Source organism: Protopterus annectens, chromosome 14.part0 (genome assembly GCF_019279795.1).
Source record: "Protopterus annectens isolate FY-2018-M chromosome 14.part0, PAN1.0, whole genome shotgun sequence".
Classification (NCBI taxonomy): domain Eukaryota; kingdom Metazoa; phylum Chordata; order Ceratodontiformes; family Protopteridae; genus Protopterus; species Protopterus annectens.
This window is the reverse complement of record NC_056748.1, coordinates 200,941,753-201,013,841: the sequence shown is the minus strand read 5'-3', so window position 1 is coordinate 201,013,841 and position 72,089 is coordinate 200,941,753.

The following is a 72,089-nucleotide window of genomic DNA, read 5'->3' as shown; positions in this document are numbered from 1 at the left end:
ATTGACATTACTGTAAATTTGACTGCTATGCTTAAACAATGTCCACTAGGAGATGCTGTTCTACTGTGTTTAAATCTAGGACTTATTTAATACACTTTTATTATTTCATCTTAATGTGTTTCATTTTTTTTTTCTTTTTTACATAGCACTGAACCTACTGAAGGTAGAAAGTAAGATGTACAGCTTTTTGTAAGAGAACTACCCTCCCATAGAGAGGAAGAAGAACTGAGTAATCAGGATGAGACTAGTCTCTAGGTCAGCTATCAGCCAGGTGGGGGATGGAGAGAGGGACGTAAGAATGAAGGCGAGATGGAACAACTCACATGGAACGTTATGGTGAGTACATAACTTCTTAATGTGAAGTTGTTCAATCTCGCCATTCATTCTTTACTGATGGGTAGCGTCCCTAGCACCCTCAATCTTGGGTGGCTCACGGCAGTACATTCTTCAGGACCATAGACCCAAAGGAAGCCCTGTCCCTGGAGGCCTTATCAACTCTGTAATGAGTGATAAAAGTATGAGTTTAGACCAAGTGGCTGCAGCACAAATGTTATCAAGGGGCAATTTGGCTTGGAATGCAGAAGATGTAGAAACTGCTCTGGTAGAATGAGCTGTAATCTTGTGTAGTAAGGTCATATTAGCAGCTGAATAAACAAAGGTGAGACAATCAGAAAGCCATTTTGAAAGCATTGTTTTAGCCACTGGTCTACCTTTTCTGGCTTCAGAGAAAGACACAAAGAGCTGGTCTGATTTTCTAACATCTTTTGCTCTGTCCAAATAATATCCGAGCTGTCTGTGAACGTCAAGTTTGTGCAGCATATACTCAAGTTTATTGCAATGGTTAGGGAAGAAGACTGGCAACTCAATGACTTGGTTGATATTAGATTCCGAACAAACTTTAGGCAAAACGGAGGGGTTTGTCCTAAGAGATACTCTATCAGCATGAAAAACCAAATAAGGAGGGCTGATAGATAAAGCTTGAAGTTCTGACACTCTGCGGGCGGAAGTAATAGCCGCCAGAAATATGGTTTTCCATGATAAAAATTTTAGATCACAAGATGATGCTGGTTCATACAGGGGAAGAATTATACGAGACAGTATAAAGTTTAGATTCCAGGGAGAATAAGGAGTTTTCACTGGAGGTCTCATGTGAAAGGTTCTTTTGAGAAAGGCCTTGGACAACTTGTGGGACATAATGTTTAGCCCATCAACTTCATAGGTTCATAGGTTCATAGATTAGTACTAAGCTAACTGCCCTTGTGAGCCATTTTAAGCCTAGTCAATTATCCCTTGTGAGACTCAAACCCTGCACCTTGTGTTTGTAAGGCAAACACCTTAACCATTAGGCCACCCTCCCAACCACTCTGAGATGAAAGTTAGATATAGCAGCCAACTGGACCTGAACTGTAGTGGCTGCAGCTCCTTTATTAAAGATCAGTCAAGAATTCTAATATGGACGTCAAGGGGGCTTGATAAGGATCAATGCTCTGCTTAGAGGCCCATATGGAAAATCTCTTCCACTTACTAAAATATAATCTTTTGGTGGACGGCTTATGAGAAGACAAGAGGATCTGCCTTGTCTCATCAGAAAGGTTATGAAGCCTGGCTAAGAGGGGAACTGGAGCAGCCAATCTGTTAGCTTCAGTGACTGCAAGGAAGGATGGATTTCCCCCGATGGATGTGTCAGAAGGTCTGGAACTGGGTCCAGAATCCATGGATCCTCCAAGAGATGATGATGAAGAAATGGGAACCAAATCTGCCAAGGCCAATGAGGGGTTATAAGAATAATAGTCCTTCCCAGCCACTTTGCTTTCTGTAGAGGTCTGGGTATTAGCGGGATTGGAGGAAATGCATAGAGGAGACCCGGGGGCCAATCGTGTATGAGTGCATCTCTCGGGGGTTCTCCTGGAGGGGGAATCAGGGCAAAGTAGCTTCTGCATTTCATGTTGATGTGACTGGCAAAAAGATTGCAGCAACGCTGGCCCCATTTGCGGAAAATCCTGTCCGCAATCTCTTGTTTGAGTGAACACTCGTGCTGCAACAAAATTGCCCTGCTCAGTTTGTCTGCTATCACACTGTATCTCCCTGGAATGTGCATTGTCAACAGAAAGTGCTGGGAAGAGACAGCCCACTGCCAAACTCTGAGGGCTTCTCAGCAAAGGGGGTAAGGCTTGGTCCTGCCCTGCTTGTTCAAGTACCAGACCACTGACATATTGTCTGTCTGAATTGCAATTGTCCCTAGAGGAAGAGAGTCCTGGAAGTACTGCAATGCTAGAAGTATTGCTCTCATCTCCAGAACATTGATATGCAGATGTGACTCTTGATCCATCCATGTGCCTTGGGCAGTCTTTCCCTGAAAATGCCCCCCCACCCTATCAGGGAAGCGTCTGTGGTCACAGTGGCTACTGGAGGAGGTAGTACAAAGGGGCGTCCTATGGTTACATGAAGAGATGTCAACCACTACTGGAGATCTCTCTTGCAAGAGTTTGTAATTAAAATCATGTGATTCACTGGTAATGGTATGGCCAAGATCGCTGCCACCATCAAACCCAATACTTTTAAAACTTCTGCGGCTGGTGCTCCATCATTCGACACCAATGAGCTGACATGCTGGTGAAGAAGAAAGACTCTCTTGATTGGTAGTTGTAGAGTGGTGGATGAAGTGTCTAACTCTGCCCCTATAAAGACGATATGTTGCGATGGTGACAAGCTAGACTTTTCTGAACTGACTATAATGCCTAAGTGATTGCAGTGTCAGAGTGTATTCCCTTGCCTGAATGAGTTGATGCCTGGTGGTGAAGGTAAGGAGCCAATCATCTAGGTACGAAAACACCTGGAATCCTAGATGCCTCTGGTGAGCCATGAGCACTGTCATGCATTTAGTGAACACTCTGGGGGCTGTAGTGAGACCTAAGGTCAGGGCCCGAAATTGATAATGATTGGCTCGCAGCCAGAAATGCAGATGATCTCTTTTTGACCTGGCCATTTTTATGTAGTAGTATGCATCCTTGAGATCTATTGAGCACATACAATTGTCTCTCCCTAAAAAGGGAAGTATAGACTGTAGCGTGACCATCTGGAACTTCTCTTTCTTCACAAATTGGTTGAGTCTGCTGAGGTGCAAAATTGATCTTCAGTCCCCTGTTTACTTTGGAACCAAAAATAATGTTGAGTAAGTTCCGGATCCTGCTTGGTCTGCTGGGACTGGCTGGATGACTCTCTTTTTCTAGCAACTTGTGGACCTCTATAGTTGCTTGTTCCCTGTAATTGGGTGGAATTTCCGGGATTCTCCTTGCGGGGGTGGGTGGATTGGAGAACAGTATAAAATACCCTCTGGAAATAATACTTTGTACCCAGCTGTCATTTGTTATATCTTGCCAGGCATCTGGGTACAAAGATAAGTGACCCCCGACTGCCTCCAGAGCAGGACAGTCGGGCCTCCTTTCAGGAGCGCTGATAGGGTTGACCAGAGAAGTGATCACTGTCACCCTGGTGTTGTGGACCACTTATGGTGTGAGGGCGGAGTCTTCCATGATTACCCCCTCCTCTGCCCCTAGAGGGAGGTTCATCACATGTATCCTGAAAGGCTCATTAGGCTTTTCGAAACCACATCTTTCCTCCCCTTTGGCCTTTGGGGTAAGGCTGAGTAGGGGTGGAAAAATGGACTCTGACGGCAGAGTCTTTCCCTCCTGTTCACACCTGGTCAGAGTTTCCTTCACTTTAGGACCAAAGAAAGATGAAACATCAAAAGGGGTTTTGACAAATGAGGACTTAAAGGGCTCTGCGAAGGAACACAAATGCATCCAGGAATGTCTTCTTATAGCACTTCCTGTACCCGCTGCCCTACTCATCCCATCGGTTGCATATGATATGAGGCACATGGACGAGTTCACAATGGAATTTAGGGTAGCAAGATGGGCGACAACTTTGTCGGAAGCCCCTGCAGCTACAGTACCCTGAAGAGTATCCCCCAACTCCTTAAGGACATCTCTTTGCAGTCTGGTGAAATGGGTCAAATAATTCAGGGATCAGAGTGTAAAAGTCACTGAACTAAACATGTGTTTCCCATATCGATCCATGATCCTGGACTTTCTGTTAGGAGGATGGATCAAGAAGGAAGTCTCAGGCACTTCCTTTTTGGTGGCCACCACCACCACCATGGCATCATCAGGGACTCCTTTGGACAAAAAGGATTTATCTACGGTGGCAGAAATGAACTTATTAGGCCTCCGAGGGACAGGTTCCTCGGACTTCGGTGACTCCCACGCCTTCAGAGAGAACAGCTGCATGAGCTCATCAAAGGGCGGAGACATCCAAGAGGTGGAAGACTGAGACCCGAAAGCCTTCAGGAGAACTGACTCGTCCTCAGTAGGGCTTTTGGACTGCCAATCACCCCTCTGCCTAAGGATCTCAAGTATCTCTGCAAAGGAGATATCCTCAGAGGGGGATTGTGGGGACCCTTCTGACTCTTCCAAGTCAGTGTCAGATGTCAAAGACTTCTGTGGGGAGTCCAAGTATCTCCTCCTGCACAATCTCTTCCTGGGGACATCCTCATGGGAGAGGTCTCGGAAGAGCAAGGGGCACCCTGTGGGGCTACCTGAGGATCACGATCTCTGCGATTGGCCTGGCCAATGGAGGCAGAAGCGGACACAGGCTCTTTGGGGGAAGAAGAGGCCAGACCTGGTGTCGAGGATGTCTTTGGGGACAAGGCTCTCCTCATGGCTTCGAAGGCATCATGGCTCCAATGAGAGGGAGTCAATTGACCCGAAGGAACTGTCAGCCCCTCCTGCACCGAGGCCATGGGCTCAAAGCCCGAGGTAGGAGCTGAGCTCATCCGAGCCAAGGCCCCGAGAGGAAGAGTCAGCACCAGCAAGTCGGTGCGACTATCCTCCCCGGACCAGACAGGAGAGTGTCGGCTTCTAGAGTCCCTGGTTGGTGCCAAGGATGTCAGAGTAGATGGAACCAATAACACCGGAGCAGGTCTCAGCTCCAAAGGCTCCACGATCAACAGGTCAGCCCCCTCCGGCTCTAAAGGTCCGGTACGGCTCGGAGGGGGAGCAGTCAAATCCGGAGTGATGCTCTTCGGTTCCGACGCTAAGGTCAGAGCCGACAACAATTTAGCAAGGCCTGGTGCCCATAAGAGCTTCTGCACCAATCGGTCCATATCCAAATCCGAGAGGCTGACAGAAGACCTAGAGGAGTGCAATGATGGTGACGACTGAAGGAGTGGAGAAGCAGGTCTCTCAGATACCGGCTCCAGGGCTGTAAGCTGGCTCTGAAACAAAAGGACACTCAGCTCCAAGAGCTGTGGAGCCGATGTCCTAGAATCCTCCAATTTTATTGGTTTTTTGATTCTCTAGAAACCTTGGAGTCTCCTGAAGATTTGGAAGACTTGGAGAACTTGCTAGCCCCATCCTGGTCACTCAAAGCTTCAGCAAAAGGATGCTTCAGCAAGCTTCTATCAACAAGCTTTCTTTTCCTCTCCAACAAAATCCTCGAGGAAAAGGAGTGGCAAATACTGCAGGACTCCTGCAAATGCACAGCACCTAAACAATATATGCACTGAATGTGCCCATCAGTCACGGACATCTTTTGCCTGCAGTCTGGACATTTCTTGAACCCAGACTTTGGGTGTTTGTCCTTATCCTCAGACATATTCAAGAAAATTCCTTTAGGCTTAACACTACAAATAAAGCCACACAAGCCTAAATGAAACCTAAAAGTCACAGTCAGTTCTATGTATCACAAACCACGCCGCAGCTATTCAAAACAGGTGATAACTAGAACAACAACAGAAATCACACACACACACACACACACACACACACACACACACACACACACACACACACACACACACACACACACACACACACACACACACACACACACTCTAAACAATGGGCCCAGTGGAAAAAGGGGCCAACACAGCTAAATATGTATATCTAAATATCTAAATATCTATATAGTTAAGGAAACAACAGTTCAAACATGAGGCCACTACAATTAAGCTATTTAAAAAGCTTACAGAGGGTTAGGGATCTTATATAAATCTACCAGAACTACTCTAAGACTAATCTAATGAATAATAAGAAAAAATATTAAATAACTTGCAGCATTGTTGATCTGTCCCCTCCGACCTATTTGCTAATGTAATCTATCGCCAGTATGAACAGCAGTGGGCTCAGAACTGAACAGTGGTGAACACCCACTCCCACTGGAAATCTTTTTGTGAGTCAGAACCCTGTTTGTTCTTGTGTCACTGGGTCATTGTACATAGCCTGCAGTAATTCTATTAATGTTTCTGGAACTTCAAACAATTACAGGGTTACCAAATAAGCTTTCTTGGGATCTTGTCAGATGCTATTCCCAAGTCTACAAATGGCTATTTGTACTTGTTCCTCATCTCTAGCTTATTCTTAACTGTCTCACTGCAAACATCTGGTCTCTTGTGCTACATCTTGATCTGAATCCGAACTGCTCATCTCCCATTTCACTTTCTACTAGTCTGCATATTCATTTATCCATCGCCCTCTCCAGAATTTTCATGTAATGTGACAGAAGCTTGATACCTCTATAGTTGTGAATGCCCCTTTGTTATGTACACTCATGCTAGTTTATTCTCCAGTCATCTAGGATATGCCTTTCTCTACATAATGCTATGAGTACACTCAGGAGCCATTTCTACCCTAACTCACCCAACATCTTTATCATATCGACTGGGCCTCATCTGAGCCTGCTGCCTTTTCTGAATTCATTTTCCTTAGTGCTGTTCATACTTTTTCTAAGGGTAGCCCCTCCTCCTCTTATATCATAGGCTGTGCCTGAGGCAGTACAGCTTCTGTGTGGTTTTCTTCATTCAGAAACTGCTGGAAATACTTCTCCCATGCACCTTTGATGTGTTCTCGACCAAATGAATGACATATACATATCTCTCTCTCTATAGATATAGATATAGATATAGATATATATATATATATATATATATATATATATATATATATACATACACACACACACACACACACTATATATATATATATATATATATATATATATATATGTATATATATATATATATATACATATATATATATACACACACACACACACACACACACACACACACACACACACCACACACACACACACGGGTGACATTTCAGAATGTCGAAGACCATATGGCCGACGTTCAAAATGTTGACCATGCAGAACCGGCATCTCCGTACAGTGCAGAATGGAGAGATTTCCATCTTACACACTGTAGTGTGATCTCGGAGTTGGTATTTTTACGTTCCAGGGGGGCAGGGGGTGGAGCCCCCCATTGGGGTGCAGAGGGGTGGAGCCCCCCTGCTAGAAGCATGATCGTAAGTTTTTGTTGTGTTTCTTTTTTTTATTCAATGGTCGACATTTCTAATGTCGATCATATGGTCTTCGACATTCTGAAATGTCGACCATATGAAGTAGACCATATATATATATATATATATATATATATATATATATATATATATATATATATATATATATATATATATATATACACACACACACACACACACACACATATATATATATATATATATATATATATAAATATATAGATAAACGAACACACTCAGTCCAGCACACAGCTTAGTAGAGCTTCAACGATCATAAACCAACCCAATACGGGCTGAAAAATGAGTCTTCACACTGAAGACGTCAGGGGGCAAAACTGGTCTGTTTGTTGTCTGCTGCTAACTAATGTTTCATTAGTTTTCCACTGTTGCAGTAATTGAAAAGTAAAGAAGCAATTTTGCATACTGAAGTGTATCCAGACTTGTTTTTCAGCCCGTATTGCATTGGTTTATGGTCTTCGAAGCTCTACTAAGCTATGTGCTGGACTGAGTGTGTTCATGGGTATTTGGCTGATCCGAGCACTGCAAGGAATATGTGCACCGAGATTTGGCTTGAGTATATATATATATATATATATATATATATATATATATATATGTGTGTGTGTGTGTGTGTGTGTGTGTGTGTATTGAAACAGCTTACTTTGTCAAATGTTTGTTTTCTTGACATAGTGTACTGTTTTTTTAACAATTGTCAGTTTTATTGAATCCTTGTTTTCTCAAGTGAAATAAGTTTGACAGTCTTTTTGTTGTGGTAGTGTGTGTTTAAGTGATGCGGGTTAGGATTAGAGTAAGGCTTAGGCAAGTGTATGACTGCTTCCATGTAGGTTGTGTGTCTGAGTGTCTTGTGTGTTAGTACTCATAGGGAAAGGATTTTTCAGAAGATAAGGTGCAGGGTTAGGGTTGGGGCAAATTTAGGGTTAGGGTTAGGACACGAGTGAGACTGAGTTGGAGGCTGTTTATTAGCTATTTACTGCCTGACTAGATCCATCTATATACAAGTATATGTCTATATATCTATGTCTAATCTATATGTATATGTGTTTATGTGTGTGTGTGTGTGTGTGTATATATATATATATATATATATATATATATATATATATATATATATATATATATATATATATATATACTGTATATACGTGTGTGTGTGTGTGTGTGTGTGTGTGTGTGTGTGTGTGTGTGTGTGTGTGTGTGTGTGTATAATATATACATATATAGTGATATTTTGGCCTGTAAGCCGATTCTTCCAATTTGTTTTTCCAAAAGAGGTGTTTTTTTTTATTGGCATACATAAAACAGGTTTAGATTTTGCCAGGAGATCAGTTAGTAAAAAATTGCTAAACAAAATAAACTTGAAATGGAACAAAATGTTTTGTCTATTTGCCACATTTTCAGTAACTATTTACAGTACGTGCACAAGATTATCCATCCAGCTTAGCAGTATCTCTGATCTGCCTCTTTGTTAATAAGGCTATCAAACAAAATCCCAAACAGTAGAAATGTTTAAAACACATTTTATAGAAAGCATTACAAACTTAGTTAATGATTCAAACAACCCCAACAGTCCTAACTCTACATTTATTCTCAATCCAACTCTTTATGAAATGTCTTCCAAACACAATGCCTTTTCTTCCCTTTCTCCTCAAAATACTTATACTACAGTCCCTCAACCTCCAAGTCCCTCTTTCCAACCAATACCAACTAACTTCATATGCAGACTTCTACACAATCTAAAACCCTGCTCTCCTTCTGCCGACAACCTCCCTTCCAAATATTTGAGAATCACTGCTGATGCTATTTCCTACCCTGTCAGTATTCTAATTAATAGATCCATCATATAATCCCGTGTCCCCTCCATCTGGAAAAGATTTATCATAATCCCATTACAAAAAGGGAAAAAAATCTAATGAACTATCCAACTTCCCACCCATCGTCATCCTTTCTCCTCTTTTCAAACTGTTAGAAAAATACATATACAATCAACTCATTGATTGCCTTTTACAAAATAATTTATTTACACCCCCCAACATGGCTTAAGAGCAGCACATAGTACAACAACTGCATTAATATCCTTTATGGACACAATTAACAAAGCAAGAGATTCTGGGCAAGTAACTTCAGCAATATTTTTTGACCTTTCTAAGGCTTTCAGCACTGTCTCACACCCTAAACTCTGACATCTAACGTTTTCCCTAGATCTTTCCCTTCCCTCTCAACAGTGGATTGGCAGTTATCTTTTTGACAGACAATAATGTGTAAAATGGTAAAGCTGTCTATCACAATATCCTCTTAACAAAACAGGAGAGCTGCAAGGGTCCAATTCCAGGTCCCCTCCTCTTTAAGACCTTTATAAACAACCTTTATACTGCTTCCTATCAAAGCTCCCTTATCCAATACACCAGTGACTCAACCCTCATTTCATCTTCCAGCAATATAGCACACCTTAGACAAATAACCCAAACTGCCTACTCTTTCATCAAGTCCTGGCTCAGTAGTGCACAACTACTACTCAAACTCAACAAAACAAAACAACTTCTTTTTATACCCAGGCCACTTTCATCCAACTTTAAGATATATTCCCTATAACACAGAAATCAAAGTAGTTTCCACACCTACTAAAGGAGCAGTGGGTTCACACGGCAAATAAAAAATGGATCAAATCCATTATAGCAGCTGGTAATAACACCAATAAAGCAGGAGTTGCCATCATTATTAAAAATTTGTTCCAATACAATATTTTAAGACAAGATTCAGACCCAGAAGGCAGATGGTGTTATTTTATAACCAAAATTGACAAAGTAGACGAACCAATCTTGATAGTAAATGTATATGCCCCTTGCTCCTCTCAACACAAATTTATTATGGGCATCTATAACTTAATAAACTCCTTCCCAGAACACTACTACATCCTGGGGGGGACTGGAACTCTATTCAAGACCCAAATATAGATAGAACAAACAAAAAAGCTAAATTCAACTCACAGGCCACTACTGCCCTTTTCGAAATCAAAATGATTTTAGACTTAGCGACCCACACCTCATTACCGTCCCTCACACAAATAGTAAAGGTTTTACCTTCTTTTCACAGTGTCATAAAACTTGGTCCAGACTGGATTTCTTCTTAGTCTCGGACACCCTATTACAATTTAAACTTTCACTAGACACAGAACCTAGATCTCTATCGGATCACTCGAAAATCACCCTTACAATAGATTGGGCACATTGCAGCTCACGACATAACAATAATAGACTCTGGCACTTGAACCCTAACTTATTAGAAAACAAGATATTAGAAAAGAAATTGACTTATTACTGGACCAATGCATTTTAGCTATTGTAGATAACACCTCCGCTCGATATAACTTGGGCTACCACCAAGGTATTAATTAGAGGGATGTTAATTAATAAATACGCTTTCTATAAGAAAATATTTTCACCAAAGAAAAAGTATTAAGGATGAAATATCTAAACTTGAGCTTAGGCTGCAGCAGTCTTATTCCGTGGAGGTAGAGAACTCCATTAATCAACTTCAAGCTAAGTTACTAGCACTACAAGCAGAAAACCTATCATTTCAAGAAATAAAAAACCTAGCCAATTACTCACAGTGGGCCCAACTCCCCTCTAGATTCTTGGCAAGACTGTTGAATCAACATAAACCTAATCCACATATCTCGGAACTTATTTTTCAGCAAAACAGTTACTCTAACTCACAAGATATAGTTAAGGTCTTCGAGAGCATATATGAAGAGGTGTACAACCCTACCCCCAAAACATTCAATGAACAGGAACTACTTTTATTTATTAATGAACTAAACTTCCCCAGGCTAGAGGTACAACAACAAACTTCTCTATCAGCTGAACTTACACAAGTGGACATCAAAACTATAATTAATAACCTCAAAATAATAAGGCACCGGGTCCTGATGGTTTCTCAGCCGAGTTCTACAAATGCTTTAGTTCTAAGATGTTGATCATACTACATCACCTATATAATCACATAATACAAGAGGGTATCTCTGACCCGCACCTAAATGCATCCAGAACCATATTAATACCTAAACCAAACAAGGACATGACCAACCCTAATAATTACAGGCCCATTTCTATTATTAATTTGGATATGAGAATTATGGCAGCAATTTTGGCTAATAGAACTAAGACTATAATTACAAAAATTATTTCCCAGAACAATCCGGGTTTATCAATCAGAGACAAACAGTTGATCAAACTCTAACTCTTGAAGCAATGATATCTTTATCCCTAAAGAAACAAACACCTATCTACACCTTAGCTATAGACGCTTCTAAAGCATTTGATAGAATCAATAAGTCATTTCTGACCTTGATTCTGCAAAATGTAACTTTCCTACACAGTTTATTCACTATATAAACACTTTACACAACAGAGCATATACCACTCTACAAATTAATAAACTTAGCTCCAAAAATAAATATTAACAATGGGATTAGACAAGGATGCCCCCATCACCTTTTCTATTCAACCTATATATTGAGCCCTTATTCTTACTAATAAAACAAAGAACATTTCATAATATACCCTCCTTTTAACACTGAAATTTCTCTATCAGCCGCATGAGACTGACTTAAATATATATTATTCTCTTCCCAACACGGATCTTTACAAAATCAATAATTCAATAGAATTATTTTCAAAGTTCATGAACTATAAGGTAAACTTGGATAAGACAACAATATTCCGATTAATAACTACACTCAATTCCCAACTGCAGGTACTATACCTAATATTAAAGTCAGTGACCACATACAATACCTAGGAATAGCATTCTATACCGATGCACATAATTACTATCAGGACAATGTGATTAAAACATGGAACACCATACAAAAAGACTTGGTAAGATGGACACAATTGAAACTCCCCTTCTCTCTAGAGTAGCCATCATTAAAATGAATATCCTCCCAGAATACTTTTTATATTTAACGCAACCAATACACTGATCCACAATAAAGTCTTCAATAACATCCAATCAACCCTCTCAAAATTCATCTGGCATCCAAGACCCAGCAGGATAAGTTATCAAAAACTTATATATCCAAAGGACAAAGGTGGGGTGGGCTTGCCTGACTTTAAACTGTATTACGAAATTACCAAAGGTAGTAGACTAATTAATATTGCAAATTACAGGGAACAAATCAATATGTGGTGCCCAACCTGGTTGAAATTATATCATAACTATGTTAAAACATTACAATTTAATCCCAAGGCCCTCCCATTTCTAAAGGGAATATCCAGAAGAAGATACAAAATACTAAACGACATATGGGAACAAATTAAAATAACACAAAATCTCTTCCAATCGCTAAATCTATTAACTGCTTTTTATACTTTCCAACCATTACACCTTAACCCCAATATTCAACTAAATGAAAAGATGATTGACCTGAATTCATACCCGCTACTGAAAGAAAAGACAGTTTTAGACATTTATCTACTTAGGCAGGAATCTATAACTAATATTAGAAACAAACTTAATCTCCCGTTTAAATATACAATTATGATAAGACAACTGAAAGAAGTATGTTACAGATTTTGAAGGATACTGACATCCCAGATCAACATATAGATACATGTAGAACACTTTGGGATATGATGACACAGAAAAAAATGATCTCAAATACCTATAAATTCATTATCTCACTTAGACACACGAAAGAAGCTATACACTCCAATTACTGGACAAAACAAGACCCTTCAATTACCTCCAATATAATTGCACAGGCAATTCAGAAATTTTCCAAAGACATTCTCCTTCAGAAGCTCAGATATACTCAACTTATGATCCTAAACAACGCATATTTTACGCCCACAATATTAAATAAAATGTACAAAGAACTCCCACCTTTTGCCAATTCTGCCCCTCCAAAGAAGCTGATATTATTCATATATTTTGGAGTTGTAAATGTACATACAAACTTTGGTGTGCCTTAAGAGTCAAATTAGAGAAAATGGGCTATGAAAAATCAACATTATCCTGGAAATTTGCCCTCTTACACGTACCTCCTATAGGAATGAAGAATAATCACATGCACATTCTAGTTACAACATTTATGCTAATAAAATACTACATCACATTAAATTGGAAAGACAGGTCCAAAATAACTTGGGATGGATTCAAGCAAACAGCTAGTAAACAACTCCTGGCTCATAAATATTTATGGTATTCCATGAGGAAAAATAGGACCCAGAAGGACACTTGGAAAATGATATCTGAACTCATTCTGACATGATTGTAACGCATATTTCTGTATGCTGCATAGCTTGATATAGATGAGAACTGTATATAGGTTATCTAATGTATATAGGTTTTATGTTTGTAGGTCTGTATATTGTTTGTTATTGTTTTATTCTCTGTTATATCGTTTTCTTGTCTTCATTTGGTTTTGATATAACCCTAATAAAAAGGAATTAAAAAAAAAAAGAAATCAAAGTAGTTTCACATGCCAAACTGCTAGGGTTAACAATAGACAATAAACGTACCTGTGATCTTCCTATACACAATTCTATCAAGAAAACACACCACAAACTCGACATGCTCTACCGTCACAAAAACTTTATGGATACAGCCAACAAAACAACACTGGCCATGAACTACTTACTTTCCTCTTTAGTATATGGTGCCCCCATTCTAATTAATGTTCAGGTTACACTACAAAATAAGCTAAAATCCTATTATAATAAAATTGCTAAATTTGCAATAGGTGCATCTTATTTCAAACATCATTGCACTGCTCTGGCTGCACTTAATTGACTCGAACTCCCCCAACAACTAGACCACCTCCAATTGACAATTTCTCATAAAATTATCTATAAACCCAACGACTGTCCTGCCTTAAAGGAGAACCACACCCACAGACTCAAAAAACATGTTTATTTCATCATGTTTTGATGTTTCCTATATTTTAATACTACTCTTGGAATATTTACAGGTTTTTAAAGATTTTTATATGTAACTTCAGACTCAGACCTCATGGATTGTAGCATCTTGAAGACATTTCATTTTTTTCCTAATCCTCCAGGTATCCTACAATGCAGTTTTCTCTGTAACACATTATATCAAGCAGGCTTCTTTGTTTAGAAGCTACTGTGACTGCATTGATTTTACATGCATACACTGGTGTCTTTCTGTCAGTAAGTTTGAACTAACATTTCAAGCTGTTCATTGACTACTTAAAAGACAAACACAGATAAAGCCACAGAACAGAATTCTTAATAGCTTTTTACGGCTTCTTGTTTTAAGACATGTTAATTTGAACTCTTTTGTGCTGCCTGAGTTGTAGTTCTTCAATTTATCTCCCCTCCCCTTCACACTTCACCTACCTAGCTGTCAAAGTGCTAAAGGTAATTTGAGCTGTTGTTGCTTTGATTGACTGTTCACTGCAGGAGACTTGACTCAGCCACTGTTTCCTAGTTCTAGCTTTTTCTTAGATAACGGGATACATATTTTTGCTGCACCATAGCCTCTTTTTGTCATCAAATACAGATCTTGTTTCCATATTATTTGGAAACACACTGTTTGTCAAATCGTTGTTGTTCCATTCTCTGGGCTTTCCTGTTTGACTTAAATACTCAAGGCATTTTAACCTGGCTGTAAACAAAACATTAATGCACCTAAATTATTAATTTCTAATGCATGTGAAAGCAAAAGTGTCAAGCTGTTATCTGACAACGTATGGAAGGAGTAGGGAATAACTGACTTGACTGGAAGAAATGCATTACTAAATCCCTTTTTTGCATGTAGTATGATTTGCAGTCTACCTGCATTATATAGCTGTTTTGAAGCAGTCTTCAAAAATTCCCAGCTTTCCAACTTACATTGGCAGTGTAATAATAGCTCTGATATGCCCATATACCTTAATCCACAAACATGAAGCTATTCCTTCATGCATTTTGTCTTTTACCTTGATTCAAATACCTGTATTTAATTTTCTTCTATTAACTAAAATGTCAGACATACACAACTGCTGCAAATGATAGCTGATGCAAATGCAGTCCCCCAGTTCCATCCTCCATCCATAACACATTAACTTTGAATTATTTGCCATTGCACTTGAGGGCCTGCAACTGCCAAGAATGGCACTATGCTGATGGACAGTGGTGCACTTCTGATGAAAGCCATTAAGGGGCTACACAATATCATTATTGTATTACCAAAGGTTGTCGTCATTTGATCTATTCTTTGCTTTTCAGACTATGACCACTCTGCTATGTTGATACTTAAAAACTTGGAAATTCTAGTGGAGTGATATGTATCTATTTTTCTAGAGGTCACATAGATTGCTTCATGTTGCAATGTCTGAGTCGATAGCAAGGTTATTAAACGTTCTATTCCCACAATGCCGACTAGCAATGTGAAAGGCAGCCAGAAAGAGATGCCAACTGTTGACACGCATGAGCCACACAGGCTATTGGAAAAGCTGGAACTCTCTCTCTGAGTGTGTCTATCAATTCGATGCACTAACTGGCATTGCCACAAACTTCTGAAGTACGGCCATTTTAGACAGCATTCTGTAATGTTACATTTACTGTTTTTACACCAATTATCTCAAGGGAAATAAAGATTAAATGTTAAATTGTTGCTTCAATTTTATTTGTATTTCTTTACTAGTAATCAGCCTATGATCAAAGCACAATCTTTTTACATGGTTCGGTGAGCAATCTGTCCATAAATCTTATGCACTACAAAGAGTACATAATACAACACTCCATATGCAAGTTATGTGGAATTAGACAAATGCAGTTCATCCCTGCACTTGCCACAAGCCTTCATCAACTGTTCTTAAATGCTTTGTCTTCTCTTTCTGTCAATCAGGTCTGATCATACTTACTTGCTAATTACACATGTATTAACTCTTGCATGAGGCTGGGCAGAAATGACACTTGTTTAGAGTTTCACAACTATATATCAAGCTGCATGGGACATTCTTAATGCACAGATATTTCAAGTCACATACATTGGCTAACAAGTGTCTTCCCTTCTGCAAACTCACTGCCATCCACTTTTGCAGCCTATCAAGGTAACTTCATACCAGTAGATGTTTGTCAAATGTATGCTCCAATTTGTTCACGTCTTGCACAATACCTGACCCGAGTCAGTTATTTCCTGTTTTCATCAGTTATGAAGCCAGGATTGTCCACATATCACATTTGCACAGAAACTCAAATTTGATGTTTCTCGCTCAAGACCTGTCAATACATGATAGCAGTTTAGTCTTCCTTGCAATACTTCTTCACTAATCTAGAAGTAATAGTTTAACTACAAAACACCTACCCAAGGATATTACATCCATGTGTTCCACACAAGCTGGCTTTTGGTTACAATGTGCAGATGTGAGAATTAACATTGCACCATTGTGACAAGCCTCTGTATCACTTCAAGGTACCCAGCATCACAGAAGTCCACTCACACCACAACACTACTTGCAGCTGCAGTCAACAGCACTCATCTCACCACTATCATTTCACTCACGTTCTCAAGCTTCCACACAAGGGTGCCGTTTAACTATTAAAATATTGTACACACCTCAGTCATGCTTGCTGTGATGACCCCACCACTGAACCAGTAATCAAGGAGCCTGAATCTTCACCACTGGCACCAGTGGGGGATGTACACTGAGAGGATGACAGGTACACACACAGTATCTCCAGATGCAGCTCTCTAAATCAAGTGCAATTTCCCTTAAGAGCACACAGAGACCACAGTCAAGGTGAATACTAGCCAAAGGTATTTGGAATGGGGTCTTCCCTAATGCTCTGTTTGGAGTAGACTGCCCAAGCAAGTAGTCCTCTTTAACCATTGCAGGCTTTACAATGGTTAGGTCAGAGGTTGTGTCTCTCCTAGCAGTGGCCTGTTTCCCATCAACTAAAACAGGATGTAACCTCTTGGGGTAGTTTGATACCCTTGTTGTCTCCAGACAACTTACTGCTGGCATTCTGTCATTCCCACTTACTGGCTACCCACCTTTTGTTCTCCACCTTGCCTCCGTGGACATCTATATGCTACATGGCCCCATTGGTTACATTTAAAACATTTAGCTATTGGTTCTGGCCATGTACCTGAACTAGTGGCTTCCACTGCTACTGGCGGATACTGGTTGGGTCATTTAGGCTGCCTACCATGGGTTCCCTTACACCCATTGTGCAGCACCAGTTATCTCTTTTCTGTGCAGTGATGCCTTGATTGCTAGGTATAGGTCTCCCTTCTTCCTCAACTCATCTGTGATATAACATTCTCTATCTGCCAACCAGATTCTCATATCCTTAGCCAAAGTGCTAAAGGCTTGTTCCCTCAACAAAAGGCCTGCCACCCCTTCAAAAGTGGTGACCTGACACCCACTCACCCATCTATGAAAATAAGTGCTTAACTCAGCAATATATTCATACACACTTCCATGTGCCTTGTGTCTATGCTCACAAAACTTTTTTATAGGCTTCAGGTGTTAACTTAAACCACTCTAATAAACTGTTTTTAACTGTATTATAATTTAAGCAATCAGTATGAGACAATTTAGAAACAGCAGTTACAGCTTTACCATGGAGTTAGGGGGTCAGGAGCCATTCCCAGAGCCCTTGGTCAAACTTATACTGTCTGTTTATTTATTTATTTATTTATTTATTTATTACATTTGATTACTGGGTAGTGTCCTACTGGACACATAGCCCGTTTTCAGCGGAGACCCGGGAAGAAAAGCTCCAGTATTAAGTTACATAGATACATAGTATTACGTTTTGTAAGATTTAACAAAGTCACCAGGTCATACAGTAGTTGTCAGCATACAATAATTGATATAACCTATTACAAATAATACACAAGACCATACTGATAACTTATTACAATTAAACAAGAGACAATACTGATACAGAAAAGCAGTTCAGACATAGAAAACGTTAAACTCATGGGTTCTAGGAACCTGAATATAGAGTGGTGCAGTTTGAACATGAAGCGTGTGGCTTGATTTGCAGAGTAAAATAGCCATTGAGAGGAGAAGAAAAAAAAAGTTGACAGTGTAGTAGTTTTTCTAGAAGACAGTCGAGCAGCAAAACCTGTCAACCAATGCACTGGGAGAGGGGGGATAGAATTAGAGTTTGGTTTATCCTGGTGAGGAGCAGAGGCAAAGCAGTTGCCTGTGAGGTGATCTCTTAGCTTAGTTTTGAAGGAAGAATGGCAGAGAGTGATTTGAATGTTTAGAGGGAGAGCATTCCAGAGCTTACCTATTTTATTAGAGTATAGAGAGTCACCATGGTAGTTGTGAGATTGTGTGATTCTGAGCAATGGTTTATCTGAAGACCTACATGACCCACTGTTAACTTGTAGTTGGACTAGTGTTGATATGGCTGGGCAATTTTTGGGGTTGTGGATGATATTGTGGGTGAAGGTAATTTGATTGAGGGTTAGTAGGTTGGGGAGTTCTAGCCATTTTAGTGGTTGAAGAGCAGTAGAATGATGGGTTTTATGGGGAAGACTGGTGGCAAACTTTGCGATTTTGTTATAACAGGATTCAAGATTATGGAGGTCTGAGTGGTGTAGCTTGGTGAATGTGTGTGAGCCGTAGAGAAGAGTAGACAGTAGCTGTGACCGAGCAGTGGCTACTCTGGCTGGGAGTGTTAGGTAGGGTTTTGCATGGACATTTTTAATAGTTTGGGTGATGTGAATATCAAATTTTAGCCTATTATCAATTGTCATACCTAGGAGCTTAGCCTGATTACTAGGCTCAGTTGTGGTACCATTAGCTGATTTAATGCATAGGGGTGGGTAGTTGTGTTTGGTGGGCTTGTAGGAGAAGATTATTAGCTTGGTCTTATTTGGGTTAAGGATGAGCTGGTGCTCTAAAAGGTAAGTTTCAATTTCTTGGAATGATTTTTGTATCTTAGTTTGCAGTTCAGGTGGGGAAGGGGCCAAGCAGATAAGGGATGTGCTGTCTGCATACTGTATCACAAAGGCATGTAGGGTTGCTGAGTTTAGATTGTTGGTAAAAATGTTGAAAAGTAGGGGGCCGAGTATGGATATTTGGGGTACACTGGTGGAAACTGGCAGCAGTAGGGAGAGACTGTTTTTCCATTTAGTGGCCTGTTGACTATTTAGACAGATAACTGTAAAACCATGTTAGGGATGCTGTATTAAGACTGTGTGAAGCCAGTTTATTAAGTAGTAGTTGATGGGAAATGGTGTCAACAGCATTTGACATGCCCAGGAAAATGGCTGATACTATTAGTTTGTTGTTTATAAGGTTGGTGTTGGTGAAGCATACTAAGGCTGTGCTTGTGCTGTGCTTGGGTATGAAGCCATGATGAGTATCAGACAGAAGGTTATTTGTGGCACGACGGTTTAAATGCCCTTTTAAAAATATTAATAAAACTATCATAATTATCAAATTCAGCCAACTGGTTCCTTGTCAGCTTGCCATAATCCTCTACTGAAATCCTTGTCTGCTCTCCTTGACTAACTAAGCTAACAGAACATAAATAAGACTATTGTAATATGAAACTCTGAATATTCACTGTGTGGCTGTTTGAGAGTACAAATACCTTCTTTAGTGACCACTGTTTGCAGGCTACAGGAGTTCAGTATCTAGACAACTGAATACCAATTATGTGATGTAGTGATCCCAACACTGGGGACTATATTATCATATGGCACACTCAGAAGAGCGAATGACAGATAATCAACCCTATGTAAGCGAAAGCTTACAATGTTGAACCTTCAGAACAGCGATTATTTTCCAATGGAAAACAATCGCTGTTCCGAAACAAACAAAAAAAAAACAGTAAAACATGACCTAACGTGGCAGGCTTCACCCCCCCCCACATTCCCCGACGTAGAGGGCTGTGCCCCACCCCACACTTAAATATACCAACTCCGAGATCGCACTACAGTGCCAAAAAGGCAAAGTAGCGAAAGCGGCCAAACAAATTTTTTCCCAGGGAATGAATTTGCTGAAACATCGCTTCGCTATTTTGCCTTTTCGCACTTTAGTGTTCAGCAAAGACACATTCGACAACCTGCATCTGCGACAGCATAATAGGGCACCCCACCACTGCCAACCAATAAATGTGATGACCCACCACTGGATCAGTAATCAAGGAGCCTTAATCCTCACCACTGGCACCAGTGGGGGATGTCCACTGAGAGGATGACAGTACACACACAGTATTTCCAGATGCAGCTCTCTGTATCAAGTACAATTTCCCTTAAGAGCACACAGAGACCACAGTCAGTCCGGGATTGGTTTCTCACTCTTTCTCCAGATCTCCCAATAAGACTCCCCACTGGCACAGCTATTGAGTTGAAATCTCAGCTGAGTGGCCGATCCAAGACCTTCAGCACCCTCTCTGTCCAGCCAGTGCTTCTTGTCCCTGCCCAAGTAACTGACACACACACACACTCTTTGAAGTTTTATTTACACATGCACACACACCCATGGGAAAGGCTGGCACAGCTTTAATTGCTATGCCCCCTTTTTTTCAGACTATAAGATAGTTATCACTGCCACCAGCCATTTATTTATCAGCTACTTTGAGGCCATTAACAAAGGGTGTCCAATCTTACTGTGTAATAGTAATATTAATACAAATGGTAGTTTGACCAAGAGCAAGGCTATTATGAGTGGCCCACAGTGTCACCAAATAAATATGCAAGGACTCTCAAAACTTAAATATGTCATGCCATAGTGAAACATTTAAATATATTTAATAATAAATAATAAAAAAACAAGAAAAACCACAGGAAATATTTTAAAAAAACATTGCAGGGCAGTCTCAAATAAATAAAGAAAAATATCTATGCCAATCTCCACTATATTCCTGACTATATCTAAGGGAATTACTATACCCTAGTTAACTTACTTAACAGCAAGGTAGGTGTAGTGAATGGATCTTCTAGTTGTTGTCATCAAGTCCAAGACAGAATACAGAATGCTCTGTGTCTCTAAGAGACTTTTTAAATTAATATCTGAAATATTACTGCTGGGATAGTTTGCAAAATGACATCATTGCTTGTCATCTGACTGTATCACAGGTGAAACCCTCACTGCTGGAAGCTAGCAGTACTACACATCTACCTGTAAAATACACAGACCTCAGGTCATTGGCAGATGCTTGAAGTCATAAAACAAGCGCATTCCTTCACATTTCAAAACTAGTAATTATTTTACTTTAAAGACAATACAGGAAACTCCCTAGTACAGACATTCTGTCTTTTGCTGCCATAAAGTAATTTAATTTCAGCTATTTTTCTGAAGTTAACCTCCTGTATTCCAGTTTCCACTGTTAAAATATATACATTTAAACAGTTACAATAGTGCATGTACATTTCTGTTCTATTCCAGTAGGGCACGCAGCTCTCTGCATCAAGTGCAATTTCCCTTAAGAGCACAAACAGACCACAGTCAGTCCGGATATGGTTTTCACTCTTTCTCCATATCCCAAGTAAGACTCCCCAGTGGCACAGCTATAGAGTTGAGATCTCAGCTGAGTGGCCAAGCTGAGACCTCCAGCACCCTCTCTGTCCAACCAGTACTTTGTGTCCCTGCCCAAGTAGCTGGCACATACATGCTTTGAGGTTTTATTTACACACACACACACCTGGGAAAGGCTGGTACAGGTTTACTAACTATGCCCCCTTTTGCCCAGACTACAGTAAGGTAGTTATTACTGCCACCAACCAACTCCTTATCAGCTACATTAAGGCCCTTAAGAAAGGGTGTACAATTGTACAGTGTAATAGTAATATTAATGCAATTGGTAGTTTGATCAAGAGCAAGTCTATTAGGAATGCCCCACAGTGTCACCAAATAAATATGCAGGTACTCTCAAAACTTAAATATCTCTACAAAGATCAGCCACAGTAAAAGGTGTGAATATATTTAATTATAAATAATAAAAGAACAAGAAAAATACTTGGCATGTATTCACAGTGACATCAGAGTTCAAAACCACAGAAAATATTTAAAACAACTTTGCAGGACAGTGTCAAATAAATAAAGAAAAATATCTAAACTAAGCTTCACTATATTCCTGACTATATCTAAGATAATTACTATACCCTAGTCAATTTACTTAAGAGTGCGGCAGATGTGGTGAATGGACATTTTAATTGTCAGCAGGTCCAAGGCAGAATATAGAATGCTCTGTCTCTCTAAGAGACTTTTTAAGTTAATATATCAAATATTACTGCTGGGATACTTTGCAGAATGACATTATTTCTTGTCATCTGACTCTATGCCAGGTGAAACCCCCACTGCACTGTAATTTTTTCACATTAAAGACAATGCAGAAAACTCCCTAGTACAGACATTATGTCCTTTGCTGCCATAAAGTAATTTAATTTCAGCTATTTTTCTGAAGTTATCCTCCTGTATTCCAGTTTCCACTGTTAAAATATATACATTTGAACAGTTACAATAGTGCATGTACATTTCTGTTCTGTTCCAGTAGGGCATGCTGTGGTTACATTTTAAGCACAAACACTATAAAATATTTTTTCAACACATATGTCTGTACAAACCTAATTTGATATACACATGACATACAGTTCTAATACGGTTGTGATACAAGCATCTTATATGAATCATGTTGATATTCTCAAATGACATATATTTACAAAATTCCAGATAGCTATACTGGCAGTATCTCCCTTCATCACACTTGCAAACATTATTTTTTACTATTGAAGGCTATCGCTTAACTGCAGCTGACAAAAAAACATCATCTTACAGAAAACTCTATAGAACTCCACCACTCACAACAAGATCTAATTGAAATGCTCCAGTACAACAGTCAACATTTAAAGTGTACATTTCTATGTTCTTTTGACCAACACATGCCAATTTTCTGTTTTATCTTAATGACATACATTCATACAAAAATATCATAGGCCTTTCCTAATATCGTAGTAATTACCACACAGTACATAAATGTCAGTTATAATACTCTTATATCTGTCTCCATTAACCTATGTCATTGGAAAGAGATACATACTATTGCAATCAATACTGGTCACTGTCACTCTAAACACATTAACAGAGAGCTCTCTATGAACAGGTTTGTTACATAATCCAAAATGAGTGCTGCTTTTAGTCATTTTTTTGACATGCGGTCAGGAGGTTGGGTCCTGTCCAGCACCAACTTGTCTCCACAACCATTGTTCAATGCCACCATTATCAAACCCATGTAAATCTACCATTATTGTTTGCAAGAAGTTAAGATTCACCGTCCAGTCTAGTTATCCATTCTAAGCCATTCCTTGACTGATGCAGCAACACCTTTCCCAGTCTTCAACTCTACCATTCTTTTACAACCCTTTTGTTGAGCACCTTCCTCAACTGTTGTCCCAACCATTACCTCACCTATTTATAAACACCAATACAACTTAATGTGCCATTCTGACTACCCACTACATAGGCATATTAAAGCTTACTTGTCATTAAACACCTTGAACACAACCACAACAGGGGCTAACATAGAAGTTGCAATGTGCATACTAAGCTCCTGTCACCCAAATTAAATATTAACTGAACAAATATCTTTCACATTTTAACACTGTGTACAACACAAACCACTAGGTATTCCATCACCTGAACAATCTGTACATAATGTTTACAACCAGGGTAGACACAGTTATAACTAGAAAGTGAAACTGACATCTTTAACATGAAGGAACCTGTATTTTTATCCATATACACTCAATCCTATACATGTGGACTACATTGCTACAATTATTTCATCTGTCAACGCAATGACAGTCTAATCTCATTTCATCCATAGGGATGTTTTCACCACTTATCAGTGTCAAGCTTTGTGCTCCTAAACCAACTACTAATGCACAAATTGCTGAAAAGGCAGCTTGTGTAGTGGCATGACATAATATGTCTTACTACTTTGAGTATGTTCTTTCAGCACAGGAAATGTCTGTACAGTCAAGTGCCACCATTCAGAATGATAGACCAAATACAGTCCATTCCAATAATGCAGAACCTGGTACCCAATAAAAATAGCTAGCCAACCTACTTTTTTGGCAACGGCAATGTATTTCAATTGGACAATGAAGTGACAAATGGCCCACTGTAAATCAATGGTATCAAACCTTTAATAATGTTCAAAAAAAGAACTTGACTTCGATATACTTGCTTTACACTGTGTAAGTGAATTTAACATTGGCAAAACACATTATACTTTCATCACATTTAGTAAACACTTCACAATTATGAACTCTGCAATTATGAAACTACTGAGACTATCCCCCAGATTTAATAAACTCCGTGTAGGAATAGTGTAAGTCCTACATGCAGTGTACTGTGGCTGTGTCTGCAGCTCTCCCTCAGCAGCGCACCTTGTATATTAATGAAGGCATGCTATTGAGAGAGACATGTGTAAAATGGTACATAATCAGTGTAAGGGGTGTGTTACAGTGTCTGTAGGTGAGTAACACACCCCCTGCACTGTTAAAGTGCCAAATGGCACTTAAATAATAAAGTGAAACACCTTTAACTTATTTTTTGTGTGTTCAATGCAGCATAGCACTTAGCAATAGACATGTGCCAGACATCTAAAAATAGAAAGTGGATGCATTTAATTAGTTAGGAAAGGTCACATTTAAGCATAGCTAAGTGGGTTTGCCAGGCGCAGGTGCGGCATGGTGCACAGCAGTGCTTAAACATAACTGAGAGCTATATCAAAATGTATAGCACTAATTACCATGTCCTTGGTAGCTGAATGATTAGAGTAATGCCTCGTGTGCAGTAGGTGCATAGTTTGAATACAGGCGGTAGGTAAATGTTATACATTTTTTTTATCATGTATACATTGACATTTGTTAACTAGGTTAGCCCAGCTGGAGCAGAAGCCCATTTTCATTAGAGACTCGAGGATAAAAGCCCCAGTTACACACGTGTCCAATATATTAAAGTTACACTCCAAGATAAATAGTGAAATGCATATGTTTAGGAGATATAAAGTAAAATAGATACACAATAATAAAGTATCATTAATGAACAATTAGTTTCTATAATCTTTATTTTTGAAAAACTCTGGTTTGCCTGTAGCTAAGCTCTGCTAAGAATTGCTAAGCCAAGCAATGTTTAAACAGGACCTGTTTTAGCAGTACTTGGCAATGCGCAGGTCCACTTAGCTGGTTTGGGCACTGCTAAACAATCCCAGTTTAAGCAGTCCTCACCTCAGCTAAGCAGGTTTGTGCACCACTAAGAATTGCTATGCATTCCCTGTCTAAGCAATGCTCAGTTTAGCTCAGAGGGTTTGCGTGGTGGTAAGCGGAGCTGAGCATTTTAAAAAATAGCCAATGGTGGCAAAGGGTAGCAAAACAGCCTTATTTTAGTGCAGTAGGCAAGAATATAGCCAGAACCTGTTGGAGTTTGATCACTGCAGAAGCTACAGCTGGAGTGGGAGAGGATGCGTGCTTCTGGGCTCAGCGCTGGGGCATTTTGGAGTCCATGGTCATGGTTGGGCTCCTTGTGAAAGACCACGAAGACTGGCTGCTGCACGGCCAGTACCAGGGGTCCAAATACAACTCAGAGTTCTGGGACCGGCTGGCATGTGACCTCACCACTGCAACTGGCATCCCCCATACTGGCAAGCAGGTGCATCATCATTAGGATGACCTGAAGCATAGGAAGGGGGGGGGGTTCTTTGCCCAATGGATCCAAGATGCTCGGTTTAGCAATGTCCTAAAAGTTTGTAAGTATAGGAACCATAGATTTACCAAATTCTAGTATATATATCTGATAGACAGTTATGCATAATGGTGTGTTTTTCCCCTACAGCTACAGAAAAGAGGGCTCGTAACCTGGAGGCCCATGCAGGGCACCTGGCCAGGATGTGCCGAGAGTGTGGTGAGTACAGATATATCTTGCAATATATAGTAATGTAATTAAGAAAGTGCACAGCACTAACTGCCAGTAGGTATATTCTGTTGTGAGTTTACTGCAACGGATGTGTTCACAGACCTGCAGTGATATAAGTGAGTACTGCCAGGTACAGTTCAATATAGCTGAAAGCATGAAACACACTAATGTTAAGGAAAGAAAGTTAATACTGCATTAATAATATTTGGGAGTAACATATGTATACTGTATTAATATACATGTTCTGGTAATAAAGTACACCAGCAGTGAAAACGTGAAGGGAATAAATTAACTGCATTCCTAGTCTACAGGAAATACAGCACAACTGCAGTCAGAATTGTGAAGAAATAAAGTTAGTACTGCATAGCTTGTGGAATAACAGCTGTCTTCTAATGCCTATATGTCTGGTGCATCTGTAAATGTTTGCTGATAGTCTAACTCCATGCCTGCCAATGATGGCAGGATAAGTGTAAACTCTCTGTACTGTGCATGATACATGTCTCTCAAGTGTCATGCTGTCATGGATAGTGATCACTGCTGCCAAAAACCTTGGACACAGATATAAACCCATTTGAAGTATGCTAATAGCACACACACACACACACACACACACACACACACACACACACACACACACACACACACAATATCAGTGCAGAGTACACCTTGGTAGTCATATATGTTTCCCTGACACATAATAGCTCCCTGTAGTTATGCACCTCTACGTGTTACATCTTGGCCCATACCATCCCATCTGGATAGCTTGAGAGATATGTACATGCTACAGAAGCTATAGGATACTTGTAGACATAACGTAAGGGCAGACCTGTAGAGTATTGAGCAGTACTGTTGTGAAAAATATAGCCTATACAGTTGATAATGGAATGTCATTCTCTCCCTCAACTCCTTATCTGCATCACAAATTATTATTCTTATACTACGGGTATGATTCCATTTTCACATATGGTGTTCTCAAAACCTAATTTTGGGCCTTGTGTTGGATTATTGGTTATATATTAAAATGGTTGTGTACTAACATACCTTGTTGAAATACCAATGTTGTTGGTCTTTTGCTGTAACTTTTAGTGGCATGCTGTTACAATAATGACTATTATTCCATTAATGCCCATGCTCTGTTTGCTATGCAATTCTATTTTTCTAGGTTAATTGGCACACCCATGCATGCTGTTATTACTAACGTTGAAATGTTCTGTTCATAACTAACCTATACACTTTGACAAACCTCAACACCATAGCATGATTATGTAGGCCCGTTCTAGCAGATCCACCTATCTCACCTCATCTGGCCATGGCACTGGGTTCCAGCACATCTGGGACCCAACCTGGAGCTGCCCCCTCCACTGGTCCTGCACCACCAATGGGTGGAACTGCCTCAGGGGACAGGGTCCGTCCCCCCTGAGCATGGCCGCAGAGAGGGACTGGGCATGTGGCAACAGTTTCCAGGCATGGTGTGCAGGGTTATCCAGCATGATTTGGATAAACAACTGCACCAGATTGAGGGCAAATTGGAACACCTGGAGGGGCAGGCCAGCCCCGGCACCCAACACATCCACCTTTGGGGTATGAAGGAGCAGTGGTGACTGCCCATCGGTGGGGAGCTCAGTCTCACTGTTGCCATCTGGGGGCACTCGGTTTTCCAATTCCCAAACACCGTCTCTGTCCAAGGTGTTTACTCCCTTCATGTGTCATACACTGCCCCTGTCCGCTGTCGTCTGTCTACAAACACAATCTTTCGTACCCAGCTTACCTATCCAAACATACCTAAAACCCTATCCAACATTCCACACTCTCCTTAAAAAAAGGACATCTGTCCCACAAAAAAATATCGCCTCATACACTGCCATCAATCAATCAATAAATTTATGTCACCCACAGCCCTCCCTTTGGGATGTGAGGCTCCAAATTGTCCATAACATGCACAGCTGTTGCTGTACAAGCAATGGAAAGCTGTGGTCCTTTCCTACACCAATCCTGCACATTCCTATCTGCCTTTCATATTGTTTTCCCCCTACTTGCCCCCATTTCACCACTTTCCTATCACCCTTTTTTTCTTTTCTTTTTTTGGAACTAGTGTGGGTTTAAATGGGACTAAGTGTGGCTTGGCATTGAGGCACATCACACAAACCTGCACAAATCTGCTTAAAACTGCTTTAATCGCATTTTGTCTGCCTGACACTGTTCTGCACATCAGCAAAATTATCTCCCTGGCAAGTCTCAAGCCCAGGCCCTTCCAACTATGACATAGTGCATTAGCCAACTAGGCCACTCAGCTTTGAAGATTAGCAGGTGTTTCCATGAAGTTATCCTGTTTATCAGTAATGCACAGCTGAAAAATATTCAGCCCCTGCCAAGTTTCAAACCTAGGACCCTTTCAACTGCAGCACAGAGTATTAGCCCACTGAGCCACCCAGCTTTGAAAACTAACATGTGTTTCCATAACATAGCCTTCTTGCCAGTGACACACTGCTTGTACATATAATGGGACAAATGGCAACATACTTGGGACTGTGATACAGACATCAAATCAGTACACAGACAAATACATTTTGATAGATGTAAGTGAGGGCTAGGCTATCAGGTAGAGGTGACAACTGCAGACTGTTGCAGAATGTCCACAGTTGTTCCATTTACATCTGGCACACTTGTACACAACCTATGCTGTGTGCTGATGTACTGGCAAGTCAGTACACATTGAGATTATGAAACACGACAGACGGTTCAGTGTCACATGTCATACACATCTGATCACACATGTTCATGCCAATCCTGTGTTACAGACTGTAAGCATGCACATATGTCTTGCAAATACACCTGCTAGAGTATTGACTCCATAGCTTAATCTGTTACATTCCTAGCATGCATAACATTTGTCCACCCACACTCCTGGCTTCCATTCCACTGTATTGCACATCAAGTACATGGTTGTCGGAACAATGAAATGACTGAGCCATGCAATCTTAAGCATTACTTTTATCTGCTATTGCAGTCAGTGCCACCTATATTAGTAACTTAAAGGCCTGTAGGTTGGGACACCCTTCAGAAATATGTATAGGTGTCCTAAATGTCACCCACCACTCTCTGGATGGCACTATTACATAACATATGTACCAGAGAGACATGCCTCACCTGGACTTTTATGGGTACCCTCACCCTGACAATGCTGTGACAACAGAGCTGACACTGCTCCCTCACTCACATATACAGCTTGCTGTCCCACAATGTGTTTGCAATCCCCAGAATGGCTCCTGGCAAAATGCAGCAGCTGCAGCCTGCAACATATGCATCAGTATGTTCATCTACCTGCTACAGACCTACCGTACCCCCCAAACACCTAGAACAGGGAAACCACACAACACTCATACATAAAGGGGTGGGGGATGGTCAAATGACAGGACTGCAGCAGCTTGCATATTCTGATATGAATGACGTATGACACTCATATCTGTCTGTCTCCTTACTGACCTCAACTCACATTGTTAAACAATAAACTGCCACATAATCAGAAAGTCTGTTCACAATGGCCAAACACAGCATGCAAAACTGTGGACATACCATATAAATCCAAACCATGGACAGTATTTCATCCTACTGTCTGTGATGCTGTGGTCCCCACACCTCGATAATTTCCTTCTCATAAGCCAGGAAAAGGGTCAAGGCCTACAGGAAGGACTCAAATACAGCACTGTGTTGCCATGACTTTAGTTGATTAAAATGCAATCCCACTGCTCTGAATGCAATTAGCAAGTCTTAGCCACAGACTGGTGCACAGGCAATCAGCTGTTCATGAGCATTACCAACAAAAGGCAAGCTGCTGCCTATGGTACACAGGTCTGTGACTTTCTCTATGGTGACAGACTGCACTATCCTAGCATTCTACCAAAGGATTTCTGCACATAAAGGAGTACAGCACTATACCAGGTATGTAACAGTATTCCCCATGTAATCGGATACAGCTGGGGGATGCAGGCATGGGAAATAGGGATTACCACAGCAGAGGTCTGTGGTAAATATCTTGAAATTACATGTTGATGTTAGTCAGCTGCCCAGCAGCTACAGGCTTCCTTTTTGGCTCTGTCTGCTGTGACATAGATCACAGCTCTTGCCTCAGATTCCTCCCAGCACTGGTCAGCTCATGTATGAATGCAACTGGATTGTGTATTAGACAATAGTGCCAGTCAGTAGTGATGGATACAGCTGCCATATCACATGATGCACTGTCAGTCTGCTCCTCTCATGCTGTGAATGTCACACAGGCATAGTTGAAACATTGTCCAGGTGTCCCTGACTGTTTCTGACATACTCTGACCAGGTCACTGTGTACACAACACCTGTATATCATCACCTGAGTGCTATGGCTAGCATACCTGTTGACCCCCTACAGCAGGACAGCAGGTTATAGCCAGTAGTAGTGGGAAGACACAGGCTCATCCTCAGCAACTGAGTGTATATATTGAGCATGCAACATTTGGGAATAAATACAGTAACAGATATTAAAGTACCATAACTGTTTTCTGAGGTGTCTGGCCTATGACAGCCACATTCACCACAGTCTGGAAACAGCCATTGCATGTTGTTCAACTGATTTCCAGACATCCACATTTGTCTGGCAGAGGGTCCGAATATATCAGGCACATGTACACATTCTGCAAACATCTGTGTACTGTGGATGTTAAACACCCACAAGGAGGATACCCTACAACACATTTGCAGTGCTGTCTGTAATTGTATCGCACAGATGTTGCTGGACTGTCCCCATACACCTGTGGTACCACTCATCTATTTTTTAGATGGTAAATGTATGACACAGTAGTGGTATGCCGTCCATAGGGGACACACCAAAATAGATGGTATTGATGGGAGTGGTCACTTAACACAGTCCATCACAACACACAGGGCCATAACTGGTATACCTAGTATTGTACAAGGTTAATAGGCTATTAGCCCTGAGGCCCTTACAAGCATAGCCATTAATTTATCCCCAACAGAATCATCAATCAGCACCTGTTGCCCCTGTCATTGAGGGATATAAGTGGGACCCTTGGGACAGATTTGTGGTATCCCATCCACTCATCATGGTTACACTTGATGATGGTCTGCATGGTACTCTGTTTGACATGTCTGGGAAGTGCATTCCTGAGACAGGGCAGCCTCTGGGAGACAAACCTGTCTGTCCGGCAGATTTTGTTTATGTCACCAATCAGAGTCAGGCCTGTTGTGCTGGTAATGTTCAGGGAAGTAGACTCACATATATGGGGCAGCTGTTGAAGGGCAGGGTCCAACATTGGGTTTTAAGCATGCCACAGCCCACCACTGGTAACCTGTCTGACACCAAGTGGGGCACTAATGATTACGGGCTGTCTGCATGAGACAGGTGTTAGAGGGCATGGATTACCTTTGTGGGTATTACCATGGCCTTTACAGTTGTTGCAGATGTCTGGAAAGGTACATATCAAATGGGCCATTGTACTAAAGTATTGTTGTACTGGCTGAGGACTATACAGAGGTAATGTCCACCTTTTTTCTGGATGCACTCCCTTTACCTTTGACTTTCACCTTGTACAAGGTCTTTCTGACCACTGCTAGTACATGATGGCTGAATGCAACATTGTTATCAAACTGAGTACCCAGGTCTATTAACACAGGTCGTGTGTTTATGGGGTTGCCAGTGATGTGGCAAACAGTGGGGCCATGTCCTTGCTGTATGGTATGACGGTACTGGTTTTATTTGCATTTAGCTTGAGGCCAGGACCTTGGCACTAGTCTGTACCTGATGTAAGACCATGTTGCAGTGTGTTAACATCATTTGGTGGGTCAAGGACATACAGCACACAACTTACAATCACCCCAGCCTTAGTCAGAACCTCCATATATGGGTGGTGGTTGCTAGCATTCATGCTTAGATACATGTGAGTTATGTAGGGGTACTGGCTACCCACAGGGCCTTGACATGAATACATATTGCACACACACAGGCGACAAAGACTAGGGCTACCACCTTAATGAATGCCAAAAGTTGGACACTTCTTGTAGTATCGTGGCAGTTGGCAGGACAAACCATACCCATGGCAAGTGCAAAGGACAGAACGTCTCTTGGTCTGCCTTTATGGCATGTTATTTTGAAGCATTTCCCTAGGTTATGCTATGGCTCAGAACATTTAGTTGTTTCTGATGTAAAATGACTGGTTTATGCAACTATTGCAAACATGTAGGAAATGTTTGTTTTCCTACACTCTTGGGACCTATGTATTGTATTTGTTGTTTTCAAAGGACACACCTGGCCAAACATGAACTGCAACCTGTACAGTGGAACAGAGGTTGGGACTAACACAGTCACACTGCTGCAAGGGGATATATGTATATACACACACACACACACACACACACACACACACACACACACACACACACACACACACACACACACACACACACACACACGCACCCCATGCTGAGAGTACATCTGCCTGTCTAGTTATACATACTATAGCACTACAGACATAGTGCATGCACCATGGAGCTTATACATTTTTGTAGTGTTGGACAGTACTATTTAGGTGGATGACATCTGCAGGTGCTGTAAAGGTTTCCATGGGGGGGGTTAACCGGCCCTTAAAATGGTATTAATGCTGCACAGAAATACAGGAAGACAGCCACACTGCTACAAGGGAATACATAAGCACACAGTTGCCAGTTTTGAGATTAGAACCCCTATTTAGTTGTATGCACTATAGTGCTATATACTTATCACATGTACCACAGAGCTTATGTACCTGGGGAGTGCCTAACCGTGCATCTAAGGTGGATGACACCAGCAGGACTTGTAAAGTAATATAATGGGGGGATTAACAGGCCCTCAAAATCATATAACCATCACACAAGGCAGACACACTGCTACAGGGGATATTTTTCACATGCACACAGTTGCCAGTTCTGAGATTAGAACCCCTATCTATATAGTTGTATATACTATACTGCTATGTACTTATTGCATGCACCACAAGGCTTATGTACCTAGAAAGTATCTAACTGTGCATCTAAGGTGGATGGCACCTGCAGGCCCTGCAAAGTAATCCAATGGGAGATTAACAGGGTGGAACAGTCCTTAAAATGTATTGGCATTATATACACATAGGCAGGACATACAAACAGCCTCAGGGGGATTTACACACACACACTGAGTTACTGTTGTTGAGATTAGAACTGCTACCTATCTAACTGTATTCACTATAGTACTACATACTTATCACATGCATCACAGAGCTTGTGTGCCTGACTGTGCATCTAAGGTGGATGACATCAGCAGGCCCTGTAAAGTAGGCCAATGGGGCTGTTAACAGGTAGGCACATGCTTTAAAATGTACTAGCATTGCACACACATAGGCAAGAAATAAACACAGCAGCAAAGACATATATTTTCACACATGCTCACATACTCACTGAGTTGCCATTGCTGGGATTAGAACCACTCCCTATCTCGCTGTATACACCATAATGATACATAGTTATCACATGTGCCACAAAGCTTATGCATATGGATCGTGTCTGCTACTGCTGCTGGGGTGGATGACATCAGTAGCTGCTGACGGCCATAAAATGAGGGACCATTGCACAGACATAGACCTGTTGGGCATGTGTATTTTGCTGTATGTGGAATATATACACAAACACACACACAAGGTGGCTGATGTGAGATGAGAACCCCTACCTACTATTACACACTAGAGCTCACCATACAATTTGCATGTGCCACTGGTTACATTTGGTGCATGATTGGCTGCAGCACTACATCACTATGTCTTTATTGGTTCTCTCGCTGCCTCTCTATATATGATATAAATATATATATATATATATATATATATATATATATATATATATATATATATGTTACTTAGATGTATGTATCTATATTAAACTCAACAGAACCAGATATATATTATGTGTGCCACATACGGATAAATAAGGGTAATCATGTCCGATGAGGATAGGGAGAGACAGTTAAGGTATACCTAGCTGTCTGTATGCACAGAGATATAAGGGCATCACAGTTCTATAGTCAGATGTGGGTACAGGCATGGGCTGAAATTAGCTAAGTGTAGCAGCATGCCCAGTATGACCATCAATACTTACAATGGGACTCCAGGCCAGACCTACTTGTACTCCAGTCCAGGATTTTGTTTGCCAAAGCCAATTGTCTGCTGAACCTGATGAAATAGTCCAGCACCACCCTGATATAATGCCTGAGGGATTTCCTGACTTTGTGCTTTTCATACTATCTGACCCATATCTAGGGTGTGTATAGAGTGTATTGCACTGAACAGAGTTTTGCATATGTCTGGTACATTTGACATACCACTGTGATTTCTTGGTACGTCAGTGGCAGATCATTATAGCTTGATGTGAGCAACCACTGACAGACATTTTAATTACCAACTCCATACACTGCAGGGAACCCATGCTACTGCACGAATTGTTCTATTCTGCACTTTCCACATTTGACTGGGCAGGAGTTCTTCCTTCCCCTTATATGTGGGCCTTTGTCCTGCCATGCTCCAGTTTCTGGCTTTGTCCACAGTTGCTGCTCTATGTAGTTGTAGGTATGCTGTGACTGGGGTAAGAGATGTGACACCACACACAGGATTACGGACTTCATACTTCTGACTGTCCCTGTTTTGCAGGTCGTCCAGCATTTTGCACCATACGTCTGCTCTGGTCCTCAGACAGTTTGTGTTGTACTGTTATTATAAGGCTACATGTTGCCTATATCTCTCAAAGTCTTACAGCCAAAAATCTGGACAGGGCCATATATAACAGTGGAACACAGGCCCAAACATGGGGACACAATTTTAATATTGCTCTTGTGAATGTAGACAGTTGGTAGAATGGTTTTGTATTATCATGAATTTTCTGATGGGCATGAAGCCTGCAGCTGAATTGTCTGTCATTATTTTCTCATGGCAACTTTTATTGATTTGCCAATAGTTTGCCAGACAAATGCAATGTTATGACAAACAGAACAGAAATATGAGGCATAAATATGGACACTGTGAAACCCTGTACATTTGTGAGGTATAGATACTGCTCACTGATTTATAAGTACTGACACCATTACATGACAGCCTTTATATCCTGGTACTATACTGACTTGTTACAATCTGCTCTTTTACTAGCCACCATCTAGGTTACTCAGAGCTGTGTACTGTCCATATCTGTGGCCCTGTTCATCTTTCTTGCAGTAACAAATACTGACATATGGACATTCTTTTCTTAATACACTGGAAAATATTAAGGTATAACCCAACACTCTAATAATGGGTGATTTCAACTACCCTACCATTAACTGGGAAAACTACTAGTGTACCAACTCTTTTGCTCAACATTTTCTGGAAATCATCAATTCCAACGCCTTGGATCAACTTATCCACACCCCCACCAGGGGCAGCAATATCCTAGACCTGGTCATCACCAACATGGGTGACAGGTGTTCCACACCAGAGGTCAGCTCCTCGTTGGTCAGATCCAACCAGAAGCTAATTAACCTAGACATCCACATCCCACTCCCACCCCCCATTAGGAAAACAACCGTAAAAAATTTCTCCAAAGCCAACTTCACGCTTCTTAAGACAGAAGTGGAAAACTTCACGACACCCATGCAGATGGACAATAGAGGTACGACTGCTGAATCCTACACAAATGCACTTTATAAGCACTTACACGAGTGCATGGATCGGGCTATCCCTAACAGAACCAAGATGCTATCCTCCAAAAAAGGAAGCCAATCTGGTGGTCTTCTGCCATAAATAAACTCTACAACTGAAGAAAGAAACTGTTGCAAAAAAGAGTAAAATCCCACGATTGGAGGAACTCCCTGGTCAGCCTCAGTAAGAAGCTGAGATCCCTCATAAAATCCTCCAAAGCTAGTTATGAAAACAAAATCACCACTGATTCTAAAGACAACCACAAAGCATTCTAAAGCTATGTCAAGAATCTCAATAGCAACACTCAGATCCGCTCTGAGTTACAGCACAATGTCACTAAATATACAGAACCAACTGATATTGCCAACATCCTGGCAGATAGGTTCAGTGTTTTGCAAGTTAACTCTGTATGTTCCAGCTTCTACTGTTAAAACATACATTTGAACAGGTATATAATTTATATACATTTCTGTCCTTTTCTTGTAGGGTACACTGTGGACACATTCTTGACACTCAGTAAATAACATACAGTTCAACACACTCTTCTGCACCAGTAGTTTAATATACACATAACATATAGTTCTCTTACGTTTGTAAGACAAACATATGAATCATATTACTATTCACAAATGATATATGATTATTTACAAAATTCCAGATAGCTGGACTGGCAGTAATTTCCGGGTGTCACATTTCTCCGCTCCTCGAAAACTCAAGCTAGTTTTTCAAGTGACCCTTGAGAAATGCTACTTGAGAGGGTTGAGCTTATCTGGGAATACCTTACTGCATTACCTGTCTTGAGATTCCAGCTGCCTTAGCACTGTTGACCTCAGTGCCGTGCTGCACTGTCCTGTCATATGCCTGTAACCCTAGGCTCCACCATACTAATTTGGAATTTTCCTGGCTGGCTCCCTGTAGCCATAGATCCCCCTCAGACTCCTCCTGCCTTGTGCTGCAAATATTTAGCACAAGAGCTTCTCTGTCGTGGTAAGGTTTCATCATGTTAACATGGTACAATTTGTACCCCTGCCTCTTGCCAAGCAGTTCTACCATGTAGTTAACATCACTGACCTTCCTTACCACGTTGTAGGGTCCCTCCCAAGCTACCTGCAGCTTGTTGTGCCTGACAAGAATGAGAACCATACCTGCTGCCCTACAGCATACACTCTAGCTCAAGCATTCTTGTCATACCAGACCTTTTTTCTACGGTTGGGCTTTTGCCAAGTTCTAATGGGCCAAGCCCATGAGTTCCCTTAGCCTTGTCCTGAGGTTTAGGACATATTCCACAACAGATTCCTTGTGGAATTCACACTCACCCTCCCACTCATCTCAAATCAAATCTACAGGTCCCCTCACCTTATGCCCATACAGAAACTCAAAGGGTGAAACACCTGTGGATTCCTGGGGAACCTCTCTGTAAGAAAACAACAGATGGGGCAAACATTTCCCCCAGTCCCTCTTAAACTGGTCTGCAAATGCCCATAGCATCGTCTTGAGTGTAGACTTTAACCTCGCAAACATTCCACTAGTCTGGGGATGGTACAGGGTGGTCTTTAAGGTGCTTCACCCCACAGTACTTCCACAGACAAGGCAGCAGGCCTGACATGAAATTGGCAGCTCTGTCAGTCAGTATTTCTTCTGGAAAACTTACCCTGTTGAAAATTTCCAACAAAGCATTTGCCACCTTTTCTGCCTCAGTGGAGGACAGAGCCACTCCCTCAGGGTACCTGGTAGCAAAATCTACTACCACTAGGATATACTTTTTCCCTTTGAAACTTAGGGCCCCACAATATACATAGCTACTCTCTGAAATGGCTCCGCAATCACAGGCAAAGGCATCAAAGGTGCTTTCACCTTGTCTCCTGCCTTGCCTACCTTCTGGCACTGCTCACAGGTCCTGCAGTACCCTGTTACATCTTTAGAAATCTCAGGCCAATAGAAGTTGTGCATAATACACCTCTTTGTAGATTTTATGCCCGTATGACCTGCAAAAGGAATATCATGGCTATGGCTAGAAGTGCCAGACGGTAGGCTCTGGGCACTACCAACTGCTGTATTCTTTCAACATCTAGCCCTCCCTCACAGGTCCACTCTCTATACAGTAACCCTTTGTCCCAGTATACAGATTCCCCCTTCCCTTGAGAATCATGTGCCTCACTAGCTACCTCCCTCAGGCCTTGTAATGTAGGGTCTGACAGCTGAGCCTGTCTCAACTCTCTCTTTGTAACCTTTCCCAGCTCCCCTTCCACAGGAAGTCTGGCATCCTTTGACAGCAGTGCCTCACTGTTAGCCTGGGTACTACTACTCACCTCTGCCCTTGCAGTCACTCTGTCCAAGGGAACATCAGTACCAACAAACAGCTGTGGCTCACTTTAGTCTCACTGCTACAGGGTATCTTCCCTCCCTGAAGTTACCACCTCACCAGCCCTGACTGCAAGTGTGCAGTCTGTCTGGGTCTCCGCCATGCTACCAGACCCACACGCTTGTCTCCAAACCTGACTGCATGTAACTGCATGCACACCCGGTACTGCATTATCAAAATAATTCCCTATGAGGACATCTGCAGGGTGGTAGTTTGGTACCTTTGCTGCCTTGAGACAACCTACTGTTGGCATTTTGTCATTCCCACTTACTGGCTCTCCCACCTTTTGTTCCTCACTTTCCCTCCATGGACATCTATATGCCACATGGTCCCACTGGTTGCATTTAAAACATTTAACCCTTGGTCTTGGATGTGTAGCTGGACAAGTGGCTTCCCTGCTGCTAGAGGACTCTGTTGGGGCAGTCTGGGGTGCTCACTATGGGTTTCCTTAAACTCATGAGCAGCACTGGGTGATCCTTTCCTGTGCAGTGATGCCCGACTTGCTAGGTATAGGTCTCCCTTCTTCCCCAGCTCATCTGCAGTATTGCATTGTCTATCAGCTAGCCAGGTTCTCATGTCCTCAGGCAAAGTGCTAAGGGTTTGTTACCTCAACAAAAGGTCTGTCAGCCCTTCAAAAGTGGTGACCTGACATCCACTCACCCACCTATGAAAATAAGTGCTTAGTTCAGCAACATATTCACACACACTTTCATCTGCAATGTGTCTATGATCACAAAACTTTTTCCTATAAGCTTCAGGTGTTAACTTAAAACATTCTAAAATACAGTTCTTTACAACATTAGAATTTAAACAATCAATATCAGACAGTTTGGAGATAACAGTTATAGCTTTACCATGGAGTAAGTGGGTCAGGAACCGTACCCAAAGCCCTTGGTCAGCATTATACTGTTTACATACCCTCTCAAATATATGAAAGAAACTATCAAAATTATCCCCCTCTGTAAATTGTGGAAGAAATTTACTGACCTTTGTTGCTTCTGGGGTTCAGTTACTCCTTTCCCCATTACTTCCATGACTCTGGTGAAGAGTCAGCATCTCCTTTTCATGATGCCTCTGCCTCTCATTCTCCTCAGCCTACAGAAGTCTCAGTCTCTCTGCTGCTTCTATTTCCAAATGCTTGGCCTTCAGCTCTGTCTGTCTTTAACTCCAGACAGATTTTGAAGTCCTCTGTGGAAAGGTTGAGCTGTTCATTTTCTGAGAGTTGTACATGTCCACAGCCATTCTGATTATCCTCCTGGGTGCTATTCTGTGGTGCAGATGTGACTAAAGCTGAAATTATGTCTGCTTTATTCAGGTTGGCATGCACCAGTCCTTTAGCCTGGCACATCTCAGCTAAGTGGCTCCTTGTCAGCTTGCCATGCTCCTCTCCTGACATGCTTGCTGCTCTCCCTGATTAACTAAGCTAACAAAAAAATAAAACAATTGAGATATGCACTTTGAATCTTCACTGCGCGGCTGATTGAGAGTACAAACACCTTCAGTGACCACTGTACACAGGCTACAGGAATTCAATATCCACACCACTACAAGCCAATTAATATGTGATGTGGGTAACTCAACACTGTCAACCAATTAATGTGACACGGATATCCCACCACTGCCAAACAATTAATATGTGATGTGGATATCCCTCTACTGCCAAACAATTAATATGTGACATCCCTGCACTGGCCCAGTAAACAAAGAGCCTCAATCCTCACCACTAGCTCCAGTGAGGGACATACACATTGGGAGGACGATAAGTACACACACAGTAAATTCAAAGAGATATGGCCCAGCAAGCTGTAATCAAGTCGAACAAACTTTAATTGTAAGCGCTTTCATCAGAGCTAATGCTCTGACTTCTTCAGACAATCAAAACCAAGCCTAAAAAGCTTTAAATACAAATCAAGTATCAAGTATCAATTAATCAATTAAATTTGCTCTTATTAAAAATAGATTATATTTGATTAATTAATCGTTAAAATAAGTGAAATGCATCATTAAAGATATTAAAAATATATTAAAAATATATGTATAAATATTTAGACATGTTGTAGAATGTTAAAACATGTTAAAAATTAGAAGTATGGATACCTAAAATATATGTTATACAGTTCTAACTTGTTTCTTTATTTTAAATGTATAACCCATATGTTGGAAATAGTAGCCAAAGGAACAACTAACCCTGTTTAGAAACCATTCTTTCATATACATAAAAACAATCTATTTGGTATTTCTAATTATATTAAAGTGCATATTGAATTAAAAATATATATTTAATATAAATAAATACATAAGCAAATTAACAATACTTTATAACCCTCAAAAGTAATAACTGATATTCATAAATCACTAAGTATGTAAATTAATCAATTAATTAATTAATTAATTAATTAATGACTCAGATATTATATATGGGCTATGGTGTATAACCGTACTCTGTTTTAATATGTATAATCATAATAATGACCTAAAGTTATCTATTAAGTGCTTTAAGCTTTAGGATACATTTAATAGAAACAATACAATAGGTACAATTTCCTTTAAGAGCACACAGAGATCAAAGTCAGTCTGGGGCAGATTTCTACCTTTTTCTCGAGATCCCTAATAAGACAGCCCACTGGCACAGCTATAGGGTTGAGAGGGCCTAGTGACCAAGCCAAAACCTCCAGCACCCTCTCTGTCCAACCAGTGTTTCATTTCCCTGCCAAAGTAGCTAACACACACACACTTTGAGATTTGATTTATACACAAACACACACCTGGGAAAGGCTGGCACAGGTTTATTAGCTATACCTCCTTTTGCTCAGACTATAAGGTAGGACCAGCTGCCACCAGCCACTACTTAACTACCTTTAATGCCCTTACCAAAGGGTGCCCAATCTTACTGAGTAATGGTACTATTAATGCAAATGGTAAGTGTGACCAAGACTTTCATGGCCATTTAGGAGTGGCCTGTACAGTGTCACCAAATACATATGCAAGTATGCTAAGAGCATAAATATCTCTAAACAAACCAGCCCCAATTAAAAGGTTTAAATATATTTAATAATAAATAATAAAAGAACAAGACAATACTCAAACAACACAGTAACTTCAGTGTTCAAAATAAGAGGAAATATTTTAAAACAAAATTGCAGAACAGTCTCAAATAAATACAGAAAACATCTAAACTAATCTTTACTATATTCCTATCTATATATAAAAGATACTATGACCTAAATAACTTACTTACAGAGCAAAGCAAATGCAGATGAGAAGTGCTGAATGGATGTTTCTAGATCTAAGACAATATACAAAATGCCAGTCTCACTCTCTGAAATAGTTCTTAAATTAATAATACAATTTACTGCTGGGTTAACCTGGATGACACCGCTCTTTGTCACCTGCCTTCAGTTCCCATGCTAACAGAAATTAACATAATTTTTAACATCTCTGTGTGACAAGTACATATCTCTCAAAAGTTTGCAGAACATGGAAGTCGTAAAATAATTAAACACTTTTACATTTGAAACCTAGTAATTATTTCTGTTTCAAGACAACAGGAAAACCTCTAGCTCTAAACATTGTGTCTGCTTACTGAGATTTAACTCAGTCAGAAAACACTTTACTTTTCAGCTTATTTTGTTGAAGTTTTGCAAGTTAACTTTGTATGTTCCAGCTTCTACTATTAAAATATACATTTGTACAGGTATATAGTTTATATACATTTCTGTTCTTTTCTAGTAGGGTACACTGTGGATACATTCTTGAAGTTCAGTACATAACATACAGTTCAACACACACTTCTGCACCAGTAGTTTAATATACACATAAGATATAGTTATCTTACATTTGTAAGACAAGCATATGAATCATAATTTACTATTCACAAATGACATGATTATTTATAAAATTCCATACTGCTGGACTGGGACCCTCCACTTTGTGACAGCTAAATATAAAGTTAAATATAACATAAGACTGGACAAAAAATCATTTAATACCAAACTCCAAGGCAAACATAATTAAAATCCTTAAACTTTCAGGTATCAATTAATAACCTACTAAAACCAGACAAAATCACATAACTTAATCCAACTACCCCAAACCAAAATGAAAGTATTGTCTCAAATTTCATCCCTCACGTTATTCAAACAGTAGCATCCAGTAACATCCTTAATCTAAACCATTACATCAAAAGCCTAGCTCCACCATCCCAAACATCTAACAGTCAAATCTTTCTCCCTTTAGTCAACCCCATCTCTGTTATCAAAAACTGCTTCAAAAACTAAAACCCACTACAGTAGTGCCTAACCCGCTCTGAAGAGAATACATTAAAATTGTTGCAAATGCAATAACATACTCATTATCAATACTAATAAACTGCACAGAAAATGAAAGCTATGTTTCACAACTGTAGAATTCATTATAGCCTTGCATAGGGATGGCTCCTACACTCACCTCTCCAGCTACAGACCCCTATTCTTTCACCTCTTTCAAATATCCTAGAAAAATCTATCCACTACTAGCTTCTTAAGTTAAATTTGCAACACAATGACATCTCTCTAATTTAGCACGGCTTCAGAACCCATCACAGCACCATAACGACTTACTCAGTTTCATCAATATAGTTAACCAGAATACAAATTCTGTTAACCTTGTATCCACCCTTGTACTAGACTTATCAAACGCCTTTTATACTGTAAGTCACCAAAAACTCCTAATCAAACTTTCATCATTAAGCCTCATTGACTCAACCCTCCTCTGGTTCCACATTTGACAAACAGGCAGCAGGCTGTTAAATGGGACAATGAGTATTCTTTCTTTCCCATATCATTTGGTGTGCCTTAAGATTCAGTCCTAGGCTACTTACTGTTCATTCTTTTTATAAATGACTTACATACATCATCCAGGCATGCCACAATAGTCTGATATGCTGATGACTCTATAGTTATATGTACTGCTATAGATCTCTTCAGTCCTCAACAGCATACACAAAAATATTTCTCTTTGATGGAAACTTGAAAAACTTCTCACACCTTCAGAATGTCTAGAAAACAAAACCTTTTTATTCATCCCAGAATAGTATATCACACAAAAAAGTATAATCTGTAATCTATAAGGACAACACAAAAACTGAACATAGTGCAAACCAAACTGCTAGGAATTCTTATAGACCGCCAACTATAATTCAACCATCACACACTACTGCAAATAGTTAAAACATACATTCTCTATGGAGTTAAATCTTTCCTCTTGGATACATCTGGGAAAAGCATTGGGTTTGCCAAAGTGCTCCCAATACTACTATATGCCTGATTCTGCAAGGGTCTCTCAGTGCAGTGACAGTTTTAACACCTCTGCAGTAGTGTGGTGGGAGGGGACTGTTAATTTCTCTTGAACTACAAAAGAAAATCCTGAACAAAAGTTTGCAATTTAGCTACTTTTCTGGCTGTAGCTGGATAACTTCTAAGTATAGTATAAAACAAGGTCTGAGACAAACATAAATGAGTGTAATTAGAGACAGAAAAGAAGCAGTCCTTTTACTGAAGGTAAAGAACATAACAATGACTCACACAAATCCCATTATATGTCAATGGCATGGGAATTCACAGTTACTTTCTTATGTCTGGCATGAATCATCAAGGCATCATGGGAAGGAGAAAGGGTTGAGGAAGAGCAAGATCACATTGATACACCAAGCTCAATTGGTAGCCATGTTGTAGAAAACAGGCTAAAATTACAAATAAAGCACTTAGAGTGATTTTGAGGCATTAAAATAGGTCAGGAAACAAAGAGTGAAAACATGGATTTTTTTTAGTTCTAGGGTCGAGTTTCCCTTTAATTACTAGAGCTGCACTTCACTTTATTCAGACTTTGTTTTATTAGTCCTCTTTGTGTTTCTTATTTTAGTTTGTATTGTAAAACAATACTTGTGTTACATCAGGCTAGCTTTTTTTTTTGTAGGCTAGGCTCATTACTATGTATGAGGTTCTCAGTCATGATTTATGATCCTTTGTGCTTTTTTATGTATATATTAGTTTTCCATGGGTTAATGCTGTTATTGAAATGTTGATCTGATGAAATTTGGTTGGTGGACGAAAGCACTTATCGTGAATTAAGAGTAAGTTGTTCTGTTGTCTAAGCCTGCTTGAGTTTGTTTCTGCAGTACCTTCACAGAAGACAATTTAACATCTGAAGTTTTTAACTGTTTATTACTGTTGTTTAATATTGTAATGTTTAACTGTTTTTATTTTTCATTTTTCACAAATAACAAGATAGTGAAGTCAGTCCTCTACCATAACATTGGGGACAGCTATGCCTTGCATCTCTGCTGTGGTTTTTATGCTTCTTCTTCCAGTGACTCACTTTTTATGATACAAAGAGTTTCTGGATGTAAGATAGATTTACCAGAGTTCTTGGTGATCTTTGTCATCTGAGTTACCTTTATAAAGGAGATTTCTCATTTAATGTATTAGGTCATACGAACAGCCCAAATGGGAGTGAAATGTCTATTTATCAAGTCTCTGAAAATAATATAAAAGGGGTTATAGATTGTGTTTATGGTTCTAGTGTAATAACTTGTACCATCTTACTTAGTAGTGTTGTTTTTTTCTACAAGTTGATTACAAGAGAATTGTAGTACATGAAACATGCTGATTGCACTCCAAAACTGGCAAAAAGATAATGAATATGCATTGCTCTTCTATAAGATCAAGTAATTTGAAAAGAAGCATAACAACTTCTCTTTTGCACCTCTTAAAGCTGTTCTAGTTGTGTGTTATGCTGCAATCCACATGGCACCCCATTAGAATGGCATCTGCACTAATCAGCAGTAATTAAAAGTTGTAACAGAGTTTGCACTAACAAATAAATAAATTATGACACTAAGTATATTACAGTGTTCAAGGTTCTACATTATAGAAGTTAAATATCCATGTTCTAAAAAAAATAATAAATAATTGTATATCTCTGATCATGATGAGTTATTGGCCTGGATGTAAAGATTTACCTCTTGAACTTTGATTTGTCACATTCTCATGATTTTTGTTTAAAATGTACTTACTATTTATTTGTCAAGTGGGTAGGAGCCCATTTTCAGACGAGACCCAGGGAGAAAAGCTCCAAAGTTTTGCAAAACATTTTAAGAGCAATAATTTTACAGATTTTAAAAATAATACAAGAATAATTACAGTTTAAATAACTATACCAAATTAGACATAATACAAACATATTGGTTAAGAATAGATGTAAACCATAGACAAGATTTAATAGTTGGAAAAAATTTAGCCAGTTTATAGAGAAATTAAAGTTAATTTGGTATAATACAAGCAGGGGTTGCAATATGATGTGAAAGAAAAACAGGTTTTGGTATATTTAGAGAGAAAGCCAAATGAGAGAAATTAATAGAAGTAAGGAAATTAATGAATTAGGGAGAGTAAGGTGATGCATCATATGAATAGGCATTTGTTCACATGTGGGATCGTTTATCCTGGTGTTGAGCAAGAAAAGATCTAGCTTTTGGCTAGGAAGTCTTTCAGAATGTTTTTGAAAAATGGGAGGGAGGACATTGACCTGATGGATAGAAATAAACGGTTCCAGGCCTTTGTAACATGGTACGGGTACAGATAATGCCCAGCAGATTTGATAGGTTTATGGATAGGGAGGAGCTTTTGGCAACTGGATCATAATGACTGACATAGCTGTATAGAATGGTATTTATTAACAGATAAGAAGATGGATTATGGATAACTTTATAGGTGGTAAGAAGGGATCTATGTCAAACAATCAGATTGTCAAAACCCATATGGTCGAACCTAAATGATTGACAATTTAGTCCACTGAAAAAAAAATGAAAACACAAACAAAACCCACATACAACACAACAAATGCTCCCCACACCCCCTATTAATTACATATGCCAACTCAGAAATTGTACTGTGGGGATAAGGGCAAATATTCTGATCCCCTACTGTAATGCGATCTCAGAATAGTTCCACAGACTGAATTATTGATCATATGGATTTTGAAAATCTGTCCATTCGATCCTTTGAGAGGAACCCAGTAAGAAGCTATATATATGTTAGATGATGGGATAGTTTTAACCAATTTAGGCTTTTTAGTGCTATACAGTGGTGGGTTCTGAAAAGGGTATTTAGTGCTATTTAAGTATATTACAGTGTTCAAGGTTCTACATTACAGAAGTTAAATATCTATGTTCTAAAAAAAATAATAAATAATTGCATATCTTTGATCAGGATGAGTTATTGGCCTGGATATAAAGAATTACCTCTTGAACTTGTACTATTGAGTTGGTATATGTAATTGTCAGGGGGTGGGGGAGCATTTGTTGTGTTGTATGTGGGTTTTGTTTGTGTTTTCATCTTTTTTCAGTGGACTAAATTGTCCATCATATGGGTTCAACCATATGGGTTTTGACAATCTGCACATAAAACTGGAAGAAAGTATGGACTTACGAATTCAAGATAGCTAAGTACAGCTATATTAGTATTAAACATACTGATTTATCTATTTATTTATTTATTTATTTATTAATTTATTAACATTTGATTACCAGGAAAGTCCAACTGGGTAGAAGCCCATTTTCAGCAGAGGCCTGGTGAGAAAAGCTCCAAATTAATACAAAACATTTTAAGAAAAATAATTATACAATCTTCAAAAGTAAAACAAAACATCTGCAGATAAATAATTATAACAAATTAGGCATAATATAAAAACACTGGTTAAGAATCAATACAAGGTATATGGCAATCATTTACTATTTAGAGAATTTATAGACAGTTTGTAGAGAAATTAAAGGCAAGTTGGTCTAAAAGGAATGCAATATGAAGTGAGGGAAAAACAAGCTTAAGTATATTTAGAGAGAAAGTCAGTGAAGAGAAATAGATAGCAGTAAGGAAGTAAATGAAAAAAAGGGAGAGTAAGGAAGTATAAGGAATAAAAAGGTACTTGTTCCCATTTTGGGATACAATTTATCCTGGTTTTGAACAAGAACAGAGCTGGATTTTAGCTAAGAAGTTTTTCAGAGAAGTTTTCAAATTAAATTTTGTATTAAATGTATATAAACAAGCATTTTATATATAAATATATGTGTGTGTGTGTGTGTGTGTGTGTGTGTGTGTGTGTGTGTGTGTGTGTGTGTAATGTTAAGTAGCATGCATCAATTGTCAGTATACTTGACATTTGTTTTAAAAGGAAATAAATCACTTAGGATCAAAGACCTGATCAAAATCTCCCTTATTTAAAAATCTCTTGGGGAAACATTTGTTTAGCATAGACCGGGATGGTTCTTTTGCACAATACTTTAACATCTGTATTCTCAAAAAGAAACTGATTTATTTTTTTAATTTTGCGTTGGAGTCTTGCTTTACAGACATTCTACATATTCATTATAAGAATGCAAAAATGTGAAACGCGGTACTAAATAAGTTTATTGTACTTAACTACATGAATCCCTGCATTTGTGAAGCAATGGTTTAATTTCTATTTATTTTTTGCTTTCTTGTCCACCTCAGTAAAATAACTTTTATTGTCCATTCTATGTAGATGCTTTTCTATTATTTGCAGCTAAAGTACTGAAAGTAAAAAGTTTTTTGTTAAGCTATTTTCTCTCTTTATGTACATATTAAAAAGGACTATTAGTCAATCAAGTCACTGGCAGTGGTGATTCATAATGAAGCTTCAGAGCTAAGAGGCGTTCCATCATGCAGAACTGACATTAATTCAGCAAGTGCCAATTACAGATTCCAGAGCAGGCTAAGCAAAATGTTATTACCATTAGACTGGCATTCAAAAATGTTAATTATTATGCATACATGGAATGCTGCAAAAACACACAAAAAAGTCATGTTCAGAGGGATGTGTAGAATAGCTAAAACTTGCTGCAACTTCTGTCTTAACATAGTACTGCAGGATTTCATATTTCTTTCTCTCTTCACTTCCTCAACACTCTATCTGAGAGCTGCCATGAATATCAACATAATGAGAGTTAGACAGTAAATAGATGGATGGATAGATAGATAGATAGATAGATAGATAGATAGATAGATAGATAGATAGATAGATAGATAGATAGACAGACAGATGCAGAGATTGAGGCACACACATAAGTACTTAATCATTTCAGTTTTTTTCTGGACAGGAAGAATTTTTTACTAATTATTTTTAAGAAGATTGTAGCCATAGTTTCTGCTCACATTTGGGGTTATAACAGGAAAAAAAAAGAAACATGCACCCTAATAAATTACACTGCAACCATACAGCTACAAGTTCCATATGTGTATTCGCATAAAGGATACTGGCAGATCTGTTCCTGTTTAACTGTCATGGAGAAACTACAATGAAGTTACTTGCAAATTTACTTTCTGTTCTCATACTTTACTGTAAAAGTAATGCATAAAGTAGAGCAATTACAGTCAGGCTGCATGCATTCGACTACAACTTCACTTGCAGAGAGTATCAGCTGCTCAACTATTAAACACAACTGGGATTCCTATCGTATATTAGACTTGGAATTCTTAATCTGCATTGTTATAGCTAGGCTTGTATAGGCCCTAGAGCCGATAGCCTAGTACCAACCTATGAGTAGCAAACAATATAAAATTCAAACTGAAGTTTTGCTTTGTCTTTGATTACACACTGCCTGCATATGTTGTGGGACACGTACTACACTGGAACCCTAATCCCACTTCCCATTAACCCTAAATCTTTCAGTCACCACTAAATCTAACCACTAATCTACCTGTAATGCCTGTGCTGTCTACACAGTGTATCTTACTCAAATATGAATGCTTGTTTCAGTAGCAGTGTTTCTGAGATAACTGGAAATTGAGTACCAGGCTGTATGACAGTGGCCTGCGAGCAGCCAGGAATCAAGTTAATGTAACATCGACCAAAACCACAAAATACAATAAAGCACCTGTGAATCAAAAATCTAGAAGAGTATCACATATTGAGGGTAAGTATAGCAACAGCTAATGTAGAAGGTGACCTCATGCATATAAATCTGATGATCTAAAAATAAATATGAGAAAGCAAGCAACATTTACATGCGTTATGGGATACAAGAGAAGAGGCAACAACAAAAAAAACCTTTGTTATTCTTTATAAATCCTGGTACCCTTGGTGGGACAGTGAAAGTCCTACTTTAAACTATTCTGTGGTACTCTGGCATAAGGATACATAGTCTAGGCATAGACATGCTTAATATCAGAGCTTTGGCCAGCTAACATCTACCTGAAATCAGCTTGACGTATAAGTGAATTTAAGTAAACTTTTATCTGCTCTTTTGCATATAGTAAAGTATTTAATTTATTTATTTGTTTTTTTCATTGAATATTAACTCAACTGAAGTTGTGGCTGTCTCTCTACGGAGTACTTTTTAGAATTTCTGTGTAGCCATTGATAGCAGTGGGGGTGGTTTCACCTTATCACTGACATTCTGTCTTGCCTTATATAAGTGGTACATTTTGAGATATCTCTGCTTAATATCAGAGCATTGGCCGGCTAACATCTACCTGAAATCAGCTGGACGTATAAGTGAATTTAAGTACACTTTTATCTGCTATTTTACATATAGTACTGTATTTAATTTATTTATTTGTGTTTTTCACTGAATATTAACTCAACTGAAGTTGTGGCTGTCTCTCTACACAGTACTTTTTAGAATTTTTGTGTAGCCATTGATAGCAGTGGGGGGTGGTTTCACCTCATCACTGACATTCTGTCTTGCCTTATACAAGTGATACATTTTGAGTTATCTCTGCTTAATATCAGAGCTTTGGCCGGCTAACATCTGCCTGAAATTAGCTGGACGTATAAGTGAATTTAAGTACACTTTTATTTGCTCTTTTGCATATAGTACTGTATTTAATTTATTTATTTGTGTTTTTCACTGAATATTAGCTCAACCTGACGTTGTGGCTGTCTCTCTACAGTTAGTTCCCCACCCACTCTCCCTGTTCATGTTTTGGTGTTAATGTTGGTGGCTTTGAAACTGCCCTCCCCTCTTGTAGATTTGTATTTGGATACGCCTTCTGGGCCCATCTCATTTGCTCACTCAACTCAGTGCAGTGAGATCATATTCTGATTTCAGGCACTCCTACTGTGTACAAAGAGAGCATTTGGGAAGGATAAACCCTGTAGCATCTTAATCCTGCTCTGTTCTCTCCCTCAAAAAAAAAAAAAAATATATATATATATATATATATATTTATATTTTATTCAGCTGCTCTTACTGTAACTGTCTTAGTTGCGCTTCTGCATGCTGTTATCTGTTCAGTCGCTCTTATTCTGCACTTATTACTGCTTGTTAGTAGCCTTCTAATTTACTGCCTTCTGCACTTGTTTTTTTAGTCATTTGTTAATATAATTGCATTTATTTGAACTGTATTTGCCATAGTGTTGCTACACACTCGGATGTGCTGGCCTGCACTACAATTTGAATTGTATTTACTTCTGTTTTAGCTGCTTTTCTGTAACAAAAAAAAAATAATTCTAAGCTTGTTTCCTGCCTTTCCTGTAACTAGTCAAGTCCAGATACAGACTTGCTGTATCCAGGACTGTTGGTAAGCTTCTGAGCCCCCCAAGCCTTTCTGTGTTGGAGGGAAGCCTTCTAGCTTATCAGTGGGAGTGGTAAGCACTAGGTAGCCTATCTACCATGGGAAGAGTGGGTTTTGGCCCTGAAATTGTAGTTCTTTGGCCGTTTGGGCAGTTTTTCCAACTCTTTCTACTTTCTGGTTAAAAGCCCATTTTGCGTTTGGTCCCCGCCTTTCCTATAATTAGTGTAGTCCAGGTACAGATTTGCTGTATCCAGGACTGTTGGTAAGCTTCTGAGCCCCGCAAGCCCTTCTGTGTTGGAGAGAAGTCTTCTAGCTTATCAGTGAGAGTGGTAAGCACTAGGTAACCCATCTACCACATGAGGAGTGGTTTCTGGCCCAGAAATTATAGTTTATTGGCCGTTTGGGAAGCTTTTCCATCTCTTTCAACCTTCTGATTTAAAAGTCTGTGTTTGTGCTTGTTTCCTGCCTTTCCTGTTACTAGTCTAGTCCAGGTACAGATTTGCTGTATTCAGGACTCTTTTTAAGCTTCTGAGCCCCGCAAGCCTTTCCGTGTTGGAGGGAAGCCTTCTAGCTTATCTGTGGGAGTAGTAAGCATCAGGTAGCCTATCTACCACAAGAGGAGTGGTCCCTGGCCCAGAAATTGTAGCTATTGGCTGTTTGAGCAGTTTTTTCCATCTCTTTCAACTTTCTGGTTTGAAAGCCGCACTTGTGCTTGTTTCCCGCCTTTCCTATAACTAGCCTAGTCCAGTTACAGAGTTGCTGTATTCAGGATTGTTAGTAAGCTTCTGAGCCCCCCAAGCCTTTCTGTGTTGGAGGGAAGCCTTCTTGCATATCAGTGGGAGTGGTAAGCACTACGTAGCCTATCCTCCATGGTAAGAGTGAGATTTGACCCAGAAAGTCTAGTTTATTTGACCATTTGGGCAGTTTTCCATCTCTTTCAACTTGCTGGCTTAAAAGCCTATGTTTGTACTTGTTCCCTACCTTTCCTGTAACTAGTCTAGTCCAGGAACAGATCTGCTGTATCCAGGACTCTCTGTAAGCTTCTGAGCCCCCCAAGCCTTTCTGTGTTGGAGGGAAGCTTTCTAGCTTATCAGTGGGAGTGGTAAGCTTTAGGTAGCCTATCTACCACAAAAGGAGTGGTTCCTGGCCCAGGAATTGTAGTTATTGGCCGTTTGGGCAGTTTTTTCCATCTCTTTCAACATTCTGGTTTAAAAGCCGCACTTGTGCTTGTTTCCCACCTTTCCTGTAACTAGCCTAGTCCAGATACAGAGTTGCTGTATCCAGGACTGTTGGTAAGCTTCTGAGCCCCGCAAGCCTTTCTGTGTTGGAGGAAAGCCTTCTAGCTTATCAGTGGGAGTGGTAAGCACTAGGTAGCCTGTCTACCACGAGAAGAGAGGTTCTTGGCCCAGAAATTGTAGTTTATTGACCATTTGGACAGTTTGTCCATCTCTTTCAACTTTCTGGTTTAAAAGACCACATCTGCGCTTGCTTCCCATCTTTCCTGTAACTAATCTACTGGGTAGCACTGGAAAGTCTTAAACTGATACAAGCCTTCTAGCGTAGAAGAGAGACTTTGGAGTGATTAAGTATCAGTTTTCTGTACTTTCTTGCTGTACTTAACTGTTTTCCGCCTAAACACAGATTTTCCAGTGTTTATTGTGATTTAAAAGCTTGTTTTTTTCACATATTGTATTTATTTGACTGCCTGCACTTTTAAAAAGTTGGCTTTCTTTAAATAATTTGTTTAACTCTTGTAGGCTACACACTAAAGTGTGATAGCCTTTTCTGATCATTTGTAGTCATTTAAAGCTGTTTTAAATGTATTTTTTACTGTTTTTGCCTTATCTTTAAAAAAAAAATTCCTTGTTTTCTGCCTATCTAAGCTAGTATAGTCCAGTTTTCAGGCTAGTGCTGAATTCAGGGCTGTGATACTAGTCTCTGAGTTGCCCATATCTTACTTGGATAGAAGGAAGTTTCTCTGTTCACCTGTGAGAGAGGGGAGCTTTGAGCAACCTATCTGTCCCTGAAGGAGTGGTTCCAGCCCAGAAGTTAGTAGTTTATTGGCCATTTTGGGCTAATTTATATCTCTTTCATTTTGCTACTATAAAAACCATGTTTGCACGGTTTTGTGAACCAGGCAGTGCTGGATAGCTACTGTTAAATTATTCCCAGCTCCACTAAGTCTCCTTTTCAGTTTTTCCCTTGAAACTAGTCTAACTCTCAACCTAAGCACTCAGAAAGCATCTTACAGCCCAGCACATGCTCAGACCTAATAGCAAGCACTAATATACCCTGACACTGATTGCCCAGCAGGGCAAGGCTCTTTATTCACCCCTCAGCAACCAAGTGACTAAGCAGCTTAACCTACTATTCAGGCATGACCAAAGGGCAACTTTAGGTGCACTTTCCAGTCCTGTTGGTGAATCTGGGTATCCTGAGACAATGTTACAACTGCCTCATGTACACAGACAACCCTCTCCTCCTACCACAAAACACTAACTTATGCGAGAGATGCAATTATACAGCCAAACTGGAAGCTAAGCTGTCTCCACCCAAGACTGGAACAGACAGTCAATAGGAGAAGGTTAACACTTGCACCACAACTCCAGCTGCACACAGACCTACTAAAACAGCACTGACAAAAAATACACATAAATACACAAAATCATACTCAGAGGCTCTAAATAAAAACCTGCAAAAGCATCGAGACCTCCAAAGCAGACACCCAAACAACCTTCACTTCCCCTCACAAACCAAACAACACAAAAAACGCAAAATCAGTGTGCTGCACAATCACAGCCCTTAAGGCGAAATAACATACCTAACACACTAGTAATAGGTGACTCTATAGTCAGGCACACTGATGTCCCACTCACTAGGCTGGACAAGGAAAAGGTTACTGTTAGCTGCCTGTCGGGAGCCAGAATCCACCACATAATACAAGCACTCGGGTCACTCCAGAACAAGTACAAATATGACTCTGTCATTGTTCATGTTGGTGTGAATGACCTGAGATGTACCTCCCTGGACTACATGAAAAGAGACATGGAAGAGATCTCTGATCATGTAGCCCTGGCTGGTATGACCCTGACCCTGAGTAGCATCCTGCCCTCACCAAGAATGATACCTCAGTATAAAGAAAAAATTATCAATTTCAACAATTGGCTAAGCTTCTGGTGTCATTCAAAGGGGATCCAGTGTCTGTCAGACTGGGACGACATGCTCGACAAGCTGCATTGCTTTGCAAGAGACAGCTTGCACCTGTCACCCCTAGGCTTTTGAATACTGGTCAAGGGTTTTTCTGCCTCCATAGTGCCTTTTTTAGGCAAGGCTCAAACGTCAAACCCACCTCTGTAAGCAGCACAATTAACAAAAAACTGAGGGTTTTGCTACTCAATGCCAGGAGTTTAAATCTCAAAATGCACACGCTCGAAGCACTCCTCAGTATGGAGAACGTCAACATCTGTGCAGTAACTGAAACCTGGTTCAAGGCTCCAAAGAGCACCCCAGCACTACCGGGCTACAACTCATACCACATGTTTCAGCCACAGAACATGGACCGAACACAAAAGCAGGGGGTGTATCCATATTCATCAAGGATACCTACACCGCCAGGTTAGTGGCGCAGCATGATACCTCTGAGATCATCCACGTGCAACTAACATTGGACAAATCTGCAATGCAAATTGTGGCCTGCTACAGATCACCCTCCATGACCCAGGACCACCACTCCACCTTTCTGGAGACACTGGAAATCATGAAGGTTCTATCGAACATCCTGATATTGGGCGATTTCAATTACCCTACCAATCACTGGGAAACCTACTCGAGTACAAATTCCCAGGCCCAGCGCTTCCTGGAATTCATCAACTCAAATGCCCTGGATCAGCTGGTAAACTCCCCTACCAGAGGTGAAAACATATTGGACCTGGTCATCACCAACATGGGCGACAGGTGTTCCACACCGGAGGTCAACCCATCACTGGTTAGATCAGACCATAAACTAATCACTCTGGATGTCCACATCCCACCACCACCCCCAACTAAGGAAACCACAGTAAAAAACTTTTCTAAAGCAAACTTCACCTTACTTAAGACAGAGGTGATAAGTTTCACAGCCTCCACGGTAAAGGATAATGCTGGCAAGATGCAGATACCTTTACAAATGTACTCTATGAGCACCTACAAGGATGCATGGATCGTGCCATCCCTAGCAAAACCAAGACTCACTCCTCTAAAAGAAGGAAACAAGTTTGGTGGACCCCTGCAATAAACAGGCTATACAATAGAAGGAGGAAAGTAGTTCAGAAAAAAGCAAACGCCAAGAAGGAAAGACATCCCTGATCAGTATCAGTAAGAAACTAAGGTCCCTCATGAAATCATCCATGGCTAACATCAAAAGTAAAAATAGCCAAGGATTCAAAAGTTAACCACAAAGCCTTCTTTAGCTATGTTAAGAATCTAAGTGGCAAATCGCAGATATGCACTGAACTAGTGCAAAATAGCACAAAATATACTGAACCTACTGATATTGTCAACATCCTGGCAGATAGATTCAGTGCAAACATCACTCCCCTCATACCTCCAAAACGGCCCACAACAATATCGGAAAAGTGTAGTTTCCCAAAAATCACAGACGCACAGGTGAAAACAGCCCTCTCAAAAGCCAAAAATACAGCATCAATGGGACCAGATGGTGTCCTAGGCTGCGTCTTGCACGAACTGCAGAACTAACTAACCACCCACCTAAACACGCTGTTCAACCTCAGCCTCTCCACAGGCTACATGCCCATAGAATGGTGCACAGCAATGGTTATTCCTCTCCACAAAGGCGGGGCCACAACTGACCCTTGTAACTATTGCCCCATAAGTCTGACTAGCCTGGTCTGCAAGGCTATGGATCGCATCATCATGGAACTCATTAACAAAGACATTGGGAACCTCCAAACACTTGACCCGACCCAGTTTGGCTCTGTTAAGGGCAGATCATGTCTACTAAACCTGGTTGACATCTTCAAGACAGTCACCAAGGCCATAGATGAGGGAAAGGTGGTTCACACAGCCTACCTTGACCTCGCCAAGGCTTTCGACACCATTCCCCACTCGGGTATTACATAAAGACTCACCAGCCTGAGCATAAACCCTACGACATGAGATGGGTTGCCAACTGGCTTACAGACAGAACTCACACAGTAAGAATAGCGGGCTCCAGGTCCGACTCTAAACCAGTCACAAGTGGTGTCCTGCAAGGCTCGGTCCTGGGACCTCTACTGTTTGGCATATACTTCTCAGAAGTACAGGCAAACACAGGAGGACTATGGCTAACCATGTTCGCCGATGACTGCAAACTGGGAGCCATAATTAACTCTCTGGCTGACACGGGCATCCTCCAAAAGGGCCTTACTGAGACGGACACCTGGTGTCAAAGTCATTGCCTCAAGCTAAATGTCATAAAATGCATAGTCATCCCGTGGTGGCAGCCTCCTTAATACAGAAGAGGTAATAAGAGACCTGGGGACCCAGGTAGATAGTAATCTCTCCTTTGAAAATCATATTGCCAAAGTAGTTAGGAAATCCTTCGATGTGGCCTATCTAATTACTAAAAGGTTTGCATCTAGAAATAAAGAGGTTATAGGGCCCCTCTACACGTCACTCATTAGACCCATCATAGAGTACAATACCCCATTTGGGATGTACCTCACAAGACACTTTCAACAGCTGGAAAGTCCACAAAAGTACCTCACCAAGAGGATTACTGGCCTCAAACATATGTCCTATGCAGCCCGACTGAAAAAACTCCGGCTGTCTTCAGTGGCATATCGCTTACTCAGAGGTGATCTCTGCCTGACTTAGAAAGCCATGTCCAACTCAGAATTGATGGACATGCTCTACCTAAAGAAATCCATGTCACTACGAGCCACGTGCTCTAGTGAGCTAAACCTCACCACAACAATAAACAGAACATGCTGGAGGGATAGATTCCTGTCACAGAGACACCCCATGCTTTGGAACAAAATTCCAAATTACATCAGGCAGAGCCCCTCACAGTGGATGGGTAACAGAAAATACACCCATGGAATCACTTCATTGGCTCTGCTTGACAGAGGATCAGTTAATTAATCAATGGGGCGGCGAAAGCCGACACACTCTGGCTAGGCTTATAAATGCCCTCGGGCAGATAGCCTAGTACCTACCTATGAACCTATAGTGCAAATGAGTTTCACAAGAAACACGAATAAGGCCTTAGATTAAGGTTTTAGGAATTTCACTCATCCTTGCAAGTTCACAGATAGGACTGAGACTGCTTACCAGAGGGAAACAAACATATTATAAGGTCCAAATCAGAAACTCTACAAAGTGGCAGCACAAAAGTTTCATATCTATAGGCTTGATGATAAGGAGGTAAATATAACACATAGATAAAGTTTAAGTACCGAAAAGGGAGCCTTATAATTTAAGTGGATTTCATCTTTCAAAGTGAACTTTATGATATGCAAAGAGGGTGGTTAATAAGAAATTATTTATTTATTGCATTTGTTTACCAGGAAAGTCCACTGGGCCTAAAACAGCCCATTTGCAGTGGAGGCCTGAGGAGAAAAGCTTCGACAACAACATAGATACAGAAAATATTAAACATTAATTGATACAAAAGTAGATACAGTGTTACACATAGTGATTACAGTAGTATATACATAATATATATATATATATATATATATATATATATATATATATATATATATATATACATAAAAACAGGAATTTTTTGGTTGCCAGATGAATTCACCAAAGAGGTATAAACAGAGCGATATTACTCAGCATTATCACACCAGTATCAACAAGTGATGAAAAATAATAATTATGGAGAAAATATCATCAGTCAGCAGTAGCAAAAAGCATAGGAGTTTAGTTATCATATAAGAAGAAGGAGGAAGTTAGATTATAGAGCAGGTGCATCGCCAGGAAGAGTTGAAAAGATTTTTCAGTATTTGTTTTTTCGGTGGTGGTGCTGCCTGTATTTCTTATAGAAGGTGGAAGTGAGTTCTATAGATTAGCAACAGTGAAGGAGTAGAGGAGTTGACCAGCAGGTAAGGTGGGCTTTTCTACTTTTAGTAGATGATTTTCAGATCTTAGTTGCCTGCTGGGTTGGTATTGGACAAGCAGTTTCCAGAGAAAAAGACAGTCTGTGGGTCTGTAGATTATTTTGTGCGCTGTAGTTAGTTGGGTGAATGAGAGATGGTGGGGGTGTTCCAGTCAGCCTAATTGTTTCAGTGAGTTACAGTGGTGGGATGAGAATTTGGCATTGGTGGCAAATTTGGCTATTCCGTTGTAACACATTTCAAGCTTGGATCTTGCAATTTTGGATATTAGTGAGGAGAGGGGCACCATAAGGAGAGAGAGTGATAAAAAGGTGGTTGCAAGGGTTCGTCTAGTACAGAAGTTAAGAAAGTGTTGGTGCCTGTAGAGCATACCGTGCTTTTGGTGTGTGTTTTTTGATATTATTGTTTATGTGTAGGGCAAAGTTAAGGTTTTCATCTATAGCCTACTAATTTAGTGTGTGGGACAATTTCTATAGTGGTATTGTCTTGGGCTTGAATAGTTGACAGTTTTTTTTTTATATGGGGGAGTGAATAAAATCAACTTAAGGATAGAAAAAGAATACATATGATTGAAACAAAAAAATTATAGTGGCCAGTATAAACAGCTTGTAGAAGAGATAAAGTGATGAAGTGTGACTAAATTCAAGGATGCATGGGGCAGTCATAACACGACTCTTACTCAGGCTAGAAAAAATACTGGATAAGAAAGATAATCAAATTATAATATTTTACAGCTATTACAATGATGCAGAAAACAACATCTTGAATAACTAATATAATAAATCACAGAAAAAGTGAGGGAAACGATAGGATTCTGACATATGCAGAGCTACTTACATAATCATAAACTGCTTGTACTCTGTGATATAATAGTTAAAAGGTATGCTACATTGGCTTGCTAGTGAGGAGCCCAATGCAAAAATCAAATATTTTAGCTTATCTGATGCATAAAAGTGGAATAAAAACTTAAAATACCAGCCATTGTACATCAACCTCATCAGAAATTGAAATAATGTGAGGCAAGAACAGAGTCAGAGTCTCAAAATGACTGCTGGGAAATCATAAGAACGTGGAGTAGTGACTCACATGAAATAGTCAATCCAAATAATTGTTTGTGTGAGGCAAATAAAAACAATTGGGTGAGTAACTTGGGTTATGCACAGTTAGGGGCATATTGAATAGGTATGTTTTCTGTAATGGTAAGTGGAGAAACCACTTCCCATGCTTCATGGGGAGGGACAAAACTGTGATTTAAATGTCACTTGCACATCAGGCCATTTCACACCTCCTTTCCCAGTGTTTATGCCAAGGGCAAGTGCACTGTCAAGGAAATGTCACACACCACCCCTAAATGGCTGTCTGAATAACAGCCCCTCCTAAACAACCGTTACCCTGGTGATATGGTAGAAAAAAGCTGACTGACTTGGAAGGTGCTGACAGGCAAGAGGGACAAAATGGCATAACAAATTGAGTTATTTGAAGTCAGTAGTAATGAAACAATTACTTTGGAACAGAGTTTTATAAACATACTGTGCTGTGAACAGCACTGACTGTCAAAATGGTCAACACAGAGGCTATACCCCTACATAATTTTTATTTAGAAAAGCAAATGTAAAAGTCCAGCTGCTAGGAGAATCACAGTAAGAACACAATGAACCACAGTAATAAAGATAAGCACTTTAGTTCCTTTAATGTACCCTGCGGTGGTGGTGCTGCTGTAGTGTTGTCGCCTCACGGTAAGACGTTGTCCTGTTCAATTCTCAGCTAGAGCGTCTTCTTTGTGGGGACATGCGCAAATGGGCATACCTTCATTGAAGGTTGTGTGTCAGGGCTGGCAACTCGGCACATAAAAATCTACTGCCGATCATTAGTGGACCGGAGTTCCGCTGTGGCGACCACTAACCGGGAAAAGCCGAAAGAAACAACTTTAGTTCCTTTAATCAATATAACAGAACTTCATCAGATAAAATCCCAATTTGAACTTCCTTCTTAAATTTTAGGAGAGAACCAATCAAACCTTATTACTAACTGAACAAGTATTTTTATGGATCGATGATGCACAAAGAATTTATTCCACAATTTATAGAATACTTTAACTCCTCCACCACTTTTTTATCATTTACACATACAGTTGAGGTGGAAGGTTGTAACTATTTAGATGTGCATCTATACAGAAACAAGGAACAGAATTGTTATGAGTCATCCATTTACAGAAAATTATGTAGTCAAATTTTTATTTACACTTTGAGAGCAACCACACACTGGCAGAAAAAAAAACTTAGTGAGGGGCCAGATGATAAGACTCTCTAGATTAATTACAGATGATAAATGTTTGCATAATGACTTTTCTATCTAAAAAAAAACTTGTTTATAAAGAGGAATTACCCACTACTACTTTTGGAGTAAGAGGAAACATTAGTTTTTATTTATTTTATTTTATTGTACATTTGTTAACCGGGGAAGTCCGATTGGACACAGGTCCGTTTTCAGTTGAGGCCCAGGGAGAAAAGCTCCCCACAACAATAAGACAATATACTGAGTACATATGCTTGACATAACAATAAGAAAACATATGAGTATATAATTATTCATTCAAGAATACACACACAGTCTTACATAGGTGACAATTTCTAGGTACTAACAATAGTGAAAGATGTTTACTGCTGAAAAGAAAAACAAAAAAAAAATTGAGAGTTTTTTTTTTTAACTAGAGGAAGATTACTGTTCTGTTTAGAATCTTACTTAAGTTAAATAGGTCATCTGGCATTGTAATGGTCTTAACACTGAATAACAAATATACAATGAGAGACAGGAAGGAATGGTTTAAGGGACAGAGCAACATTATATGCATAGCTGGCATTAGGCAACTATGAACCTGTAGTCATGGGGATCCCCCAGTTACCTCCCCGTGAATGAGGACCCCCATCCAGCAGCTGTGGGTTGATCCATCTCCTTGCTTCATTCCTTAGCACCTCATGGATGTCCACATGGTTGTGTGATGTCACTCTGCAATCGCAAACATTTTTCTGGTTTATTTTTTGTTCTTTTTTTCTGATTCATCTGTAAGCTGCACACAGTCAGGTCCACTTCAGGGATCTCATTGGCTGCAGCAGCTAGGGAAGTAAGTTGTCAGGGTTTTTTTTTTTTAATTTGTTTTTATTAACAAGGAAGTGATGAAGCAAGGACCTGCTTGGTCCCTGCAAATTACTTCCTGTGTCAACTGCCTTTAAAAAGGCACAGGTGGATAGTAATAAGAAGTTATGTACCTACTATAATGTTCCATGTTAGTTGTCTTCTTCTCGCCTTATTTCTTGCTGGTTGGGTTCGGAGCCGAGGACTCAGCCATCTTCAAAAGCTTGAGAGCTGCTTACTGGCTCGAGGCCCCCCTATATCCCATGATGCCTGGCGCTAGATACCCAGATCTCATTTGGTAAACCTACATACATAATAATAATAATTATAATAATAATAATACAGTAAACTGTAGTAGGATGCATATACCTACTGGAGAGACTGATATTGAGAAGTAATAGCCAGAGAAGACTCATCCATTGATAAAAAACATAAGGAACTCTTCTCAGTCTACTAGGTTAGGGGGATGGAGGGTGGGACGCAAGAAAGAAGGCAAGAAGACGACAACTAACATGGAACGTTATGGCAGGTACATAACTTCTTAATGTTAAGTATCTATCTCGGCTTCATTCTTGCTGGTTGGGGCAGCGTAACTAGCACCTCAATCCTGGGTGGCTCGTCGGAACAGACTCTTCAGAATACTGGAAAAAAATCAGCTCTGCTCCAGATTATAATGTGAAATGAAGGTATGAGGATTGGCCCATGTAGCTGCTGCCCAAATAGTTTCCTTTGGCAATCTTGCCTGAAAGGCCACTGAAGTAGCTAGACCTCTAGTGGAGTGACCTTTTGGTTTAGCAGGAAGCTCTTTATTCCTTAACTGATATATAAATGTAATAATAGATGTGAACCACCTAGATAAGGTTACTTTTGACACCTTGTTTACCCTCAGCATAGGACAGGAACAACTGGTCTAATTTTCTGATTTGCTTGGTTCTATGCAAGTAAAAGCGTAATTGTCTATGAACATCCAACTGATGCAACTTGTATTCCGCTTTGTTAGAATAATTTGGAAAAAACACAGGTAGGTCAATGGACTGATTCAAATTATTATCAGAAGTAACCTTTGGAAGAGAGGAAGGGTTAGTCCGAAGAGAAACTCTATCATTGTGAAAAACTAGGTAAGGAGGACGAACACAAAGAGCCTGAAGTAAAGAAACTCTTCTAGCTGTCGTAATTGCAACCAGAAGAAGGGTTTTCCAAGAAAGAAACTTCAAAGAACAAGGAGCTGCATGTTCAAAGGGGGGCAGTATCAGGGAAGCTAAAATCAAATTCAGATCCCACGGAGGCGGGGGATCTCTTACTGGGGGCCTGAGTAGAGTGGTCCATTTAAGAAAGGCTTTACAAAGCTTATGGGACATGATGCTTGTATCAGATAGGCCCGTATGAAAGTTTTAAATTGCAGCTAGCTGAACTCTAATCATGGCAGAAGAGGATCTAGCTCGAAAAAGTTCCGCTAGAAATTCTAAAATATGGTGCACAGGGGCTGAAAAGGGATCTATATTCCTGGTCTCTGCCCATAAGGAAAAACGTTTCCACTTACTAGCATAAGTTTTTCTAGTGGTAGACTTATGCGAGGGTAAGATGATTTCACACACCAAGTGGGAGATGTTCGGAAGCTTGGCTAAGGTCGGAAGTGGAGCAACCAAGCACAGTGAGCTGGAGAGATTGAAGAGATTGGTGCAGCCCGCCCGATTGATGGATCAGGAGGTCTGGAAGTGGGTCCAGGGTCCAGGGCTGCTCCAGAAGGTGATGCAGGAACAGGAACCAAATTTGTCGAGGCCAGTAAGGGGCAATGAGGATCATCTTGCATCCCGATGTGGTAGCTTTCTGTATTAGTTTGGGAATCAGGGGAAATGGAGGGAAGAAGTCCATGAGGCCAATCGTGAACTAGAGCATCTCTGTGGAAGTGTCCGAGAAGAGGGAGGAGAGAGAAGAAATTGTTGCATTTGCTGTTGAAGGGGGTGGCAAAAAGGTCGCAGCAAGGCTGACCCCACTTGCGGAAGATTTTGTCTGCCACAGTCTGATTGAGAGACCACTCGTGAGGCATGAGAATTGCTCTGCTCAGCCTGTCTGGTATAACGTTGGACTTCTCAGGGATGTGTGCTGCTATCAGAAACCATTGGGAAGAGATCTCCCACTGCCAAAGTCTGAGTGCTTCTCGACATAAGGGGTAGGACTTGGTTCCGCCCTGCTTGTTGATGTACCATACTACTGACATGTTGTCTGTTTAAATTGCAATGGTCCTGGTGGGAAGAGAGTTCTGAAGAGCTTGCAACGCTAAAAGCACAGCCCTCATCTCCAAGACGTTAATATGCAGATGGTACTCGTGAGGCTGCCAGCTGCCTTGGACAGTTCTGCCCTAAAAATGCCCCCCCCCCCCACCCAATCAGGGAGGTGTCCGTGTTCACAGTAGCTACTGGAGAAGGAAGAACAAATGGTCTGCCCTGGTGTAATGATGAGGAAACCATCCACCAAACAAGTTGGTTTTTGCGTGACTGTGTGATCATTATCATGTGAGACATTGGGAGTTGCTGGAAGGACCATTGTGTGAACAGCATCCACTAAAGAATCCTCATGTGAAAACGTGCAAGGGGAACTAGTTTGATCGCTGCTGCCATGAGACCCAATGTTCTTAGGACGAATCTGGCCTGAATTTTTTTGCATCCTAATAAGACCTGCACATGTCGTTGAATGTCTAACACTCTGTCTACTGGAAGTCTCGCTGACATGTCCTTTGTATTTAAGTTTGCGCCTATAAAGGTGATAGATTGCCAAGGCGACAATACAGACTTTTCGAAATTTATTGTGATGCCTAGTTTGGATGGTGAAGTCTCTGGCTCGCAGCAGGTGATGCCTGGTGGTTGCAGTAATGAGCCAGTCATCTAAATATGGAAACACCTGGAATCCTTGCCATCTCAGGTGAGCGGTAACTACTGCCAAATATTTGGTGAACACCCTGGGGGCTGTGGTGAGAACAAAGGGCAGAGCTCTGAACTGATAATGACTGGCTCCCAGCTGGAAGCGGAGGAATCTTCTGGAGTATCTGTCCATTTTGATATGGTAGTATGCGTCCTGAAGATCTATGGAACACATCCAATTGTCCTGACCCAGAAAGGGTAAAATGGACTGTAGCGTGACCATCCAGAACTTCGTTCTTTGAACAGACCTGTTTAGTCTGCTGAGATCCAGAATGGGTCTCCAGTCCCCTGTCTTTTTTGGTACCAAAAAGAACCTTGAGTAAATTCTGGATCCTTGCTGGTCTGCTGGGACTGACTGGATGGCTCTTTTTCTTAGCAGTTTTGAAATTTCTTGAACTGTTTGATCCCTTAGATTGGGTGGAACATTTGGAAGGGATTTGTTGGGAATGTGTGGAGTGCAAAGGAAGGGGATTTTGTAGCCCTCGGATATGATAGGCAGTACCCATTTGTCTTGTGTTATACTTTGCCAGGCTTTTGGGTACAGCAATAATCTTCCGCCGACTGCCTCTGAAGGTGAACAGCCGGGCAGCTCTTCAGGGATGCTGGAAGGGCTTGTCAGAGAAAGATTCTCTTTGGCCCTGATTTTGCAGACCCCCTCTGCCCCTATGGTGACATCTATTGTTGTTCCCGCCTCGGCCCCTGGAGGGGAACTCTCCACGTGTGTCAGGCATGGCTCCCTGGGGATTTCCGGAACCACATTTTCCCACTCTTCTGACCCTTGGGATACGGTCTTGAAGGAGTGGAAAAACGGACTCCCACAGCAGAGAGAGTCTTGCCTTCCTGCTCACACCTGGTAAGGGTATCGTTTACCTGTGGTTCAAACAGAGCAGAACCATCAAAGGGGGTGTTGGTGAAAGACACCCTGAAGGGTTCTGCAAAGTTGCATAACTGCATTCAAGCATGCCTCCTCAAAGTCATGCCTGTGCCTGCGGCCCTACTCATGCCACCGGCTGCATAAGAGATGAGCCGCATGGAGGAGTTTACTACCGAATTAAGAGTTGACAGATGGCAGGCAACCTTAGCCTGGGCACCCGCAGCTGATGGATCTTGAAGGGTATCTCCTAGCTATTTAAGGAGATCCCTTTGAAGGCGGGTAAAGTGGCACAAATAGTTCAGAGACCTCATGGAGAAGGTCGCTGAGGAAAACATCCGCTTCCCATATCTGTCCATCGTCCTAGATTCCTTATTAGGAGGATGGACAGACGAAAAAGTTTCAGCCAACTCCTTTTTAGTGGCTGCTGCTACCACCATGGCATCAACGGGAACACCCTTGGTCAGAAATTGCTTGTTTTGTGGGGCAGTAATACATTTTGTGGGCCTTCGAGGAGTTGGTTCCATTGTGTCTGGAGCTGACCACGCCTTTCAAGCCACCACAGCCATCAGTGGATCGAAAGGCAGAGACACCCAGGAGGTGGAGGGTCGGGATCCAAAAGTGTCCGGGAATACCAACTCATCCTCGGAATGGTTAAGGGTAGTCCAGTTCCCCCTCTGCCTAAGAATCTCAAGGATGTCTGAGAAGGAGATGTCCTCAGAGGGGGATCTCGGGGACCCTTCCAACTTCTCCAAGTCAGTATCTGAAGTGACAGACTCAGCAGAGTCAACATGCTTCCTCTTGCATTTCCTCTTTCGAGGGGGCTCCTCCGAATGAATGGGGGAGGCCTCGGAAGAGGAAGATAACCCAATGGGGTGCCCTGGAGCGCTTGTTCCCCACGCTTGGGGTATGGAGGAAGGGCAGAGGCAGGAGCAGGCACCATGGGGGGAGGAGCCGATGAGGCTGACCGTGAGGCTGACTCAGATGCCAGCACACTCCTCATGACCTCGAAGGCGCCTCTTCCCGATATCAGAGAAGGATCCGGCTCTGAAGAGACTGGGATCCTTCCCGGCACCGAGAGAAATGGCTCCGATGCCAATGTAGGAGCCGAACACACCTGCATCGAAGCTCCGAGAGGGAGAATGGGGTCGGACAAGGGTCCGATGCCACTCGCCCCCTCAGAGCCGATGAGGGAGTCCCGGTGCCCAGATCCCTCCAAGGAGGGCACCATGGAAGAGATCAGAGCCGACGATGGAACCGAAAGAGGAGGTATCGGTGCCGACGGTCCCACGATCCCAGCCTCAGCATGCTCCAGCTCCGAACTCAAGGGATGAGTCGAAGGAGGAACTACTGCAGAGAAAGGTAGAGCCAAACCCTGATGAAGGGGGCTGGATAGCATTTTAGCCAGGGCCTGCGATTTTAAAAGCCTGCTCACTGCTCTCTCCTAATCATGGTCAGATAGTCTAGACAACCGAGAAGAGTGGGATAAATGACTTCGCTCCGACTGCAACAAGGGCGACCCTGGAGCCGAGTGTATCGACTCCAAGGATGGTGATCTGGAGTGTTTTCGACTCCCTGACGGTTCCGACAGAAGAGTTGGGGCCGACTGGGAGATAGGTACTTCGGCTCCAGTCGGAGCCGAAGTTGGCTTGGAGATAGGTACTTTGATTCCAGCCGGAACCGAAGTTGAAGCAGACGCCACACCTGACGACGGCTCTGAACTGGGAGCCGGCGGCTTTGATGGCTTGGAAGGTTTCACTGACTGAGCCTTGGCCGGTGATCCTTCAGGTTTAAGCAAACCCCTAAGGATAAGCTTATTCCTACGCTCCTGCAGGACTCTTGGACTAAAGGCATGACACACCGAACAAGAGTCCTGCAGGTGTAGGGCGCCCAAGCAATAGACACAAGAAGTGTGACCATCTGTCAGTGACATTTTTTGACAGCATGAGGCACACTTCTTGAATCCAGACACTTTCGTGTCTTTAGACATTCCTGTAAAGGAAAAATCAAAATACAAAGAAAGAGTACAAAGGGAAGTAGGTAACTAGAAAAAAACACACACAGTCCACACAAGTTACCACACCCTAACAGCACACACACACTCTATAATATAAGAAAGGCTAAACGGGCCTACAAACTACCACAATTTCTAATGAAAACATTTTCCTACCTTAAAAAAGGAAACAAGGATAAGCCTCTAACTAAAACGGCTTACCTTAAAAAGGAAAATGGGAGTGGGGGGAGGGGAAAACTCTCTAAGAAGAAAACGAGTTTTCAAGTGGGGGATTAAACACTAACAAATACCACAAATCCTACAACTATGTATGAACACTAAGTATTCTAACTAATAATATACAAAAAGTTCTAAATATATATCAGTAAAGTGAAAAAATATGACCTGAGCCAGTAAATGCAACCTCGTAGCAGAAGCGGCAAACAAGAGCTGGGTATCTAGCGCCAGGTATCATGGGATATAGGGGGGCCTCGAGCCAGGAAGCAGCTCTTGAGCTTTTGAAGATGGCCGAGTCGGAGCCGAGGATCGGCTCTGAACCCAACCAGCAAGAAAGAAGGTGAGATAGACAACTTAGCATGTATTACTTCTCTTGTTTTTTAACAAAGGCGTTTTCTTTTTAGGTTATCTGTGGCAGATAGAGCGGGCCTTTGGATTACCGGCGTGAGGATGGAGAATGGTAGATAGATGTCAGATTCAAGCCTTCCAGGATCAGTTGTGGACAACACTATTTTCAACTGTCCTTTTAAGGGCAATTTCTAAAGGATCTGAAAACCTGTCCATTTAAGGGCAATTTAAAAAGGACTGCACTTGTCTGGTCTCTGTGAAGGGGAATCAAGCAACATATCAATCTACAGTCACGAGGAGGGAGAAAAGGATTAGTAGCAGCCTTCTGTAAACTGCATCAAAGGCAAGTTTTGGAGTTTATTTTTAACTTTATTTTTTGTAGGGGGGTAACCTAGGGAGATGATCGCATTACTTTTTTGTGTAGAGTTCCTGTGTTAAGAGGGTCGGGGGTGAGGGGCTGTGGTTGTACCACTTTTATTTTACTTTTGTGTAGAGTTCTTGTGCTAAAAGGATTGGGGAATGAGGAGCTGTGCTTGCACCAGTTTTATTTTACTTTTGTCCAGAATGTTTGTGCTAAGAGGATGGGGGGAGGGGATAGGGGCTGTGATTGTACTAGTTTTATTTTACTTTTGTCCAGAATGTTTGTACTAAGAGGATGGGGGGAGGGGTTAGGGGCTGTGATTGTACTAGTTTTATTTTACTTTTGTCCAGAATTCTTTTGCTAAGAACATTGAAGGGGTGAGGGGCTGTGGTTGTACTAGTGGTTTACTTTTGTCCATAATTCTTGTGCTAAGATGATTGGTGGGGGGTGGGGAGCTGTGGTTGTACCAGTGTTATTTTACTTTTTCCCAGATTTCTTGTGCTGAGGACTGGGGGAGGTGAGGGGTTGTGGTTATACTATTTATTGATTTATTTATTTTACATTGTTTACTGGGATAGTCTGACTGGGACAGAACCCATTTTCAAAGGAGGCCCAGGGAGAAAAGCTCCACATGGTAATACATTTGTGAAGAAGACAACATAGCAATTATTTATATAAAGATGACAATAACAAGTGGTAGAAATATGTAAAATAAGTATGGTTTATCTGTTTTTACACTGAAACAATCAAGAGACAATACAAGGGAATTTGAGTTATAATATACATTTAATTTTGATTGCCAGTTGGTCAGTAGGAAAGTGTGTGAGTTTGCTATTGGGGGCAAGAGTTAGAGTAGGCTCACTATTTTTATAGATAGTATCTGTGCTGTATACGTAATAAAAGTGGAGAAAGAAAACAAGACAGAGAGAGAGGGATAGGGTTGATGGAAAGGATGGGATAGATTATAGGACACAGAAAGGATATTAAATAAAGTTAAGCCATTGTTAGGTGGGTTGTCATTTGATGTTAGGTGGTTGGTTGTTTTTGGTTAATGATAGAATGCTTTTGGTGAAATGTTTGTTAGTGTTCTGCAATGGTAACTCTGTTTTTGGGTATATTAGGAAAGAGGATTGAGGTTTTGCCAGGGTGAAAAATGTTATTAATTGTTGTCCAGAATTTTTGTGGATTTTTTTGGTATTTCCATTGTACATTAGTGAAATAATTCTTTGTCTTGGTTTATCTGGTACTTTACTTTGTTCCTTATTTGTTGATAGGCTATTTATTTTACTTATATCCAGAATTCCTGCGCTAAAAGGATGGTGCGGGGGGGAGGGACTATAGTTGTACCAGTGTTTTACTTTTGTCAAGAATTCTTGTGCTAAGAGGATTGGGGCAGGGGGTGAGTGTCGTGGTTGTACCAGTGTTATTTTACTCTTGTTCAGAATTCTTCTGCTAATAAATTGAGAAAGGGGGGGCTTGTCTGTAATTAATATCCAGATGTAGTTGTGGGGTTGGGGGTTGAGGCAATCTAGGGAAATGATTGCATTACTTTTTTATGCAGACTTCTTGTGTTAAGAGGGGCTGTGGTCATACCAGTTTTATTTTACTTTTGTCTGGAATTCTTCTGCTAAAAGACTGAGAAAGGCAGGCTTGTCTGCAATTAATGTCCAGATTTGATGTAGTCTTTTTAATCAGTCTTGCACAAGAATTTTCATTAACTTATTTTTTTCACCTATAATTGTGCTGAAAGATTATTGGGGGGGATAGTGGCTGTGAGAATGCTACAGAAGGTACAGATGTTGTTTTAATGTACACTGATACAAACCCTGTTATGCTAGTATTTTACTGTGTATACCAGCAATGTTTATAACTACCTCTGGTGCTACACCTTTGCTCTATAACTTCTTCCTTTGTCCAGAATTCTGCCAAGAGGTTGGGAGGGGGTTAGTGGCTGTGAGAATGTTACAGAATGTATAGATGCTTGCATGTACACTAATGCAAACCCTGTTATGCCAATATTGTGTATACCAGTACAGTTTTTAACTATCCCTGATGTTATGACTTTGCTCTATGATATATTTTTTTGCTTTGTTCATAGTTATTGTGTTGAGAGGTTGGCAGTGTGGTTAGGGGCTGTGAGAATGTTGCACAGCGCTCAAGTGTTTGCTTCATATTTTTTATTTGTTTCTTAAACTCAAGTCATGCAATGTATAAGCACATTGTTAATGTTACACCTGTCATGTTTTTATTTTACCAATTCATCCAGTATTGTGCTGAGACATTGCGGCTTAGGGGCTGTGAGCATTAATGCATGCTAATGCAAAATTACATGTTTGCCTGTAATTTTCAGTATTTTCCTCATCCAAAAAGGTGGGTTCACGCAATGCATGCTACTGTAAAATATGTTCTACCATTTTTAATTCATAATTACATTGTTTAAAATGCCTAATGTTGGGAGAGGGGTTAGCAGCTATGAGAATGTTGCAGAAGGTATAGATGATTTAAGGTATACTAAAGCAAACCCTGTTACACTAGTATTGTGTATACCGGCAATGTTTATAACTATCACTTATGCTACAACTTTAATTTTTTGCTTTGTCCGTAGTTACTGTGTTGAAAGGAGTCTGATTATGGGCTGTGAGAATGTTGCAGTATTTAAATGTTTGCCTGGAATTTTTTTTTTAATGTGGGTCTCGTAATATATAAGCACATTGTTACTGCTACGCCTTTGTCTTTTTATTTTGTTTTCACTTCATCCAGAATTATTCTACTGAGACTCTGGAGGGGAAGTTGTGAGAATTCTTCAGAATGAACTGATGTCTTAATACATACTAATACAAACACTGTTCTGCTATCTAAGTTTATCATAGTAATGTTTTAAACTATCACTGATGTTACTACCTAACCATTTGTTCTTTCAGACTTTAGTAGCCTGTTCCAGAGAGTTTGTAATAACAATATTTTAAGTCTTTTTTTTTTTGCTTAATGGAATACATTTTGCAGTTTTCTTTCATATCAGGATGTAGTACTACCTAATTATAGACCAGATGTTTGGGGTTATTTCCTTTTATTATGACTTTTTGTAGCAGCATTAGTGCAATACAGTGCAGGAGGCTTGAAGAGTAATGCACAATAGTGACTCATAGTTAGCGACTGTATTTTGTAAGCAGAGGAGGAAAGGGTCAGTGTGTTAAAGGAAAGATTGTACATTTGTAGCTTGTGCCTAAAGTTAAGACACTTATGGTTTACACTGGTTGGCTAGCTTAGAGTTTGCATTTCACATTTTCAGAGTTGAGAGTTTACCGCAGTGGGTCCATTTAAGTAAATCTGATGGGTACCGCTCCACTATTGTCATGAGAGTTGTTTCTGTATAAGCTGGAAAATACCATCCTTCGAAACTGTTCAGAATGCTAATGTTTGTCATTATGCAGTCCAGGTAGGTCAAAAAAGTGGCATAACATATAAGTGAATTTTAATGCTTTTACTAACATTATGACAAAAGGACCCAATTCCTGCATGTGTAGTAATTCTGCTTTACTTCCATTCTTAGTTAGAGATGAAGCGTACATATTTGTCAGGAGCAGCAAAATGAAAGCTTCAGCAGCAGAGGAATGAGGATGCAAAGAGACAGGGTTCCATTATGAAATTTTTCTGTTGGTCATCAGAGAGGGGAGATTCAGGAAAAAGTCTTCCTTCAGGACAACACAGTGGTTCTGCATTACAGCCTACCCACTGTGAGCCCAGCATCCTTACGAAAGAAAGTGACCACTCTGTTGTGGCTGTACCACAGGCTACCTCCTGGGAACCTACAGCCATTACCATGGGCAAAAGTATGTCAACAAATGCAGATTCAACTTTAGAAGTCTTGCCTGGATCACCAGAGTTTGATACATAAAAAACCCATACTTGTGTAGTGACAACAGTTGTGGCCTATGACTTGCAGGGAGTGTCAGATATATTTTTTGAGGAGCTAGGAACTTGGCCAGGCTTGATAAGGTATGAGCTTAAGGTAGCTGCCATTCAGCATGGACCTGTGCTAGTGGTGTTGCCACACTTCCCAGTCAATGAACAGAAAATAGGATTTACATTGGAGAACTATTTCCATGTGCTGCCTAATGGGGAGAGAGTAAATGCACTTGGTTGAAATATTCAGTCTCAAAAGATGCATTGTTTTGCTTTGCATG